Genomic DNA, 72,089 nt, shown 5'->3' on the forward strand with positions numbered 1-72,089 from the left:
CATCATTTTTGTGAAGACCTTGGGGGCAGAGTACAGGCCAAATAGGAGGGTCCAGATAACGCTGAAAGCAAAGTTCAGAAATTTGCAGTGGCAAGGTTTGATAGGAATATGGAGAGATGCATCCACCAGATTGACTGCTCTCAGATGTCAGAAAATTCCCCTGGTGGAGGCCAGGATCTCTATCTGGAACTATCTATCTGTGTCTGATGAAGTGGGTATTCACCCACGAAAGCTTATGCCCCAATACATTTGTTAGTCTATAAGGTGCCACGGGACTCTTTTGTTGCTTTTTATCTGGAACTTTGTTTTCTTCATCCACTTGTTCAATCTTTTGAGATTGAGAATGGCTCAGACTGTTACCCATGTGCTTTGGAAAAAGTGAAGAAGATCCATTCTCAGGATTCTATTATACATCTGAGGGAACACGCGCTATTGCTTCCATAGCCAAAAGATTAGATACCTCGTTCTGGACTGAATTGCAGTTTATGGAGTCATTGAAGACAGGGTTCTGGTTGAAAAATGGATGGGGTGAGTCCCATAACTTGAGGGAGTATCCCTGATTCACTATATCCCTCCACCCACTGGTCCATGGTTGATGTACCCCATTCATCCACGAAATGGGATATTCTGTCCCCACACCCAGCTTCAACTATGGGCACAGGCCTATGTGGTCTTTGCCATAAAGAGACTTGGGCGGGGGGAGGAGGGGGCGGCATTCCCTCTGGACTTTCTCCCAAATTTCAGTTCCACAGCTTTCCTTTGGAAAACTTGCTGACCCTTTGCTGGTATCTCTGAGAGGATGAAGGCCACAAGGAGCACCTCTGTCTGAAGGCCAATCTGTACTCTTTCCTGAAGGTATTATGTGGTATCAGGAGAGACTGTTTGGATTTTGCCACACTGTCTGCTGCTAACTTGCATAGCTTTTCCCCGAAAAGAAGAGAGCCTGTAGATTTGGCAGAGCATAGAACCTGCTTCGAGTGGAGATCTGCTTTCCAGGGTTGGAGCCATAGGTGGAGCCTTGTTACTGAGTTGTAGGTCATGGCTCTGGCAGCGAATCTCATTGCATCTATTGATTCATTAGCTATGAATGTTGTTGCCAGGGAAACTTTCTTTAAAATAGAGCTGATATTAGGGTGATCTCTACCTGCCAGTAGAGAGATGCCCTTGCAAAGCAGATAGCTGCTAGGGATGCCCTAAGGGTGGCTCCTCTTTGAGAGTGGCCTCCATTTTTCTAGCCTTGGGGTTCTTAGGGTAGAACTCCCCTTCTGAGGGGATAACCATATCTATTGCCAGGGACGCTGCAGCAGTGTCCACCTTTTGGTATCTCTGCAATAGGATCCTTTAGTTCCTGAATCTTATAGAACCTGAGGTCTTTTTTGTTAATGTGCTTGCCTTTATCAGGGTTCTCCCATTCACCCCTCATCACTTCCTCAAAGAAGGGGTATAGGTGAATCACAGCCTCAAGGGAGGATTTTGAGGGAAGGAATTTACTCTGGCACTTACTCTCAGGAGTATGTTCAGGTGAATCTGAATAGAGCACATAACTTGGCTTCAAGGGCCTCGTATTTCTCAGGTGGAAAAAAAAAATCTCTGCTGAATTTTCTCTAATCCTGTTCAGATTCAGAGTCCAACAATCAGCTGTCCTCAGTGGAGGAGGAAGGAAGGGTCACAGGAGTAGTACCTCCTGGACCTGTTTCACTTTTCCCTTCCCTTTTTTCCATCCTCAATTTTTTTTGGGGGGGGGGGGAGGGGGCAGCACATTGAGAGTGTATGAGCTGTTACAGCTTTGGTGAGGAGTGTTGTTTTTTGTTTTTTTTTTGTAGCTAGCCTTCCTTAGGGCCAGAAGTCCTTTCACAAGCTCTCTCTCACTGAGTCCTCCCTGATGGGTCCCATTCACCCAGGGATGAGGGAGGGATATGATGGCACAGCCCCCTGGCCAAATTGGGAAGAGCTATTTATGAGGCCTACTTCCTTTCCCAGAGCGCTCTTGAAGATCGTGGGGGAATTTGTGACCCCACAAGTCTTCTATCTCTGTTCTCCAGGGGTCCTTTGGGACATACCCCCCGAAACAGCTGGCTGGTGTACTCATCTGTAGAGCCTCTCCCTGCTCTGCTCAGCGACTTCTGGTCTATTTTCCTCAAGTTGGAGTTGCAGATGCTCTGGTGGGTAAGGGTCCCACATAGCCCTGGAACCTAATGGAGTTAGGGACAGAAGGTTGGGCACAACTCACCATCCGCCAAGCCCGGGAAGGCTGTCCCATAGATGGAGCACTTCCTAAATTGTGTTTGGTGCTTTTTAGGCTGCTCTGCCATACCAGAGAAGTGCAGAGTAGCCAGCAAGGAGGCACTGAAGCAGAGGTTCAGGGTGGTTTAAGTCACCAGGATGAAAACTGACACGGAGGAGGAAGAGGCTGGAGAGGGAAAACACTCCTCACACTGCTCCAAAAATAGCCAGGAAAAGCTCCCTTGAAAAGCAGAAGATAGGTGGGAGGTACCCCGGTCCACACACTGCCACTGAGGCAGAGAATCGAGTGGCAAGCAGGAGAAGAGGCATGGCCAGAGCACACAGCACGAAGACTTGATCTGTCTGTAGAGAGGAAGGGAGCAGCCCAGATGTCTAGAATTGTGGTAGATGTGGTCCTGAACAATTAACAACCAATTAAATTCCAATGGTATTTAAAGATGTCATTAAACCTGGGATAAAGCGGCGAATCCCTGGAGAGGGCCTCCCATATCCCAAGAATCCAGACCAGCGAGGGGACCTTATTATAGAATTTGAAGTAAAGTTTCCAGACAGAATTGCCTTCTAGAGCTCACATTCACTGGAGTGGTGTCCTTTTAACTTATTGCCATTCTGCCATATATACCTATAGATCAGGGCAAGTCTGACCTTAATATCCTCAATCCAAGACAATTTGCATACATGGACATAGGGGATTATACAGTAGTGGTGCAGTCAAAGCCAAGGGTAAAGTCAGCAGGTGAAGAATGCAAGTTGATCTTTTCTTCCTGACTCAAAAGAATTAGGCTCCACAGGTACCAACTTGTGAAAGGTCAGATAGTCTAAAGTCACCATGTGTGGAAATTGAATTAGAGTCATGTGAGATAGCTTTACTAATATTTTGGCAGTAAACTATTACTTGACAGAAAACTGAAATGTTAAAAATCCAGGTGCAGATGGAAGGGGACTCCTTTAATAGTGCAATCAGTATATTATAAATCAGAATATGGTACAGCAAAGCTGAGGGTCACTAGGAGAACTAGTTTTATTCACGAAATCAGCTATGGCTGGTTATATTTTCTAAATATATCCCTAAAAACACAGTGACATCTAGAAAAGCTAAGCATGAAAAAGAAAAGATTGTTCCCGTTATAGATGACACCATTTTCTCCAGTGATCTATGAAAAACATTCTTTTTCAAGAAGCCATTTGGAAAGATCTGCTGAAACCTCAACTAATTATTTGTTTCCCATTCAAAATTTGGGATCTGTTCTTAAGTGGGGGGGAAAAAAGAGGGATACATTTTATCAGTGGATTTAGGGGTAAAAACAGAATGTATGAGACAACAAGATTGTGCAAATAAATATTCATTGCTTTAGTATTTAAGAATTATTGTTTACTAGGACATTCTTAGGTTTTTAATCATTGTTACAACTTTAATATAGTTTTACTTGTGACCACGCCCAACTAGTGAAAGTAATGTACACTGATCCCAGATTATTGCACAAAAAACATTGGCAGTATGCCATTCTTCAAAATAAACCTTTTCTTAAATGAGCAATTATAAAGCAATTTGTGCAATTAAAATACCATTGAATGTTACAAATGGTTTCTATAACACAAAATAAATATATTGTTAAAGACAAACTAAATACAATTACTTTTATTCAACCAAAACCCAACATGAAATATTTTAGAAAATGGCAAATATCCCAATATTTGCAGGAGATATCTACAATCCAGTTGTTGTTTTTATTATCACTATAATCTCATTTTCCCCTAAAAAATTATCATCTTGACAAGAAAGACAAACTGATAAAAACACTGCATCTATTATTAGGCATTTTCTTTTTATATAGTGTTCCAGCTTCACCTCTTTTCTATTTCAGTAGCAAATGCTTATTCTATAAATATAGACTTTTGTATAATGTGCTTTGTTTCCCCATTATTGTGCTGATTTAAGACTATAATAAACTGTTTGTATGAATAATTTCAAAGCATTTTAGGATCTTTTTAGTTATACTTCATGTGAGCATAATCTTTTATTTCTCTTTCATTAAATATCAAAACTGGAATTTTTTTTCCCTATCATTGTTTCTACATGTCAATGACAATATTTAAAAAGGTATCTGGTACTTATTGCTTATCAGAATATTATGAGAAAAAGCTATTCACAAAAATTACTTGTTACAGAGCAGAATGAGAAAAGCCAAATAGTATGTGTTAAGAAAATATTAAAATAATATGAAAAACTTCAGATCATTTTGGTCCTGATGTTCGTAGTGCTATTAGAAAAAAAGTTAAGGCGAGTAAAAGCCAAATAATATTGATTCCAACTCTTAGTTGAAGAAATTCTGAAGTGAGCTTCATTGAATATAATTTTAAGATTTAATTTAACAAAGTATCATTGAGGCAACAAGTGGCAGATGTATATTTAAACTCACAATTTAACATTAGTATTATACAATTATAAACTTAAAAATCTGAAATTCTCAGACTCCTCTAAATCATCGGTATTTTTCAGCATGTTGCTACATGTCATTTAGTCTTAACAGTACAAAATGAAATCAACATTTGATTTTCATTTAAACAAAAATGAAACTCATCTGCACCTCATCTTAAAGTTCTGAAGCAGCATTTTCAGCTTTTACAAAAAAATTACTATAAATTACATATTCTAATAAACCTTCCCCAGGAATTAAGAAATCCAGCATGAAATTCCTATATTTTAATTGACAATGTATACTAACATACACCCGCATTTACATTTGCAAAAATTTGCAGTTAGTATTAATTTGGCCTAGGCAATGGTAGTAAAGTGCAAAGTATTTGGTATAATGTCTAATGATTATATTTTTCTTCTGTGGGAAATGAGTGACTGAGCCTGGATCTTCCATTGACAGATATAGTATTTGATGGAGCAGCAACCTAGGAGAAAAGAAAAACATCATCACATTGCTGAAATAGAAATATTTGTCCAATTTTAATGAATTTTCCCTGTAATATTTTATTCAGTACTAGCTTCAAAAAAAGATTGCTGCATTTGTAAGTTCAATCAAGTTATAAATTACCTTTGTGCAATTTTAAAAATCAGATATTTACTACTTCGAGAGCATGTAACTTTGGTAGGCATTAAGGGTGAAACAACTCTTCACAAACTGCACACTTAATACAATTATCGAATGTGTCTGGAGCTCTGCTGCCATCTCAAAAGAAAAACGTGAAAAGCAATGTATTCACTGAATACATCCACATCTTCTTTTAGTCAAGTACACATTAGAACTGATTCCAGATATAATTCTTGATTTAAATGTGTTCCGTGACACTGCAATGAATTTTTTACTAAGTGGTAAAGTTTTACTAGATGTTAAACCTGTTAATTTAAGACATTCAGGACCCTTTTTTCCAACAGCGCTGAATATACCAACTCCAACTGAAGTCAGTGGGAGCTGTGGGTGCTCTGTGATCCTGAAAATCAGGCCCTAAGATTAGATACCACTGAAAAGATCTTCAACAGAGTTTACTAGCACAATGAAAATATTCTGAAGAGAGAAAAATTGTTTAAAAACAACCTCATTTGACCCATTTAGATTAGTAATTACTGAAGGCTCCATTCAAAAGAAAAGATCCACGGCACAAAAGGCCACAGATCTTGGCTCTGCACTCTGGCAAGTTATTAAGGGGGAAAAAAAAGACTTGGCTAGCCATGGTAGCATTTTTGTCTGGTTTCTTGAATGCCTCCCTTACAGAGCTGCATCAGGGAAGGGGGATGGCAAGCACCTGACAGACCTTTTACCCAATTCAATAGGACCAAATAGTAGCCAGTCATCACTCACAGAACCAGTTAATGGAAGCTATGAGTTAATTTACTTAAAATGCTTTTCCCAACCGGGATCACTGACTATCTGGATACTTACACCCTGCTTACAAAAGTGTTTTATTTCTCCATTGATTACAATATGCCCTGTTCTCAATTTTAAGCTTTTAATAAAAACATTGCCTGAATTCATCAGCACAACAGGCCTAAAAATAAAGTTGATGCCACACTTTCTCTCCCCAGGCCCCCCCATCATATGTCACCTTCCCTTTATTTGTTACGAAGAAAACAGTGCAGCGGTTAGCATTTTACACATTTGGCGTTTCAAGTGTCCTTATATTTGAAGGGACTTCATGAAATTCTCACGGGCCACTATGCTGTAGAATGCTTTAGGTATGATTTAGGTTCCTTCACTCAATTCTTCAAGTTCTCCCTGAAAACACACATCTACAACATCCATAAAAATGCTGTTCCATTTCAATATTCCACTATTTTAGAAAAACTTTTAAATTCAGTTATTCTGAAAGACTCGTCTGATATTTTTCTGTCCTTTAGATTGTCAACTCCTCAGGCAGGGAGTGTCAAAACTTCTTTACTGGTACAAAGTTGGCCAAGGAAAGTACATAAAATCAAAATGTTATGGAACCCTTGCTAACCTTTTTCCAGCTTTCCATCTATGCTTGATTTGTTTCTTGAATTCCGAAGAGCACTTTATCAATCTTGTTTTTCCAAATAAGTTATCAGGTATTATGGCAAGTATTACAAACAGGTTTTACATATTTTTGATATTTTAATATTTTATCCACTGTTTTTAAACGTATTTTCAGTTTCAATATTGTTCACAATGCAACTATGTAACAATAATCAGAAAGCTACATCATAAAAATCAGGCATGTTTCTTCTACATCAGATAGATCCAACTTCATCAAATCTCCAGAAGATTTAACGTTTGATTAATCTCATCCATTGTCCTTAAATGATTTGTAACTGGCTGACAACTAGTTCACTGCAATATAGCTTCTAACTGTGCACCACCCTGACAGCACACTGGACTGACTGACCGATCATGCTGACTTTCCACTTGTGACCATTCTGGGAAAGCAGGGCTATTCAATCTGTGTGGAGAAGGTGGGAGGCTTGGGAAACTCAAATTCCGTTGCCACACTTCTGTTAAGAGAGAGGTTTTCCATGTAATGTAAGCTGTTTGGGTGCCAAAATATAGACACCCACAGAACCCGTGTTCTCCTGAATATGGTTCTAAGGAATCAAAGACTTCTATAAAATAATTGTTTAGGAATAGGGATTTTGGGAGGGGTTGGGTAGGTGGGTAACAAAGCTCTGGATCTTCAAAAGAGATAGGGTTCTGCAGTAACAGGTCATACTTCAGCACGCTGGTGGAAGACAAAAAACTGGGGTTGAGGACAGAAAGATACAAATGAGAAGGTCTATCAAACCAAGCCAGAGTATTTTTAAAGGTTTCTAATTAACAATACTGTTTTAAAAGGTAGATCTCCAAATATCATGTAACTAAGGGAAATAAGTTGAAACTATGGAATGATGTGACTTATTAAAAACACAGTATATTTATTATGCAAAATAATTTAAACAGAATGTTCTTCTGAGGTGTCAGACTGTTCATGGTAACTATAAAAAACAACCGTACTTTAAGCAACCCATTTATCTCCAGTCACTTGAGTATTAAATAATAGAGCAGGCTAATTTGTGTTTTTATCCTTTACATCAGTGATTTCTTTTATATTATTTCCATGTTTTTAATTATTAAAAAGCATTTACTAAGTATATATCACTATAATATCTCGGCTCACAAATAGAATGAATTACAACTACTCATAATATTATTTTTGATTAAGTATTGTGGTTTACATTTAAGGAATCATTTTTCTTATGTAGTGTTGCATTCTAGAAACAGGAAAATATCAGCACTTATTTCAGTAAGATGCATACTTAATTCTCTCCCGAATTACTGGCGACAAAACACTTACAAACATTGTATGAAAAATGAGATCGTTCTAGCTAATGAAACCAAAAAGCAGACAGAAGTTTTAAAATATAAAAAGAATTACGTGTGTATATAGTATCGACAATCAATAGGAAATTAATCTTTATAACTTCTGCATGTGTACTGTTGGCAGAAGGTTGTAGCTGATTTAGCTCTTGTTCTTAAAACCATCCCTGTTCAGAAAAGCATTTAAATAGATGTATACGTTTGAGTGCTTTGCTAAACAGAGATAAGCACATGCTTATGTGTTTTGCTGAAGTGGAGCCTTAATAATTAATTTTAATATAAAATTTATTTCAGAAACATAATATTTTCCCTATTTGAAAAAATGACAGCACAAGCTTCTTCCATGTACAAATCTGCTGTGGTACAACTAAAAAAAAAAACACTTTCAGGAGACTCCCTTGTCATGATTAGTTCCAGGACTGATTGCTTTTAGGCATTAATTTGGTAATTTTGAAATAAGCACTGTAAGTCCATTGTTACTGATGAGATGATGAAAACTCACCCTTTTTAATTTGGCAGCAGCTTCTCCAGAGCGGATAGCAGCCAGCAGACTCTGGTGGATCTGTTCTGGGTCAGAGCTCTGGAACGTTAAAGCAGTTTCTCTCTCAAAAACAGAAGTTGGGTGGTCAGCTGAAGATTGCACCTGGCTGTTTTGTTCACTGTTTGTACAGTTACTTTTCTATTGGGGGAGGGGGGGGGGCGGAAATCAAGGCATTTCATTTGAGTGAGGTCATAAATGGATATCTGAAGCAGTCTGGCCAAATATTACAGCACTGTACCCTCATTCTGCATTTTGCTTCATGCAAGATTTCTGGGAACAACCTTAATTATGTACTTTCACTTTGCAAGTAATTTATGATGTGATGTGATGTGATAGCACCCAGCTGAGGGTGCCATAAAATAGCATCTGGGAATTACACCTGGGTTTTGAACAAGTTATAGGCCAGAAGGGATTTAAGGAACTTTTTTACTGTTAAAAATGGGGAATATTCTCCCCAAGATGTCTATAAAATTCTCCACATAATCATCTCACGTAGTTTAATTAATATCAAACAAATTTATTTCTATGCCTGCAAGTTCCTTATTAGGACTACAAAAGCCCTTAGGAAATAGACAGTTACTGCTTTACCACAAGATGAATGGTATAAGATTTCCAGGAATATTCACACAGTTAGATCTGAATTCATACTCTCAACTTAATCATACAAAGATACAGATGCCAGCAGGGCTAGAATTAGGCCACTGCATAGTATGGATGCCTCTCCCAAGCTGCCCACTTGCTCTCCGAAATCTCAGCTTTTACTTTATGCAAATATAGCTGTTACTGTTGGGAAAAAAATAAAATAAAACACCTTCAAAATGTGAACTGAATGCAACTGATGCAGTGACATCTGCCTGAATTTGCAGAATATATGAAACAATAGCTCAAATGTATGAACTTCCCCAATCATCTGAGTAGGTGTTACAGGCCAATTATGATACTTTAAATGTCAATGTTGATAAATATTTCATTACTCATTGAAACGTTTAAAAAAATACTATGATGAGCTACACAATTTACTCTGAGTGACAGCTCATTTTGGGGCCATAAGTGGGTAGACTTGGGAGAGGACCACTGCTCCTTCCCCGCCACTCAAGAGTACCCAAGTCCAAGGTGCACAAATAGGGCATTTGATTCAGTGAGGGAGCTGAGCCCAGGAAGCATGCATGATGCTACTTTGAATATCTGCACAATCTACTAACATTAGCATCTCACTGTAGCATCTAAAGTGAATAGATATTATACAGGGTAAACTTTTGAAGAGTTCCACTAACTCTACTTTTCCAATTCAACCCCTGGATGCCAGTCAGGTTACATAATACTGTTAACTTGTGCTAGTCATACCAGAAGATAATCTGCATCCTTACACATATCCTGTTTCAATGTCCCTCAATCGATTATTCTGGGACATCACTCAAAAATTAAGTAAAAACAGTTTTACACATGGTACTTTTTTAAAAACAAAATCAACAACTCTGAATAGGAAAATAGATATGCATAGATAAACTTATAAGCAAAGAAAAGATAATTGGATCTGGTTTAAGAGACATTATTAATTATGGCAAGACAGAATTATTTCTCAGCATTTTCAATTTTGCAGAAAAATTTCATTTAATAAAAGTATCCTCTATAAACGCCGTACAAGACTACATTACTTCTTTTTCTTATATTCCATTGAAATGTTGTACATGGTGCTGTTACAGCAGAATGTACCACTAGATGTTTATATGTTATTAATCCAAAGCCTACTAATATTTGTGAACTATTCAAAGAAGGGACAGAGTGAATCTCACTCTTCTGTGAAAGATACAATGATTAATGTCCAAAAAATATTAAATTTTGTAAAACTTACCTTATCCATCATATTGTGTTGTGAACCTCCTGTTAAGGTCTGTAAAAATTGGTTCTTCACATCTCCTGTGGAAGTTACTGAGGATAGTTCAACAGGAGATTTCTCTTTTGATGGCTGGCTACTGATGGCATGTGGTTTACTGAATGACTGTGATCTTTTGATTGCCGATGAGACAGCAAGAGCAAAGGGGGATGGCCTAGAACTGGAATATGGTTTTGGAACTGCAAAAGTTCTCAGAGTTCTTAAGTTCAATGTTGTTGGCTGACAGGAGGGAAAACTCAAAGGTTTAGCAGTTTTGATAGAAGTGGAAGTGTCAATTTTTTTCTCATTATCAACCTCGTCTTCATTTAATTGAGCAGGGAAATTATGTGTTTTATGTAAAGGAAAAAAAGACTGATCTGATGATGTCAATTTTTTTTCTCTCTCTGTATTTGTAGCCTCTCTTTGAGTAGGACTAGTAGCAACACTGACACTTCTGGCAATTGCAGATGTTACATAATGACCTGAAGCCCTTCTTTGCATCTGTAAGTAAAAAGAACTAGGTTTCATTGTAGGACTGAAAACACTTGATTTTTCTTGAGTCTCAGGTGAAGAATTTGTGTTACCTGAGCTTAGCATCAATGGAGTTATGCCATTGCCTATATTGGGTTTGGAAGCCTCTGTTTCTATTTGCTTGCTTTCAGTAGTAACCCCAAGGTCAGAAGTTGAGACACGGTCAGTAATTTTGTTAGTTTTGTGCAGCTGATCATTCACTGCTAAAGCAGGTTCATATTTTAAACCAGACTCTGACTGACTTGTATTTTTTGAAACCCAAAGAATTTCAGTTTGCACTCCAAATTCTTTTGAATTCTCTGACTGTGGGGACATTTCCAAGGTGACTCCATCCTGATCCTTAATGTCTGACAGAGCATCTGACTCACAACCTTTCAATATTTCCAAGGATTTTGGAGGCACTATTTTATAAGTAGTCATTCCAATTTTGGGGATATATTCTCTTGTAATTTCATTAGAGGGTTTAGGTTTAGGTTTGATGTCTTGTCTATAAAGTGGGTAACCTTTAATAGGAGAACTAATTGCACTTTTTGGAGCTCTCTCTGATGGGGTAAGACCACTGTCATTATCATATATATTACTTTGATTTTCTATGGGAATTGCTTTGTCATCCGCAGCTTCTTGTCTCTGATGGTTGAATTCTGTTGAAACTTCTACAGACTCTTGCGCCTTGTTCATCAACTGCAAAGGTGGATTGTCTATATCCAAATTCTGCATGTGGGCTACTCCTTTGAAGGTGGATGACTCACAATCTTGAAGGACAATCATTTCACTTACTGTAGTCCTGCCAAAACTATTATCAGATGGAGTTGTCTGAATTGCAATATCCTGAGTTTTTACTATCTCCATGTTCGTTTGATTTAGCTTCCGATCTTGTATCCCTAGATTCACTTGAGGATTATCATCCTGATTTGTAGAGATGTCATTTTTATACTCTTGGCAGTTTGATAGTTTGTCAACTTCAAGCTTATTTTTTTCTCTGACATCTGCTGTATTAATTTCTCCCATTTTACGTTGATTTTCTTTTTCTCCTGTGGTTGCTGGAAGGAATCTTGTGCCACTATGATCTTTAAAAGAAAAAATATTTCTGAACTAATATCAATATCAAACAGCCTGACTTTTTTGTTTAAATCATGAAACCCAATAACCCCGTTTTCTTTAACCACTAGAAATGGTTCCTTAGAAATAATAAACTTTCCCTTATTACACCCTTTCAAGACACTAGAAAGATATTTTAGCTTGATTAGTACTGGTAATTTTTCCAATTTAATATTAAATGAAAAATACTTTAATACTACTACCCACTGAGGCTGTTGGTGTCATGGATAGACCAGATGACCAAGCCGGTTTAGGGACCACTTAAGGTTTTGGGGTGGGGAGGTTGTCTGAATTTCATTCCATTATATATAAGGTATAGTTCAGTCTACAAACTGGTAAGGACTATTGGTCCCGTGTCTCTGCTGTTTGTGTACCTACTAGATTTATTCACATAAAAAGATGTGATATGCCAGATGTTTCTAGCATTTCTACACTAATGCAGTTAAAAATATCTGAGTAACACAATTATTGCATATCTGTTTTTCCAGGAGTTTATATTAAAGTGGCCTGTCTTAAATTTTGGGAATATGAATCACATCTGAGCCTTTCCAAAATTCACTTTAAAACACATTACTATAAAATTAATTATCCCAAGTTCAAATGATTAAAAAAAAAAAAAAAAAAGAATGTCTCTCCCTGATGTATTTTGTGTGTGTATTAAAAATAGCAGTTTACTAGTTTTAAATTATTTGAATTATAAATATGAAAAAACAAAGATAGGATTAATAAAAGCACTCAGGCATGTATCTGAAGGAGTGCAACAATTTAAGATTATATATTTGCAGAATTGAATGTGTGTATTTGTTACACTACAAGGATAAAGTAATGGGTTCATGAAATCATGAAAGTAATAGATTCTAGGGGAATGAATTATCCATTTCTAGAACTATGGAAGGGCCTTTGCTTCCCTACAAAACAACATATTTCCACAAAAACAATGTCATAATGCAGTTTTGTAATTAAACCTGATTTTCCTCTTATGCAGGATATTTGTGATAAAGTCAAAAATTAACATATTAGAAACCATTATTGGGATATTCTACATTGTTCTAAACAATGTAATGCAACAATGGATTACAATGGGAACAAGAAAAGTTTAATTTAATAGATTTTGTTCATAGTTCTACAGTCAGATTCATGACATGATTTACAAATAACTTGCAACACAAACAAAACACAGTTTAACTGAGCATCATTTTGGTCGTTTCATTTTCTTGTCTTTATCATGAAATAGTTAATGAATATTTGCAGGAACACACCAATGTTGTCTTTAGCAGATTCACAAAATGAATTCATGATTGACAAGAGATCCTCTATGTTCACACAGATGTGAGAAAATCTTTAACCGTTTCAGAAAATCAATAGAACTTCAGCAATCTCGGATGCATAACTGGCAATTATTTCATCAAGTTCACAAAACCATTAATTTCATCCATCTAATGCAACATACACCAGAAGTCTGAGGGCTTGTCTACACTACCCGCCGGATCAGCGGGCAGCGATCGATCCAGCAGGGGTTGATTTACCGTGTCTAGTATAGATGCAATAAATCGACCACTGAGCACGCTCCCGTCGACTCCGGTACTCCACCAGAATGAGGAGCACAAATGGAGTTGACAGGAGAGCGTCAGCTGTCAACTTACCGCAGTGAAGACACCAAGGTAAGTCAATCTAATTACATTGACTTCAGCTACGCTATTCACGCAGAAGTGTAGACAAGCCCTGATTGTCTCTGAAGAAGCCATTATGGGCTGATAAATCAAAAGGGTGTTGCAGTCCTTCAGATCTTACATACACAATGAAGCCACTATGCCAACTTTGTTTATACTACACACATGAATGATGGATCCTCTTCTGTTTGTTAACAATAATCTAAAAGTAAAGTTTACTACATGTGTACTGGATTACTAAATCTTTGCATTAACACCTCAAAAACAAAATAAGCTCAAATTCAGGTTTACATCTGAACATCCTGGCAATAGCAACTTCCACAATTAATAATAATCCAACTGACATGACTTAAGGAATTTAGTTTACCATCGTCAGATGCTCTCATTCCTGTAAATTTCAAACAAGGTGCCTGTCATTTCATTTGACACTATTAACCTTGAAATACATTTTTTCATCATGCCAGTAAAGCCAGAAATAGCTAATTGGGGGACGGTGGATGAGAATTTTTTTCTTGAATGTTTTGCTCTTGCAATACCATTTGACATCATAATTTTTTGAAAAAAAAAAAAAAATCCTGTTGCTAGATTAGCAACATAATTCAGACCAATATAATTTCTCTCTTTTAGAGAGATCATTCTTCCGCTGCAGCTGTCTGCTTTAAATCTCTCACTCTGAAGGTTTAGCATAGAAGACACCATCTATCCAGCAGATTTATTCTAAACAGGACTTCCTTCAGAGCCTGTCAGTGCAATTTAATTGGCTGGGGAATGCTATTAAGCAATGTGCCGGGAAATCTATGTCCTGAGTCATAATGCAGTTCAATTACAATCTGTGTGCTTTTGCAATGTAAAATAAAGGGTTTCTTTTTGTTTTGTTTTTTTTAAATTACAGAAACCACAGTGTCTTACTTATTCTGAAAGTGATTTCACAATGTGAGCCATAGATGGATGTCATGAGATTCTATAACCTAGGACTGGAACAATTTCTTCTATATTTGGAACAATTTTGAAGTATCAAGACACTACTGCATTTGAATGCGTGTGCATAAGTAGCTTCTATTTGTATTAAATTTCTGTACTTCATAAAGTGGTTTGAGATGCTTTGGAGTATGAAAGTTCTATTAACTTGGAAACCAAAATTCTCCTCAAATTTCATTACAAGTATTTTTCTTATTTAGTCAGTATAACTCACCATAATTTTTGTTTGGATCCAATATTCCCAACTTCTTGTCATTTTCAAATGTAATTTGTTCATCGTCTATCTTACTGTGTGGTTCTCTGCAAAAAGACAGCACAATACATTATATATGCTAATATCACTCATTTCAGTAAACACACAGAAAAGATGTATGAGAACTGGCAATGTTCTCCAAAGACAGATGGAGAAAACTAATTAAATCTTTCTACCAAACACTGGAAAAATTCAACAGAGATTATTAAAAAAATTTAGAGGAAATGCTGCTATGATACTTTCCATACCACAGTGCATATGCAGTTTCTCTTTAGTGCAACTCTACGTGCATTTTTTAAAAAAAATTCCCTCCCCCAATTTATTAGGCCCCGAGTAACCTCTGCAAGTTGATGAGCACACAACTTCCAGTGAAACCACTCAAGAGGTGTTCAGGATCTCACAAGATCATGCTCAAAATGTTAATTCTTTTTTTGAGGTAAAAATAACCACTCAGGTAATTTTCTGGATGTTGTCCATTACATTGTATATACAGTATGTTGCCTCAAAGGGGGAAAAAAAAGAACTCCATACATGAATATCTTGCGATCATAAAACCACAGACGATTGAATTTGTGCAGTGCATACTCTTTCCTTTTAAAAGGACAGATAACATTTTCCTTACACTTTTGAGAAATATCCTAACAATATCAAGAACAAAAGAGAAATAGGAGCACAGCATATTACTAAGCATGTTGTACATTCTTCTATGCTCAAAACATAAGGCCCACAGGCTGACAGAACTAAGAGCAGACCTGGGGCTGCTCTAATACACAATAGACCAAACTGGCCCTCAATAGTCCTGGAAATTGGGGAGTTCAAGAAGTCCTAAAGCCACCTTTCCTCAGCTACACTAAGCAGAGCTTTGGTACAGCTGAGAATCAGGCACAATGTTTGTCCATGTAGAACACAAGTTTTTTTTCCTCTTACCAAAAGTAGTGGCAATGAGGAAACATGATATTTTGTTAGCTAACAAGCAAATTATATAGTGTAGCTGACAGAGTAGGGATTTCTGCAAGGCCCTCTTGACCCCAGACTGACTAAAAGGAATGTGGAGATCGAAGTCAAAACTAGAATTGGTCAGGAATTTTTCAGCAAAAGTTTTTCCATTGGAAAATGCTGCTTTGTCAGAACCAAAATTTTTCATGGAAAAATATCAATTTCAATTAAATTTCCATCGGGACAGGATTCTCAGGTGCAGGATGGAATTTCTCGTAAGAAAGAGACCCATTCCAAAATACCCAAGAGCCTGGTTGTTAGACCACTCACCTGGGATGTGAGAGACCCAGGTTTCAGACTAGGAATTTAAACCTCTCTCATATCCCAACTGAGTAACTGCCAGGCTACTGGCTCTTCTGGGTTGTCTCTCTCTGTTCCCCCCCCCCCCCAAAAAAAAAAAAAACTGAAACAGGTCTTGGGTTCAACTTGATGTAGAAAAGGAAAATTTTTGAAATCTTGAAAAGTTTAGTGGGATGGGAAAAACATGTCTCATCAAAACCCCTCACATATTTTGGAGGTGACTGCATGCTACAAGTTCTCACAGATGTTCACTCCAGTACGGTGTTAAAAAAAAAAAAAAAAGCGCCTTTTTCCAATTTAAATTGGGCAGAATGGCCAACTTACTTCCCTCTGGGAACAGAGGAATAGTAGATTAAATGAATATTATGGAACTTCTCTGGCCAATCAGCTTTCATTTCCAGCAGGCATTACTTTATGTTAGAAGCCTGCCAAGTCAGGCAGTTTATTATACAGGCTGAAGAGCAAAGTCAGACACTGCAGAGGTATCAGAAAGGGAAAAAATGCTAAAGAAAACTGAGATTTTTACATCTTTCCTAAGTAAAAGGAGAGAGAGAATTATCAGTGTTCTCTGAGGATAGATGGATAAAACCTGTGTGTAAAAGACAAGAAAACACAACAATGAATAAAAAAAACAAACAGAATTATGACCATAAAAGTGGAGAGCATTTATCCAGGGAAGGCTATTCTTCCTGATCTCCCCAAAATTGTCAGCATAATATTGTAGCAGTCCTTTGTGTTGTGACAGCTAACTGACCAGATTTCTAGTTTTCATACTTTGTTCAATGAAAGTGACTGTTGCTTAAATAATAATTAACAAATTAATCTATTTGTAATTTCTATTACTATGTGAAACCTGAACATAGTAAATAAAAGGTAGCTAAGTGAGGAAAAGTGGGCCTAAACAGATTAGCCTGGAATGTTTATGTGGTTATGTTTTTAACCACATTTAACTATTGTGTAATGAACTTGTTATATTAGAAAAGAAAGGAAATGAGAGTTTAGAAATATTAATCTCATGCCACTTTCTTATAAATCTCTATTTTGTTCTTTCTTACAAAGAGTACTTACTTGCCATCTGTGCTCATATTTTCTTGTTTTTCTTCCTTGGAACTTTGAAAGTTATCTACAGAACCACTGCCAAGAATTGAAGATGATGAAGCAGAATCATTTTTTTCAGTATCTAGTGGTACATCAGTAGAAATGAAGGAGGCAGAAATCTCTTGTGTCATAAGAGAGGTATCTGCACTTTCACTTTCCTCTTTGTACTGTATATTCTTCTCTTCCTTTTCATTGATCTCATCCAGGCTATATTCAGAGCAAATTCCAGCTGCACTCACAGAACAATCACCCAGAGTGTAAATATTAAGGGACAAAGCAAGTCTAAACATTTATAATTAAAATAGCAAACAGAAGAAAATTTTCTGAAGACATCACACAAAACATTAAAGTCTATTCAAAGTTTAAATTTCTACAGGATTTACGATATAGTTCTTTCCTATTCAATTAGCCATATTTCTTTATATCTGTGAATGCTACAGACAACTTTAATTTGTTTAAAATGAGTATTGAATTAATTTTTTTAAAAAATCTGCAGTACTTAGCAATAAACATAGTACTAGAAAAATATCAATTCTATGTTAATCAAATCTCTATTTTTTTTCTGATAAATCAATTTGTTATTCTCAAATTCAGCTTTAAAAATATACAGCTTTTTAGATCAAAAGTAGTAGGCCAGTCGATTTAAGAACAGATACAAGACCCAAACCTAGTCCCAATCACATCAGTGGGTGATTTGCCACTGATTGGCATGGTACCCACCAAAGAGTTATCAAAACTTAGCTGTAATACCTTGAATTTATCAAAAATTAGCTAAAAGAGTACTCTGATATTTAGCATATAGGGTGGTTGCATATGCTACAAACAGAATTTAACAAATATGTAATGTTACATGAAATGCATTTTAAAATGCAACAGTACTTCAATTAAAATGTAACAACAAAAATATGTAACTATCAACTTTGACCAAATACCATATAAAATATCATACAAGACATATAAAATTTCCAAGGCTGGGGTGCCTAAAGTTAGGCTCCTAAATAAGGCTATGCAAATAACTTATTTTCCATTTGCTGGCAGTTATTAAAAATGGGGGAAGGCAGAAATTGTTTCCGATCAACCCCAAAGTGATTTTTTTCTTTTTTTGGCAGCAAACTGAAAAGTCAGAATTGCTTTGTTTCGGGGCAAGCAAAAACCTTCATTTTGATTTTGGTCACTTTAGTAAAGGAAATTGAAATTTGGAAATTAAGGCCTAGGTTCGCAAAACAATGGTGGCGCACCCCTTATACCCAACAGTCCAGTGCCCTAACCACCAGGCTACAGAGTTATTCTCACTGTCCCTTGCTGACCCAATGAATATTTAGGTATTTCATACCTAGTGGAACAGTTTCAACTGGAGAGACTGAGGGACCCACTCCCAAATATCCTTGGGCTTAGGGCTCTCACCTAAAATATGGGAGACTTGAGTTCAATTCCCTGCTCCAAAGTGAGTATCCTAACCAGCTGGCAGCTGGGTGTGAGGGGAGCATCCGGCACTGCCACCATGTGAATTTAACCTGACATTTCCAAAATTTCTTTTTTGCTGAAACAATTCATGACACAATTTGGCTGACCTGAATCTGGATATTTCAGAAGGAAAAAAAAAAGTTTCACCCAGTTCTACTCCTAAATTCAAGATTAGCCACCTAAATTTCCAGAGGTGCTAAATGCCCTACGGCCCATTGACTTCCTATCACAAACCTTTCTACAATTAGATGTCAATTAGTATTTTAAAAACATTAGTAAATAGACTTTACAATTAGCCTACTGGTTGTGTTGCTGCTCGTACTGTTGTTTGTTATTCAAAAGATGTTAGGCTATACCTTGGAAATTTAGGAAAACAATTGTGGAATAATTATTCCAGAAGAGTTATTTTTGGTATAACTTCCCCACCCCTACCCCCACGTGCGCGTGCGCATGCACACACACACACACACACACACACACACACACACACACACTTATTCATTCCAAAAATAACTATTCCAGAATAGCTATTTTGGAAAATTTACAAGTATAGACAATCTCTAAATAAATGAAGGCTATAAGAATGGTGACAAAATAGCAGCTGGGAGCTAAGGGGGAAGTAACTAGTGGTGGAAAAAGTGAATCACAAGGATCCTGGTACATGCCTTTCTTAAAGATTAGGGAGAAATCACAAATTGCCCTTTCTCAACTAGCAGACTTACAACAACACAGGCTGGACAGCACGTTACCTAGTATTATTACAGAATTGTGTAAAGACTGAGAAAAGTTCAAATCCAGAACAGCAGTTTAAATCATAGCCTGTACGGATAAACTCAAAATTGGAAGCAGCAAAGTTTTAAGTAGTGTTAAAGGTTTCACTTAATCACATAAAATGGTCACTGCAGCATTAACTCAACTTGTGGTTAAAAACTAATCATGAAGGCCAGACAAGCACATTCTGCTATTCTATTCTATAGGATTTTATACTGTCTTCATCTCTGTAATACCAAAGGGCTTTCCAGTAGCTTGTTAGTCACATTGTTTAACTTCTGTCACAGGTGGATTCTCCTCTCTCCAAAGAGAGAATGATGTATGAAGTGTAGCATTTTGTTTTGGTGAGGAATCTCTTTTGTTGGTGGCTTTTAAAAAAACAAAACAAAAAAACATTGCTACGTGTTTATGTTAAACAAGGTGAAAGAAGTTCTCCTTGCACATGGAGCAAAAAAGGTGGTGAGATTTGGGCCTCATTTCTAGTGGGAATTTGTTCCACAGTTTTGGGCCAGCCTCCAAGAAAGTGTTTTCCGACTTTGTTCAAAATGCCTGGTTTCTAGATTTAATTTTGATCTAAGATTGAAGCCACCTCTCTTCTTTTTAATGAAACTGTTTATGCATTGTGTGTATGCGATATACACGCTATGTCTACACTATGAGCTAGTAGTGTGATTCCTCTGCTGTACACATACTTGCAGTAGCTTGATGAGAGCTAGTGAGAATATAAATAGCAGTACAGGCACAGTAGCATGGGCAGCAGAAGCATGCTGAGTACGTACCCACTGGTTTCAAACCAGTTTGTACTCAGCACAGCTCAGCTGTGTCTCCACTCTGCTGCCCGTGCTAGCAATGGTATGTTACAATTTATACTTGTGTTACTCTTGGGACATGTATGTGTACGTGTACATGTACAATTGTGTGTGTGTGTGTGTGTGTGTGTGTGTACACACACACACACACACACGTTCATTAGACATAAAAATATACTTTTTTTTCCATTAAAGAGCCTCAGAAAACCAACAAGATATTTAAAATGTATCTGTGCAGGTATATATGTTATTCACCAGAGCAAACATTAGGCTATGATGTTTAAACAATGTTCCTTTCAAGCTATTAACAGCCTATTGGGCTAAAAGGTACCTGAAGAGGTTTTAGTTGAAAGATCAATGATCTTACAATGTAAATCTCCTTTAGAGACATTCCAATCAAATGGGTCAATAAGAGTACCATTTAAATGGTATACAATAATAGTCTAACATCTTTTGCAAGCTATTATGCTCCAAAGTGTCAGAGATAGAGAGTTGCATACTCTCATCATTCACCCATTATAGTCTATCACTCTTTTCAGTGCGTTGGCTACTGACCTAATGGACCTCAGGTTCCTTGGAGACTTTACTGTGTGTTTTGTCAATAAGATTGCTACTCATGAAATTTAATTTAAAAAAAATTGTAGGAAATATACAATAATTGTTAATTAACATGCGTATAGATATTTTTCTCTTCTTTCCTAAACCATGAGACTCTAATGGAACTACACCTCTACCCCGATATAACACTGTCCTCGGGAGCCAAAAAAATCTTACCGCGTTATAGGTGAAACCGCGTTATATCGAACTTGCTTTGATCCGCCTTAGTGCGCAGTCCCACCCCCCAGAGCACTGCTTTACCGTGTTATATCCGAATTCATGTTATATCGGGGTAGAGGTGTATATATGTTAGGCTAGAAAAATGTTCAGAATGGAAACTAAAACCATTATGAAGAGGAAGATACATCTTTTTGTAGTTTTACAATGCAAAAATCATTCTAATTATTTTTCTTTTACATGTCTCTTCTAGTAGGTGTAATCCTTTAAAGCATTTTTCAGCCCAAAGTGGGCTTTTTATAGAAAAAAATAAACTTCTGAAAATAGTAGTTTATAATGGAAATGTTAGCATGTTTTAAACTATACAGTGTAGTACCACTTTAATTAATAGCTAACAGAAGCACAAACACATTCTATTACTTTCAGGAACAAAAATAGATTCCTTCAAGTGATCATTACATTGTGACTGGTATTATATGGTAAACCTATTATGCACTGCTGCTTTATTGAAGGAGCAAATAAATTTAAGCAGCAGCCATTTTATATGATACAATGCAGAATACAACATTAAGTCAAAACCCTAATTGAAAAAAAAGGCTAATGATCAAAATATCAGGGTTTCAGAAACATTACACCAAATGGATTGAACTACTGAGTTTCTGGAATTGTTAAAACTGTTCTCAAAATTTACACTAAAACTGTATTATTATTAATTTATGTAGTTACCAAAATGTGTTACATAATTTTCAGATAAAGCCTAAGATAGGAATACATGAAATCTATGTTCTGTTAGAGGCAAATCCTACAGCCCCCCACCCCTCCCAACACACACACACACACACACACACACACACACAAACACACACACACCAGGGCGAGTAGCTGGGCTTCCCTCATGGGGTCCTGTAGAACCACAGGCCATGGAACTGTAGCAGAGTTCCTCTAGGGCAGCATGGCTAATAAAACCCAGGATGAATGCGCAAGAGCTAGAGTGAAAGCATTCTTGTTCAACAAGGCTCAGCTGTGGAATGAGCTGTTGGAAGAGATTAGGCTAGCATGCTGCAAGCCCTTACTTTATTTATTTATTTATTTTTTTTTAAGTTTTTTCATTATAACTTGAAAGATATTTATATTTTACAAAAGTACATATACCACAAGCAGAGCTTCCTAGAACCTAAGAAGAACGAAGAACAGACTATTCCATAAAGTTGACAGATCTAATTCATCCCTGCAGCACTCAGATACTACAGTGATGGGAAATGAAGAAAATCTAACATAGATCAAACCCCCTAAGATAGGAGCATATTACAGTTAAAGAAATAAGTCAGAGAGACCTCTGACTTCATTCTTCATTTTAGAACTGAATTGTCTCATCTGTAGCTGGATACAAATTTAACAGGGAGAAAATTAAATATTTATACATGCTATCTGAAAAGAAAAGTTTATGGTATGGCATAATTACAGCTGATTTTTGTTCCCTACAGTGGCTCTAGAAGTAGTGAAAACTTCAACAACACATGCGTTATAATAGTGGTCTACTGTAAATTATCTATCCAAAATATTCTACAGAAAGATATTACAACCTACATTTAGAAGGCATTTCAGTTGCATCAGGACAGCCAGTGTTACCAGAAGGGTTAGTTTCATCGGTCACTTGCTGGAGAGTGTTTTGTTCATGATTGGCTGCATCTAAGCAATGAGAGGCACATGATGGCAGTGTGGCTCTGGTTATATCAACTTTATTGCCTAAAAAGCAGTTTAGGAATAAGAAGATTAATTAGCTTGATGTAATCTGAAGATTAAACAAAATAAAATTAGAATGACAGCAAACAAAAATGTAGCTAAACAAATTTCAAAGCAAATTAGTTATTTTTAAAGGAACTTTAGCAAATTATTTTGTGAAGTTGAGCCTCCAGTAATTTTCCAATTGTATTTCTCTTTTTATAACAACTACAGTTTATACTTGTTTAAATACACTTATCCTCAAGTTAAATTTTCAGCATGTCCTTAAGGCAGCCTCCTTTTCTGCACCCATGATTTTTCAGATGCCAAAAAACTCTTAGGTACAACTTAGCCCACCAAGACTTTTTAGTACCTAATGTACCTAGTGTACACATCATTTATTCAGAAGTCCGAGTTACCTAAAATTCACCTGCAATTATTTGCTCACACAATTTGAGTTAAAAGTTAGAGGCAGTGTCCAAACGATCTGGTCCATGATTTGCAAGACATCTTATTTGCCTGAATAAGTTTTTCGCTAAGAATTTTATTGCTCTCCTTATTACTCTTTATAATGTAGGCACAATATAATGGTATGTGACCCCATGTACATGTCTGCAACCATATTTCCTCAGGATGTGATCTTAGATCACAAACTAAACAGGGACAGAGTCTAGTGAGTACTTGTGATTCAATCAATTACAGCTTTTTCATTCATGCACAGAACTACTCACATCACAACTTTTATCCAAGTTGGTAATTGGTTAGGGACACAGCTGGCTTTAAATATTGTTTGTATCCAAATACATTATGGGTTCTTCTTGGTTGGTAACTGAGTTTCCCCCTTGCCAGAGGCCTAAGATAACACATGGGTCTCTGTATAACTGGTGTGACACGCTTATGTTTTCCAGTCTAAAGGGACTCCCCAACCAGGCCCATGTAACCACTTTAGCTCATCCTCCTGCTTCTAGTTATATGTACAGTAGGAAATCTCAAAGTGCAGAGCCTCATATACTGCTAATGCCACTCCATGTGTGTGTCCTTAAGACATTTTATCCCCTGTTGAAACATTGAGATAGCAGTTTTCCCAGAATGCACTGATACAAAAACATTGGCAACACGGTAGTTATAGTCATATAAACAAGAATGATACTTGGTTATGTTGGGTGGGGAGGGAAGCGATGTATGGACATGACTCAACTTCTGACCCAGCCGCACACAACACAGGTGGTGTTCTTTTTTAAAACTATTTCATGAATGTCTAAATATTCTAGAATACCCACTAGGTATCTCTTTTTAAAATGCAACACATAATAACCAATACAAACATCAGGTGTTTGTTACTATATCATGCAAAAGTAAAGCTTTTGTACTTTAGAAAGTCATAAATACGTACAGGATTGGCGAGGGGGGGGGGGGAAAGTATCCAGGGAAAATCTCAAATTTAAATGATAGTTTAAGACAAATACAATAATGGGCCTGAAACATCTGCAGCATGACCTTTTTACTATTTCTCTTTATTACCGTGCTTTTATTATGACTGTTCTTGACTATGTTTTAATAATATCTGGGAAGAACTACCTGTTGGAAACAGTACTTCTGTGTCTCTTTCTTCCACAATACTTTCAACAGGGGTTGATTCTGCAGACTCTGATGCTGAAACAAAGTAAAGAAAACGTTAACAGACAGCTTTCTTTTTAAATGCAATCCTTTATTTCTTTTACACCGATATATACCTGAAACAAAATTTCTAACTTTGACCTTACAGATTAGTTTGTTTCTAAGGAATGAAGTACTTTTGTCTCGGTGATTAAAGCTTGTTGCAACCACACCTACAGTACTGTCAATTCCATGGTCCACACCCCCCCACACACAGCCCTCTGTGCATTTCAACTGTTACAATATTACAGACCTTGACAGAGAACTGAAGTTTGATACATGACATTTTCCTCTAACATTGTACTGTTTTCATCTGTCTTTTTACCTAAACATATTCTTAAATAAAGGTGTTTGACATGTATGTATGGTTTTACTTAAAAGTTCAACCAATAGGGTGACATTTCTTTAACATTAATATTTAGCCTAGGTCCATTTCTGCCTAGTTAAAAAGTAAAAAGATTACCAGTTCTTTTACTGTTGTCACTTTGGTCTTGTGGTATTCTAGAGGGTGGGGAGGGTGCTTTGCGCTTAGTCCTTCTCAAAGAGGAGTTAACAGATGATGTGCCACTCAGCTGCAGAGAACCTGTTCTCACTATTCCTAGTCTCAACTGACCCTAAGGGGGGAAAAAAATCAAAAAAACAAGAGTATTCCGAGAAACAGCAAGAAAAGTCTGATTATTGTACTCCAAAATTTATACCTGAGATAACAAACAATCCTCATCCACTATTAACCAAAATTCAAACAACTTGTTAAGTTTCTAATAGTTTCTCTGAGCAATACTTTTAAACTATTCCCAAGGGGAAAAATAATCAGAAAATGGTGGAGCGGTAAGAGAGGGGAATTATATCTCGTATAGTGTTGGATATTCAAAAATGTATCACAACAGTGACGATAAACAAAATTCGTTGTCACAAATGTTATGAAGAGAATAACCTGGAATCTCTCACGCTTTTAAAAAAGCCCATTTCAGAAAACTCTGATGGGGAATGTTCCTAAATATGTTGTAATATGGTGTAAAGACGTAACTGTAACAACATTTTAACAATTACTCTAACAAAAATAGGGATTTAGTTCTCTTTGCCAGTGTGCACACAATATGAAAACATCAAAATACACAAAGGTATAGGGCATCTGAGGGGAACTTTTTAGTTTATACCAGTGGCTCTCAAACTTTTTTACTAGTGGCCCCTTTCACATAGCAAGCCTCTGAGTGACACGCACACCCCCCTTATAAATTAAAAACACTTTTTTATATATTTAACACCATTATCAATGCTGGAGCAAAGCGGGGTTTGGGGTGGAGGCTCGCGACCCCCTCTGTAATAACTTTGCGACCCCCAATTTGAGAACCCTTGGTTTATACAGTATGTTGCTATGGCAGTCCTGTATGTATTTTTTAAAAAACTGTTCAGTTTTCTTATCACTAGTTCATCATCTCAAAAGATAGTTGCCATAATTTTGCCTGCCATTGTAACAGCTATTAGCCTGATACTGAAGTAACCTTGTAGCTCTACATCTCAGAGTGATTACTTTCAGGATCCCAATGATAAAGAAATATGTTTCATCCCTGGTCACAGATGCCCATTCCTGTAGCAATTTTGATCACTGTCACTTGTCTATTTGACAGCATAATAAAATCCAGCAATCACATTCATTTTATGGTAGCAGAATCTACACTTGAGCCAGACCTGGGGGTCATCTTCAAAGGAGTTTTGTTTGTGTTTCAATTAAGCAGTCCACTTCATAAAGTAGAATATGAAGGAGCAGAACTGGAATAAACAGGCTCACAAATCTCTCTTTTACTGATGATCCCTCCATAATTCAAGAACCCATTGACAGCAGAATTCTTGACCTTGTCAATACCCATGGAGTAAGATGCCTTTCATTTATCAAGCTACCACTGAACAACAATTGCGTCTTAAAATAAGCTGACATTTGTTCAAAAAATAGGATTTAACGCCAACTTCAAATAAGTTTGTCACAGTACTATACATGTGTAATTTTTTTATTTGATAAATGTTGTTTAAAAAGAGGCTGGGTGAATATCAATAGGGAAAAATATGGTGCAAAGTTTGTTTCAGTATGCATATAACACTTTGTGTGTGACAATGTTGGCTGCTATTAAAGGGCATCCTAACAAGATGGCGATTATTGACACATTAGGAAAAGAGCCACTTAGCGATTCACATGAAACAGCACAGGGTTCTCAGGTTGCCCTGAGGACAAGATGGGTTAATCTTACATGGCATACCCCAACTAGATGTCAGTTACAAAGAGGACAGTAATCAATTGCTCTCCATGTCTATCAAGGAGAAGACAAGAAGTAACAGACTTAATCCACAGCAAGGGAGATTTAGGCTAGATATTAGCAAAAACTCTCTCACTAGCTAAGTACTGGATAATTAAGTACTGGGATAGGTTATCAAGGTAGGCTGTGGAATCTACATTGTTGGAGATTTTAAAGAACACGTTAGATGAACATCCATCAGGAATGGTCTAGGCGTACACAGTCCTACCTCAACACAAGGAGATAAATTAGATAACCTCTTAAGGTCCCTTCCAACTCTACATTACTATGATTCTATATCCAGCTTTAAGAAGTTAATATAATGGGATGTGATATTGAGGATAGATAGGGCCTTCTAGGCATGCAAATCAGCCTAGCAGGCAGCTGGATTTTGTGAAATATGATTAATATGCATGGAAATGAGGCCAATAGGAGAGCATCTATAAATCACATACCTCTTACTGTTGTTGGAAATAAAGGAACAAATTCTGCTCTCATTTCCACCCATGCAAATCTAGTATAAAGGGAAATTTCTTAAATTATGGTAACTGGAGTTCTTCAAGATGTGGTCCCTATCTATATTCCACTGTGGGTACACATGTGCTCCATGCACCTGAAACCAGAAGAATCTTGCACGCAATGTCTGTTGGTCTGTGCCAGCGCCCTTGCTCTCCTCATGCTCTGTAACTAGGGTATAAACAGCAGTGCAGAGCAACCGCCTCTCCAGTTTCTTCTCTCTCATGAATCCAATTATGATCCAGAGCAGAGGGGAAGGAGGGCTGGTAGTGGAATACACATAGGGACCACACATCTAGAAGAACTCCAGTTACTATAAGGTAAGTAACTTCACTTTCTTCTTCGAGTGCTGGTCCCTATGTGTATTTCACTGCGGGCGACTGACAAGCACTACTCAAGAGGAGAGGCTCCGAGGAGGCAGGCAGTATAGAGGTTTGAAAGATTACTGCCCCAAAGGATGCATCATCTGTGGAGGCTTGAACTAAGGTGTAGTGTCTCATGAACATATGGATAGAACTCCATGTTGCTGCTTGGCAAACGTCAAGAAAGGGTACTCTTGAACCAAAGCTACTGAAACTGCTGTCGCTCTATAAAAATAAGATCTCACTATCTGCAGGTGAGGGAAATGTGCCAACTGATAAAGTGGTATACAGCAAGAGATCCGCTTAGATATTCTCTGAGAGGATATGGCTTGTCCACTCACTCATTCCTCTGTAGCAATGAACAATCTAGGTTACTTTCTGATTGGCTTTGTTCTTTGCAGGTAAAATGCTAATGCACATCTCAGGTTGAGGGAATGAAGCCTCTTCTCCTCATTGGTGTCATAAGGCTTTGGGAAAAGACACAGATAAGCATATTGAGGGACATCTGCTTTTATGTTTAGGACAGCCTGTCTCCTGTTCTCATAAAAAGACCCCAGTGAAAGGTCTTTAGTTCTGCTCCATCCCACTCCTGGTGCTAGGAGGTCATGGTGCTAGGAGGCGCACATCTCAACATCTCTGGATGATGTACAGAGGAGTGTCCTGTCCCAGCTCTCACTGGGGTCTCATTGCACACTCCATAAGGCATTTCCTAAGCTGGAGTTCTCGCATCTGTCAGGTTTGGCTAGGAAAGGAATGGCAAATACTGCACTTAACAGAAATATGAGCCTCTCTGAGGCAATAATGGCAGCGTTAGCCATCATAGCTGGAAAAAAACAGCAGAGACAGGAGATGCAGCTTTTAAATCTCATTAACCTGGGCATAATCTAAATCCTGTACTGGGGGCCAGGGAGACTCCCTGGGGGAACTAATTAACTACTATAGTGAGTAAACTGTACAAACACTATATACAGTTAAAACTTTATAAAACTTTTGAAATATTTACAGGTTGAGGACAAAAGGCTCAGCTCTGGCACTGAGGTTCCATCTCAGGCTACGCAATGGTAAGAAGGAGCTGGAGAGGCAGTCAATCTGTACTGTCCCTTATATCCTCGGTACAGAGCATGAGGAGAGTAAAGGCACAAGTATGGACCAACGAACACTGCTTCAAAGATTCTTATGGTCTCAGGTGCATTGAACACATGGAATTCACCCACAATGGAATACACACAGGGAACAGCCCTCAAAGATGAACCATGACTTCAGTGGAGTTACCCAGGATTTCCACAGCAGTAAACTGGTAGAATTTAGCCCATTAGGATTAATCAAGTATTGATGCACTTAATGTAGCGAAGAAAATTGGGAAATACCGAACTTGTTCACTCATTGTGGGTTACTTTACTTCCATGTGCCTCTGTTTCTCCTCCCACCCTTTGTTTGTCTTTTCTGTTCACACTGCAAACTCTTTTGGGCAAGGACTATTCCTTATTATATGTTTGTAAAGGGCCCAGTTCAATGGGCTCAACTCTTAAGTTTATGTCCTGCAGGTGCTAATACAAATAATGAATTATAATAGTCACCATCAATGCCCCAGGATGTACTGATTTTAAAGGAACCACTTTTTTACATGTCACAGAATTTCTTCTCCTTGAACTCCTCCCCAGTGGCTAAGAAAATGTTTTGTTGCAAACCAGCACTGCTTGCAAATTTGATTAGACAGTGGAGTAATGCCTACTCTCCCCAGTAGATTTTTTTTTTTAAAGTCTTTCCTTCACTGTTACATTCAATGAAGATGCAAGAAAAGACCAAGACAGACTATTACTTAATTTTACACTGGTAATGAAGAAAAATATTTTTCTCCTCTTCAAATGACAAAGCTTCTCAGCCAAATATAAGACAAAAGTTTAGAACTTCTGTTAAACAGCGCTCTCTTGTGGTTTTTTTCATGTTAACTGGAAATGAAAAGTATTGTGTACAGGATAATTAGACTAATGGTTCATTTGAGAATTTTTGTTTACAGGACTAGCACCAAATTCTAGGCTATTTTTCATTCAGCATTTCATTTCATCTTTCTGGCATGCCAGTAGTCTAATTTATTAAAAAAAAGAATGCCTTTTATTCCAGATTCAAAGCACAGTGCAAAATACAAATATGCAGTGTTTCAATTTACACTGACACTTTTAGCCTTGATCTTTAATTGGACTTCACAACTGACAATCTGTGCTTTACCAAGATATTACCCAACGCATTAATTTTCTCCCAAAATTTGTTGGAATGAGTTCAGTATACACTCAGATAACCTCTCTCATAACTTCATTCAAATGCATTACTATACAAGCAGACAATTTTATTAAGATAAAACTTTAGTTTAGCATCCTTGTGTTTCCTGTAAGTTAAATGTAGTTCCCAAGAGTCCCACTTGTTTCTAATAATTTAGATTGCAAGATTGTTTAGAAGACTATTTTCTTCAACACCACATTAAACTGCATTTTACTACAAAGGATTAAGTGAAGCAATTTAGAAATGACATAAAATCCCAATCCCCTGTGTAGTTAACGGACATATTAATGTAAACCATAATGTATGCAAGTATATAAGCTATTAACTCAATAGAACAAGTTGAGGCTGAAACTCCTATTTATCACTCACACTGTTTAAAATGAAACATCCTTGTTAAAAAATAGTAGTTTTCTTTAAGTATATGTGCAGCACCAGTGACTTTAAAGTTAAGCAACATACATGTCTTTGGAGGCTCAGAGCCTTTGTCATGATTATATAAATCTTTGCTATCTGGCTTTTATCCAATTGCTACAAATACTTTCTTCTTTCTAAAATAAATTTGACTTCTAATCTTACCCATATAAAAATGTATTAATAGAACATTGGTTTATTTTATTCTATTTTTAATAATACAGCCAATATTATGGAAACATACAAGGATATTTAAAATGTATCCTTCAATTGATACATTTATCTCAGTGTGAAATATTTCTTGTTTCACTACTATATGCTCAGAAAATAGGAATTTTTACTTATATTGTGTAACTATTTTTGTTCTAAGCCTCATCAGAAATACCACTGCCTCAGATACTCTTAATCAGTGAAACTTAATTGGGTGGGGAGGTGGAGAAGAAAAAGTTTAAGAATAGCTCACCTGTTCACTGTCATCAACACTACTAGATTTCACAACACAAGATGATGTGTGTCTCACTTGGGCATGTGCAAGATCCTGTGGGACACTTTTAGATGCAGGCATTGGAGGCAAGGGTGCTCTTCGCTTCTTTGGCATTTCAGATGGTAATGTGTTAGAGTCGTACTGCTTGGAAATCGTGTTAGATCTGTTGATAAAAGTTGGCCTGGGTTTGCTCATCAGTGGAGTTGCTGGGGCACTGGCAGTCTTAAAAGGAGGGGAAGAGATAATCAAACATTCTGAAAGTATTTGAACCAGCAAACCTGATTGTTCTGAGAATGTATTTAGACATATTTTGCTTAGAAAATGCCATCTTACTTGTTCTCGTTTCTTCTTACTTCGCTGAAAAAAGCTGAAAAATCCTTTATTTTCTCTCTCCTTCAAAGTATCTTGATTTTGAGAAATTTGGCAGGAGTCTACAACAGAAAATAATAATTCTAGACATTTATTGCATAGATTATTTTTGATATGTTTGGTATATCCTTCCAGCAGGCTGGTAGTGGAGTGTGTAGTAGAGAAAAAAATATTATGAGTAGCCTTTTGAAAGTACAGTTTGAAAAAGCTTCCTGACATTACCAGGTTTTTTGCCTTAATTTTTCTCCTTAAGCAACCATAAATTAGGATGAATTTTACTCGCCAGTGATGTAAAAAGTGTTCCATATTAGCATTGCACTAAATACAATCAATCGTGTTAAAGATTTTAGTTGCGGTCAATTAAAATTTTAGAATTCCATGTACACTGCCATTAGAGTGACCAGATGTCCCGATTTTATAGGGACAGTCCCGATTTTTGGGTCTTTTTCTTATATAGACTCCTATTACCCCCCCACCCAGTCCCAATTTTTCACCCTAACTGCCATGTTCCTATGTACTTTATTTGTTCCTGAACAAAGAAGAAAAACTTTCTATGCATGTAGTGCTTGTAAATGAGTATACCATTTTCAATTAAACACAAACCCATATATATACACCCTTAAATGAAGATGTGGCACAATGGTAACACTCTGACATCTCAGTATGAAGATCACATCATAAACTAGGTATGAGCCATTGGTAAAAAGCCATCAAATGCTTGCTAAACCTGGGAGCAGTGATTTTCACTCAGAATTAGGATTCTATAAAGCAATTTGTTATAATCTAAAAAGATTTATGTCCTATAGGAAAACTAAAATGTTTTAAATGCACAAATATTGACAACCAATGCCACATACATATGGGATAACTACAGGCTAATTGATGATCAACCACTCTGAGTACATAAGGCATGTGGAGGGTGCAAGGAGCTCTTTCATTCTGTATTTCCTTTTGTTTTGGAGAAAGATCCTCCCCCACAGATCATGTACCCTTTTAACTATCCAGCTCCCATTAATTCATAGCTTCTTCATTTCTGCAGACCACCAGTAAAGGCACCACAGATGTAATATGTGAACCACAAATGTAATATGTGCAGTGCACACATCCTAGGAGAATAAAAACTCATGAACACATGGTGTGCTAAATCATGCTACCAGAAATCCACATTAAAAATGGATAGAGGACTATATAAAGTGATTACAAGACAATAAGGTCTCTGGTTAAAAACCCAATAGGTACATTATGTATGCAGTTTTTGTCAGAACTACAAGGCAAGATTGACATCTTGAGGCTAGGTTTGAAATACAAAGACATCGACCAACTAGTGCTAACCACCATGAACAGCGTGAATTCCCTTGTTTAGCGTAAAAAATTATGATTAGGTCTGTATGCATGTCACTTTCACAAAACAAGTGACAAAGTTTATTATTATTAATTATTATTATTGTATTAGAGTTTAAGCAAGATCTCAACTATTTCCAAGGAAAGACAAGAAATCAACTATTGCCATTAAAAACAGTTCAACCACACTGATCGATTTAACAATATCCTGGACAAACCTTACTCAATTAAGTATTTTAGGATACTCATTGTATTAAAATTGTGTGCGCGTGTGTGCGCGCGTGTGTGTGTGTGCGCGTGTGTTTTACTGTGGAATTTTATGTAACTTGTCTAGGAGACATGACTAATGTAAACCCCTTGTGAGCTTCGAAGGAATCTTTTAAACAATGGGCTAAGACGACAAAAATTAACCTTTAAAATTAAGGGGGTTTCCCCAGGAAATTTCTAGGGGGTGTATGCAAATGAACCTCCTCCAGTTATGCAAGAACTCAGCCTTTTGAAGCTTCACCCTGAGTGGGAGCCTTTGTCTGGCTGATTACCTATTTCAAAGGTGGCTTCAAAGATGAAGACAGGATAAAATAGTGGCTCTCAGGGTCCTGAGGGGGCTAGTTCTAAGCAAAAGTTGTTATGAACTGGTGACTGCAGGAGAAAACCCCGTGTGGAGTTTGAAGGACTAATCACCAACAAGAGGTAGGGGTGATCTCTGGTAAGCTTATTAGAATGCAGGTAGGTTCTTTCATTGTTTTTAATATGTTTGACCTGCGATGCCTTTTAATTTAAGAATAAATTAAGAATAAATTAAAAGTGCTTGCTTAGAAAGAGCTATGTAGTAACTTATAACTCTTGGCAGTTACACTGTTTATCATCTCTGAGGAGAGAAGCAAAGCACGCCTGCTTAGGCATTCAGTCTTTTGGGGAATAACAGTGTTGGTGGGGAACTGTTCAGCCTGGAAATATCCTGGTGAAAAGGGAGAGAGATGCAAGTCTCTGCCCAAGAGAGATGACGGCTGAGGAGCCTGGAGCCTAGAGTGGGTGCCCTTGCTGAACCACAGAGGGGGAATACATGTGCAATTGCCCTGAACTGTGGCACACACTATGTGTAATTTTTAGATATGGCTACAGCAAAATGTCTAAAGTTTAAAACTCAAAAGTTGTCATGGATATAGTACTCAACAAGGGCTAGTGCCTTTGCTTCGTTTGAAAATAATTACTTTGCTCCCTAATTTTTTAATTCATATGGGTCTGTTTAGCAAGACTTTGGAGTGTGAACCTCAGTTCGCTCATATTGGAGCAAATCCCCTGCACCCACTACACCACTGACATTTTGGGGATCACCCAGACCAGTAAGGGATTCTGTCACTTCTTGCCCTGTGACCTTGGGAGTGTTGATCATGTGTTGCTATGTCTCAGATCCCTGACACCAGTAGCCTGCCCCCAGCACAATGTCTCATCCTGGCTTCCACCAGCCTAGTTACTCCTTGCAGGGTAACACCTACAACCCTTCCAGTCCCAAGTCTGTCCTCCCAAAGTTCTGAACTACTGGACACTTGGACCAATCACTCCATATCTGACTTTCAGTCCCCATCCTCACAGGAAACCTGCACAACATCTTCAAAAGATGAGCCTGTGAACTTAAATTCAGAACTCTGCTGGACACTAAAAACCAAAAAAAGACTTAACAGAGACACTGGTTTTATGGCGCATTACACACCAGATGTAACACACCAGATGCCCGCTAAGCCTCCTTTGTCCTACAACTGCAAAGGTGTTAAGTGCCCACTTCATTTCAAGTGGGAATCCCTTAAACACGTGGGAATCCCTTAAACTTAATATGTATTTAGATGTGACACTCTGCCTCTTTCACCCCCAGAAGTTGGTCCAATAAAAGAAATTACCTCACCCACTTTGTCTCTCTAAACTCAGTACATATTGACTAGTTAAAATAAGTGACAAGTTCTACTGTTAGAACCCATGGCATATTTGTGTAGCTAACAGCTTTTGAGGTTCACAACACAAATAGCTCACAATTCTTTTCCTTTTTTTTTTTTTTTCCAAAAATAAAAACAATACAGGAAAATTAAATGCAAAAATTGTATGTATACGTATTATCCATCTACTCACTTCTAAAACACCACTGTAAAACATTTCAGTACTTCTTGACTTCACTCCACTAAGTAAATTTTATTTCCAGACAAAAAGATGATTTTTTTCAAATATCTCATTTAAAAAATAGATAAAAAATTACAGTATGTGTATATATAGATATATAGCATGAGTGTATATATTTTGCAGGACAGAGTATTTTGCAGGACAGAGACAGGAAATTCACTTTTTTACACAGTTTTAGTTCCGATGTGAAGAATTTGTAGTTAAGTGCTCATTGTTATTCATTGCTAAATAAAACCTGTGTTCAGATGGAAGTAGCAATGAAAATCTCAAGCAAGCCTCACAATCATATTGTGTACTCAGGGTAATGCTTAAGGCTGTTTAAGACTAAGAAAATGAACCCTCCAGAGCCAGTACTACCCTGTCACAGACTTGCCTATAAAAAAAAAAAAAAAACAACAACAAAAAAACCACTTATGGGACATAGGGTACTCTTCATCACAAAGCTGGGGCAAGTGTTCTCAGGGCAGACAGTATGGTAATAAGCACTGTGCTTAAAATATTCCAGAATAAGAGTGTCTCAGGGCAACTCTATACTTAAAACATTGCATCAGCATAGCAACACTGATGCATCTGCGCTGCTGTAGCGCTTTAATGAAGATTCTCTACGCCGACAGGAGAGTGCTCACTTGTCAGCATAGTTAATCCACCTCCCTAAGAGGCATAGCTATGTTAGTGGGAGAAGCTCTACGGGGAGAGGAGGGGGGGGGGGGGGGGAAGAGAGGTAAGGTTGGCATAACTACGCCGTTCAGGGGTGTGGATATCTCACATCCCTGAGCGATGTAGTTATACCATTATAGGTCTGTAATGTAGACCAGACCTTATTCTGAATTAAGTGTGTTCCACACATGAAGCTAAATCAGGAATAATTGAATTCACACACTACATTGTTATGGATTAACTTTCATGTGTAGACACACTCTTATTCATGGGAAGACTTTGGATAAAGAAAGGCTACCATTATGTTTATTTATCATCTGATTCAGCCAAGCAGTCCTGTTGAAATCAATAGGATACCTAACATGGTAAAGCAGTCCTCAACATCAGTAAGGGTGGCAGAATCAACCTTTTAGTAAAACTTTTTCAATCATTCAGTGTTCAAGGGGCTCCTAAAGAACATTCCTTTGTGGTGATCAAATTAAAATTTATTGAAACACCGTATGATAGGCAGTGTGTCAACTTCTGTAATGATAATTTACGCAAATCTGACACACATTATAGGACATGAAGGTACTTGTTTACCTTGCAGTCTATAAATGACAATGTCTGAATGACAACTCTATAAGCTACAGTTTATATATGTGCTCCTATTTCACTATCTAGCTCAGTAAAACTTACCTTGTAAAGATGATACATTGAAGTCAGCAGCTGAAGTGGCTAGAGAAAGAAAAATGGTAAATTAGTTATAATGATACTATTTATTAGATACAGAACTTAACTGTGGGTTGAGGGAAAGATGTAAATTACATATGAACACTCTCATCTGAGTTTCCAAAAACAGGAAACGATAAAGGGCCCTTTCATAAGAAAGGTCTTCCCTATGTAGAAGAGTAAATATCTTAGAATTATATCTAAAACTAACCACCACCTCAGAATTTGAACTAGTATGACAGTGAAATGCACACAAATTTATATCAAAGACCAGAGATGCCACCATCTGTACATGTGCAGATTGTGCTCTAGAGCACATCAGATTAAAACTAGCACATTTGTTAATATTTCCCATCAGTAGCAAATCATAACAATCCTCTAATAAAATCAATCCATCCACCCGCCCACCCTCCTGGATTGTTTCTAATAGAAAAGGGAAGGAAATTCATTTTGGAGAAAAGTTCACCATGGGTGTTGGCTTCAGACAATTGCTAAAAGGATGCTGATTTTAATTACCTTTATAGCCCCAGAACAAACTTCAGTAAAGCAACTGGTCATCCTTAACCAGGGGAATAGAAGTTAAATAGGAAGTTCTAAAAATAAATAATATTTATGGTATTTTTTCCTTGCTTTTAATTCTGACTAGAACTAAATTGTCTGTTAAACAGAAAGCTGGAGTCTGGAAAACAGTTTTCAAGTTCAAATAATGTAAATTTTTAATTTAGTCATTTGACCTGCCCCAAATTATTGCCTTTTAGCACATACATTCTCAAATAAAAAAAAAGTTAGGAATAGAGTCAGGGAAAGAACCCCAGACTAATTTTATTTTTTTGTCCAAAGTAGTAAATTGGTAGAAGATAGATTGTTTCCTTCAATCAATAACTTTCTTGATCAAAGGGAGTCTCCACTGTAAGGCATAATTCCCAAACTGAGTCTGTTACTCAGATTGTGACTCAAATGAAAAAAAGAAGATATTCCACAATGGACCTGATATCTTTTGCTTGGGAAGGTCAGAGGTATTTAAATATGCTGTCAGGAGGCATACAATATAGAATAAAAACACTTTAAATTTGGAGAGGGGTCTTTGTGATTTCTTATTTATGGGTTTTTTTGTTTTCCAAGGGGGGAAAAAGAAAAACAACAACAGTTAACCTGTAGATAAACTGGTTATTTTTACTGTATTTCTGTCCTAAAATGTAAACTTGTGCTTACAAATCTCAGTATAATAAAAGTAGAGCTGAGCAAAATATTGGATTTCTATCCCAAGGGAAATTTCGAAATATCAATATTTGTTTTTGTCCCAAAACGGGATGAAAAATTAAATTTAAAAATTTTCCACACCATGAAATTCTGTGAACAATTTAAATTAGTAAATGATGAAACATTGTTATTACATTTTTGATTGACTTTAAACATTCAAACATTTCCAAGATTAAAATGTAATATTTTTGTTTGTTAAAATAACCCAAATCACTTTGTTTCGACTTATTTCAACATTAAACTACATTTCTCCAAAGCACATGGCCCTAGCGGGAGTTGTCGTCTGGGCCCCGTTCTCTCTTATAGACCAGGCACCTTTGTTGGACCACATCTCCCATAATACACACACTCACGTGAGTCCCATAACATACAACATAACTCAGTCAGAAGGAAATCTCTTATGGGAGATGCGTCCTCCAGGCAGCCATAGGGGAGAATGGGGGCTGGAACTGCAATTCCCATATGGCAATGAGGCATAGGGAAATGCAGTTTTAATCTTTTGCTGTACTGATTCAAAACTAAATGTTGTGGGTTAGTTAAAAAAAGTAAAGATTATTAATTGGATTAAACCGTCCCAAAATAAAATATTTAATTTTAATTTTTCCACTGGAAATATCATTCTGATTGAAAATTCCCAACCAACTCGAAATAAAAGCTGTTATTTCAGATACTGCTGACTGTGGTGTATTTGGGAAGCAAACTGAGATAAATGTCTTTGAAATAAAACATACCACGTGATGATGCTATGGCAGAGAGGAAAATTTGCATTATGTCAAATGCAGGGATAATGACTATAGAAAGAAGGTACATAGCACTAGTCCAGGGAAGTCTAGCTGAATCACAAGAGCCAATGCTGACAGAACGTGTTCGCATGAAATCTCTCTCAGAAAGTCTTTGTAACAGAGGACTACAAAAAACTTAAGGAGTCCTTCATAAAAGATGGACTTGTGGATAAGGCATGGGATTGGGAGTCAGATGTGTGTGAGCAAGGCAAGTCACTTCCCTGCCTTCTGTCTCAATTTGACCATCACTAAAGTGGAGATAATACTTCTTGCTTCACAAGCCATTAACGAACTAAGCCAACCCATACCCCTGTGAAGAGCTTGTATCCTACACTGATAAGCACCATATAAATTCATACATGTTAAATTAATATGCCGTTAGGTACCTGGTCATCTGACCCTGCAGGATTATAAACAAAAATAATTACTTCCCTGCTGATTTTGCACCTTTCCCATTTAGCAAGATGTGACAATTATGGGACTCTGTCTATGTACAACTTAATTCTGTTTGATATTGGGCACCTTCTATGTTTATCCATGTGAAACTGCAAACTCCATTTTGAATGTAGGGCTGGTTTTCTTCTCTGCTATCTTTTGACATTCATGTTGGACTGAAATTCTACGGAGTGGCGAGACAGGGGAACGGGGCTTACAGATCTGGTCTTTGAAAGAGACTGGCATTAAGGATTATTAATTAGTGAACAGACCTGGCCCAGATAGAATAGGATAGTTGAAGGCTGGGGGAAGTCACTTTACTCCAACTTCTCTGCAGAGGACTGTGGTTTGGAGAGTGGAATTTCCCCAGCAGCAGTAAAAAGGTGTTGGTGAGACATATAAAGAAACACACAGCGCAACAGAGAGGAAGCTTTGGGCAGGAGACAGGAAAAGAAGGATATGCTTTCATAGCAGGGGGGTTCTGTTTAACTGTGAGACCAGCTGAGGTAGAGAAAAGCCAGCTGTTGTACAGGGTGGAAGATAGACTCTATGATTGAGAGAAGTCATGTGCAAAGGGCAGGAGGAGAGAAGGAGTCCAGGATGTATCCTAAGACTCTGGCCTATGCCCAAAGAACACTCCAGAGGAAACAGCAAGGCAGGGAAGTGACTGCAGGTGTGTTTTTTATTTTTGTCTAGATCTGTATACACCTCTACCCCGATATAACACGACCCGATATAACATGAATTCAGATATAACGCAGTAAAGCAGCGCTCCGGGGGGTGGGGTCTGCGCACTCCGGTGGATCAAAGCAAGTTCGATACAACGCGGTTTCACCAATAACGTGGTAAGATTTTTTGGCCCCCGAGGACAGAGTTATATCGGGGTAGAGGTGTATTTCCTTGTGTTAACTAAAGTAAAGAGTAATTATGATTAGAAAAAACAGCAAAACATTTCTGAGTGAACTGTAAACCCATAGCTCCCACGTGGCTGGAGTTCCAAGAGAGGGCATACTTAATCTGCTGGAGAGCCTGAGGGGTCAAGTATTGGTCCAGGAGGCTATATATAAAAATATCTTACCTTTACTGACATCCAATGCATACAATTCCCTTAGTCCAAGGTCATTAAGAGATTTTGTTACATCAAGGGGCTCCTGAGACTGGTAGTTCTTCAGCAATACAGTGTGCAATGGATCAAACTCACATTTGCTGCAGATAATCGTTATGAACTCTTGAAGAGGTTCATGTGGACTCACTCTCATTACAGTCTTCTGTGTTCTCTTGTAGTTTACTACCACTCTTATTGTTTGCTGGAAAAAAAATACAAATTCTATTAAGTAACATTCAAGGATACAGACAGAGGAAAAACCCAAATTGTTACACCAACAGAATGTTGCAGCAACCATAGAAACTCCCCCACCCCCCAATAAGGGCTGTTTCACCATTGTTACAGTATTATCAACGTTACAAAGAGAACTCTGTAAGAAAAGTGTGATCAGATTTACTCTCTAAGCAAGAAAAAAAAACGGAAATACCTGATTGATAGAATATCAGTTTTGGCTCAGACTTGGTCTACTCTTAAAAACTATGTCAACATAGCTATGTAGTTCAGGGATGTTGACCAAAATAGCTATCCTGACCTAAGATGCAGCTGTGCTGATGGAAGAATGTTTCGGTCAATGTGTTCCCACACCAATGGAAAACCCTTTTCTGTTGGCATAGCCTGCCTCTACACTATAGAGTTATGTTAGCATCACTACAGTGATGTAGCTATGCCAATGTAGTCTCCGTTGTGTAGACTTAAAGTTACAATATACTTCGCATAAGTTAGAAAGGAGGAAATGGAATGAGGAAAAAATTAATTCTGTAATTTTTGAGCGCTCCATAAAAATGATACAAATGTTTATTTTCTACGCTCTGCAAAGCTTCTATTTCCCAGAGCATGAGGAATATCCCTCATTTATACATCTGAGCTGAAGAATTCTCAAAAGATGGAGCAATAACATGCAGAGCACACATTAAATGAAAATGAAATATAAGTAATTTGTCATCAGAAGGGTGTGTAAGTTATGGCAGTCCAAATAATGACTTATGAGCAATTGATTTTCAGTTTATGAAAGGGATGCTATATGTATGTACAGTTCTGCTGCCCACAGATCATCATCTTTAGAGTTTATCAAAAGATACTGTCATGAAGGAGATTTGTAACTTTATATTATACTTCAGATTGTTGCATATAACATTTACATTCCCAAAAGAATGAACAATTAGATTTACGTCATTGTAAAATTCCAAAATGATCTAAACCCTTCGAGTTACAGACTAAAGCTCTGATCTCCATGTGATAGTATATTGTGATGCCACCAGGCCAGGCCTTGAAAATATATTCTATTGAGAAATTGCATTCAACATAAATCACAATTAGAACATTTAGATAAAAACTATCTGCCCTGGTAGACTACAATCAGAAGCTGCAGAGTACTTAATCTCTCTCCCTCTTCAGATACCACCACCATTGGTATAATTCTTACCTCTGGTATTATAGGAGTGGGCTTTTTCTTATCCATATGTTTTGGCTTTAAAATCACCTTGTCTACTTCAAGCATTCCAATAGGTGTGTTGGGTTTGAATTTAATCGGTCTCTTCTCTGACGACATCAGGTCTATGGTATAGCTTGATGGATTTAAATGATACTGTGCACAGAGAAAAATCAGCAAGTCCATCATGGGTTTGCTGTTAAATAAAAAAAAGGAGGGGGCGAGGGGAAGGTTATAATACCTTATGTTCCTATACAACCATTATATAGACCACAAAACAAAGTGCACTTCTGAACATTAGCAAAAATCATCTCTGCTCTCCTATGACTAAATAATTACGCTCAACACATCCACTTTGTAATTGTATTCTTAGATGTTGTAGAGATTACTAAGGCCTTGGCTACACTTGCGGATTCACAGCGCTGCCGCGGGAGCGTGCAGCGCTGCAGGCGCTGATTATACTGGCGCTTTACAGCGCTGCACTCGCTGCGCTCAGGGGGGGTGTTTTTTCACACCCCTGAGTGCAGCAAGTGCAGCGCTGTGAATTGCCCATGTAGCCAAGGCCTTAAAGAAAAGGCACTTTTAATATGCACATATACTTACAGAGCTACTGTGCTCCTGCAAGAGGCAATCTGCACAGAGGTGGGGCAAAATACTGCATTTCTGAGGGTGAGAGGTGTTTTTCCCTCCTGACTTGCAATACAACATGGGATTTGGCAGTGGTGGTAATTGGACAGCTGGTATATTTTATGGTCCATTTTTTCAAAATGACTCATGATTCTGATGTCCAACTTGACATACTGAAAAGGGGTTCAATTTCCAGAAATGCTAAGCTCCTGACCTCTGAAAAGTCATCTTTTAAGATGTCTCTAGTCAAGCAACCAAAATGACCAGTCCTTTTGAAAATTTCGGCACATATGTTTAATGTATGGTATAGCACCCAAAAAATACACACTTGGGAAAAGATAGCTGGAGAAGGAAAAAGGTGCCAAAGCATACCCACTCATAACAGTAAAGTTCCCAACTTGTGGGAGCAGGATAATTAGATATTTGAACCTCAGTAACAAATTACTTGCTACGGCCATATAAAAAAAAATACTGTGAATCTAATAAAGAACACTTTCAAAGTCTATTTGCAGCTATTCATACTTTGGATTTTCCCCAAAACCAGCCTGATCTTGGCACACAATGAAACTATTTCAACTAACTCTTAACTTTACTTATTCCTTCCTGAAATGGCCTGTTTCTATACAAACATGCAATGGTGTAAAGAACACAAACATTCAATTTTTCCCAAGAACTTTGAACTGGAAGCTTTAACTCATAGATTGTATTATGATTAGATATACTGTACAAATAAGACGGCTATATAAGCTAAACTGTGCTCTTCTCCCCTACCCTCCAATATATTCCCAAATAGGAGCAGAGAAGACTTCATAAAAAGAAAGCAACAAAATTGCATCAGAGGGCTTTCATGTACTGCATACATACTATATATAAAAGTTACACAATAAAAACTATGCTAAAAGAACATTAAGGTTGCAGAGTCAAACACTCAGAAGTTAGTAAATGCCAGAATTAAGGTTGCCTGAAAAAACATTGGAGGAAGAGAAACCACCACAACCACCATCCCTCATCCACAGACACAGAATACCCAATAGCCTGGCTCTGTAGCCCAGTGGTTAGGGCACTCACCTGGGATTTTCAAAAGGGATTTCCATATCCCAGGCCAGGACCATAACTACCAGGCTGTAGCGTTTCAGAGACATATTTACAGCCATCCTGGAGCTAAGAAAACTTCCCAAAGAGATTTTAATCATAATCCAGTATCAGTGGGGAAGCCGTGTTAGTCTGTATCCACAAAAACAATGAGGAGTCCAGTGGCACCTTAAAGACTAACAGATTTATTTGGGCATAAACCCACTTCTTCAGATGCATGGAGTGAAAATTACAGATGCAGGCATAAATATACTGACACATGAAGAGAAGGGAGTTACCTTACAAATGGAGAACCAGTGTTGACAGGGCCAATTCAATCAGGGTGGATGTGGTCCACTCCCAATAATTGATGAGGAGGTGTCAATACCAAGAGAGGGAAAATTGCTTTTGTAGTGAGCCAGCCACTCCCAGTCCCTATTCAAGCCCAAATTAATGGTGTTAAATTTGCAAATGAATTGTAGCGCTGCAGTTTCTCTTTGAAGTCTGTTATTGACGTTTTTTTCGTTGAAGTATGGCTACTTTTAAATCTGTTATAGAATGTCCAGGGAGATTGAAGTGTTCTCCTACTGGCTTTTCTTTGTTACCATTCCTGATGTCTAATTTGTGTCCATTTATTCTTTTACGTAGAGACTGTCTGGTTTGGTCAATGTACATGGCAGGGGGCACTGCTGGCACATGATGGCATATATCACATTAGTAGATGTTCAGGTGAATGAGCCCCTGATGGTGTGGCTCATGTGGTTGGGTCCTCTGATGGTGTCGCTAGAGTAGGTATGGGAACAGAGTAGGCAACAGGGTCTGTTACAGGGATTGGTTCCTGGGTTAGTGTTTCTGTGGTCTGTGAGAGGGAGGGATCGTTTTTCAGGATAGGTTGCAGATTGTTGATGATGATAATCCAGACACACAAGGGGGCCGAAGTAATGTTGCACAGGCAAACTTAATTCTGGCATTTCCTAACTTTTGAGTTGACTGCAACCTTAATGTTCTTTACTATGTTTTTTTTAAACATAGTAATATTATATGTTATTGCAGGAAGTGGAAAAGCTGTGGTCCATTTCCTCAGCACCTGCTTGCTATACACACAACCTTGTGGTGAAGGGATTAATTCATTAGCATTGGAACATAACTTCAATTTCTAGGAGCATATCAAAGCAATTATAGAATGTTCAAAATCCATACACATTCCCAAAGCAATCATGAAACTAAGCAGACTTTGAGTCAGTGTTGTCTAGAATTTTGTCCTAGGCACAATTCTGTGAATAAAATTATTTTGAAGGAGAATAGGTAACTTAAATTTATCTTCACAGACATAAGACACATAGAAAGAGGTGTCTTTGCTTAGCAAAGACTGAATGTAAGTAATAGGAGGAGGTTTTTTGTTTTTTTTTTTTTTTTTTTTTAATGCCATGATTTAATTTTTAACTTTTAAAATTAACCCAGGTTATGATTCCTACATTTAAACTAGTTCTTGCTGGTTCTAGCACTGCTTATTTCCTGAGCAAGCTTCATTCAGGCTTCAGGGCTGGAATCATAGCCCTGGACACACAACAAAACAAGCACACTTTCAAATGTTGGAATTATACAAAAGAACATACTCCTAAATTCAGGATCATGTTAGCTGAGGGATGCTTTACCGTCCATCTGCCACCACTAGGATATTATAGGCTAAATTCTGCTCTATTTTTATGTTTATTCTTTCCTCTTCATCTTCTAGAGGAAAAGTCTCATTACCTGCTTAAGCAGCAGGAGGCAGCACTTGCCTGAAAAAAAAAATCTGATTCAAAAGCATCAAGTAGCCTACAATCTTGTACTGGGTTTGTGTGGGAGGATAGAAAAAACAACTTCTGTGCCATCATCCCGTCGGTACATGCCCGCCTGAGGGGTGCAGTGAGAAACTCATCTGTAAGCTCTTCACAAGATCCACTGGTCTACAATTTTTGAGAAGTCGTCTGCTTCAGAGATAAAATGTGCTATTTATTATGTATTTTGATGTGCTGAATTCAAATATGACAATTAAAACAACTGATTGGCTACTGTTTCTAAGATATTTAAGTTTTTACATTTTATGTCTATGTATATTGTGTAGATAATAGAGTTTTAATCATAAATTGTAAACCTAGGTCTTTTCATGTGTTTATGGTTGCTTTACATGATAATATTTCACCTGTCCTGTTTATGTAACACTTTAAAAATCAGCAAAAGGTTATATAAATAAAATTTATTATGAAACAAAAGGCAAAAAACTATTCTGTACATAGTTTAGTCGTATTCAGTGTCTACTCGGCGCTTCTTGGCTTGTCTCTTGTATTCATTAAATGGAGCATCTCTTGTCACTGTCCAGCAATAGTCTGCAAGCATTGCTGGGCTCCATTTGCCCTGATAGCATTTCTCCATTGTTGCAATGTCCTGGTGAAATCGCTCGCCGTGCTTGTCGCTCACTGCTCCGCAGTTCGGTGGAAAAAAATCTAGATGAGAGTGCAAAAAATATATCTTTAGTGACATGTTGCAACCAAGGCTTTTGTATGCCTTGGGGAGGTTTTCCACCAACAACCTGTAGTTGTCTGCCTTGTTGTTTCCGAGAAAATTTATTGCCACTAACTGGAAGGCTTTCCATGCCGTCTTTTCCTTGCCACGCAGTGCATGGTCAAATGCATCATCTCGAAGAAGTTCACGAATCTGAGGACCAACAAAGACACCTTTATCTTAGCTTCACTTAACCTTGGAAATTTTCCATGGAGGTACTTGAAAGCTGCTTGTGTTTTGTCAATGGCCTTGACAAAGTTCTTCATCAGACCCAGCTTGATGTGTAAAGGTGGTAACAAAATCTTCCTTGATTCAACAAGTGGTGGATGCTGAACACTTTTCCTCCCAGGCTCCAATGACTGTCGGAGTGGCCAATCTTTCTTGATGTAGTGGGAATCTCTTGCATGACTATCCCATTTGCAGAGAAAACAGCAGTACTTTGTGTATCCAGTCTGCAGACCAAGCAAGAGAGCAACAACCTTCAAATCGCCACAAAGCTGCCACTGATGTTGGTCATAGTTTATGCACCTCAAAAGTTGTTTCATGTTGTCATAGGTTTCCTTCATATGGACTGCATGACCAACTGGAATTGATGGCAAAACATTGCCATTATGCAGTAAAACAGCTTTAAGACTCGTCTTCGATGAATCAATGAACAGTCTCCACTCATCTGGATCGTGAACAATGTTGAGGGCTGCCATCACACCATTGATGTTGTTGCAGGCTACAAGATCACCTTCCATGAAGAAGAATGGGACAAGATCCTTTTGATGGTCACGGAACATGGAAACCCTAACATCACCTGCCAGGAGATTCCACTGCTGTAGTCTGGAGCCCAACAGCTCTGCCTTGCTCTTGGGTAGTTCCAAATCCCTGACAAGGTCATTCAGTTCACCTTGTGTTATGAGGTGTGGTTCAGAGGAGGAGGATGGGAGAAAATGTGGGTCCTGTGACATTGATGGTTCAGGACCAGAAGTTTCATCCTCTTCCTCGTCTGACTCAAGTGAGAATGATTCTGGTGCATCAGGAACCGGCAGTCCTTCTCCGTGGGGTACTGGGCATATAGCTGATGGAATGTTTGGATAATGCACAGTCCACTTTTTCTTCTTTGACACACCTTTCCCAACTGGAGGCACCATGCAGAAGTAACAATTGCTGGTATGATCTGTTGGCTCTCTCCAAATCATTGGCACTGCAAAAGGCTTAGATTTCCTTTTCCTGTTCAACCACTGGCAAAGATTTGTTGCACAAGTGTTGCAGCATATGTGTGGGGCCCACCTCTTGTCCTGATCTCCAATTTTGCAGCCAAAATAAAGGTGATAGGCTTTCTTAACCATAGTGGTTATACTGCGCTTTTGTGATGCAAAAGTCACTTCACCACAAACCTAGCAGAAGTTATCTGCACTGTTCACACAAGTACGAGGCATCTCTGCTCACTTTGGCTAAACAGAAATGTGTCCCTTTGCAAACTCAAACACTGACAAATAAGAGAGCACGACACTGTATGATTTCTAGAGCTGATATAGGGCAATTTGTTCAGCAGAGTGATGTAAGCTTCATTATGATTGCATCATCCATGACTTCTAGGAATAACATGATGCAATTCATATCATGTATGACACAATACCAGCTTCAGATTGCATCATTCATTGTTTTGCCTAAAAAGCAAGTACTGTCCAAACCCAGTCAGATTTATTCATAGATCCAGTCAAAGATGTATTTTAGTCATTTCTGGTTTAAATTGAGATCCCTTTCCTTTATAACTCACTTATCCTCCGCCATTCCCAAGTCAAGGGTCGTATATACTGACCCAATAGCATAGCTTGAAAACTAGAGCCAATCAACAATTTTAAGCATCATTTTCGTTCTCAGTGACCCAGAATTAGTAAAGTTTGACTACATTTATTTCAGAAGCATTTTGGCTGTGGAGCAGTGTTAAATTTCAATTCAGGGAAACCAGCCCTGAGCACTGACCTCACCCTTTCCCCTTCATACATCATTTTCTTTCCCATTGGCAGGAAGTAAGGAAGAAATTGCTATCCTCTTCCTTGTGCTCCCACCCTTCGAGAAGAAGTCCCTCCCACCCAAGTGATCACTGATAAACTTTGCAGAGGACACAAAAACTGGGTGAGTGGCAAATAATGAAGAGGACAGTTCACTGATTCAGAGCAATCTGGATCGCTTGGTACACTGGGCAAACAATATGTGTTTTAATGAAGCTAAATGTAAATGTATACATCTAAAAACAAAGAATGAAGACCTTAGTTTCAGGATGGGGGACTCTATCCTGGGAAGCAGTGACTGTGAGAAAGATTTGGTGGTTGTGATGGATAAGCAGCTGAACATGAGCTCCCAGTGTCACACTGTGGTCAAAAGAGCCAATGCAATCCTGGGATGCACAAACAGGAGAATCTCAAGTAGGAGTAGAGAGGTTATTTTACCTCTCTATCTGGCATTGGTATAACTGCTGCTGTAATACTGTGACCAATTCTGGTGCCCAAAATTCAAGAAGGAAATTTATAAATTGGAGCAGATTCAGAAAAGAGCCATAAGAATGATTAAAGGATTAGAGAATATGCCTTCTAGTGACAGACTCAAAGACTTCCATCTATTTAAACTGAACAAAGAGAAGGTTAAGGGGTAACTTGATTAGAGTCTGTAAGTATATACATGGAAAACAAATATTTAACATTGGGCTTTTCAATCTAGCAGAGAAAGGTATAACACGATTCCTGTAGCTGGAAATTGAAGCTAGACAAATTCAGATTGGAAATAAGGTGTAAATGTTTAACAGTGAGAGTTATTAACCACAGGAACAATCTACCAAGAGTCCTGGGGGGTTCTGCATCACTGACAATTTTTAAATCAAAATTGGATGTTTTTCTAAAAGATACACTCCTGGTATGATTTTGAGGCAGTTCTCTGGCCTGTGTTACATAGGGGATCAGACTAGATGATCACAATGGTCCCTTCTGGCCTTGGCATCTATGAATCTAAGTGGATAGAAGGAAAGAGGATGGGCTGCTGAGACTGACCATTGCATTCTCATCTCCCTATGGCTGAACAAGAACGGAGACAGTGGCTCCATCAGCTCAATGGCTCCCAGCTTATCGAGAGAACTATCTATTAATTTTATTTAAAAGGTTGGCAACTAAGCACAGACTCTAGCACTATCAGTTGGGCATCCCTGGTCCTGGTGTTGCAGGTGGGAGACAAGAGCAGAGACAAAGATCTCCTCCTTTACATATAAAGTGAACTATATTTTAGGCTCCCAAAAAATCCATTTTTCTGACCCTCTCCAAAATCCTAAACCCCAACCCAGTCCACACTGGGATGAGCCCAGTGAACAACAGTGGGCTTCATTTGGAGTAGGGAAAAGGGGTGTGAAGAAGTATTTCACAAAGTTTCCAAAATATTAATGTTGGGAGGAGGATAATGTTCAGTGCAGGAAGGTCCTGCTTGCTCTTATCTGCACGTCTTCTTAGGCTGCTACTGTGGCTTGAAACAAATGTTGCTTCCAGCTACATCCCCCGATTTATGATACCATTATCAAAATCTTAGCCTTTAAAAGTGGATTTTGAAAGCAAACATATGAACCAAGATTGGGCAATAGCCCATTACTGCACAGTGTCTGAAACAAAAAGAAACCAGCCACATTCTGTAGTACAGGTGACGTCATCTCTCAATATTTTCTTCATTGAGAACACTAATGGGAATACTGGCTCACTGAAACTATGGAAAAAATATTACACAGAAAGCTGAAATGAATTCAGTAAGAGAGGTCTTTACTACAAGAAACTTTAGGCATCTGATTTCCCCACTGCTATATATTTATCATCCCAAATGTCCTAACACAAAAGGAAGAACTTTACTGACATAAAATTAGATATATTTGAATCATGTACAACCTTTTATTGAAGAGAGCTTCATTGTAATATTAGGAGTTTCAGTGCCATAACTTTTCAGCCACATCTGCTTTCTCCCTTTCTAACCAAAGCTTAAATAAATGTGTTACTCCATTAAACACATGTTAGAAGAACATTAAGGTTGTAAAATCAAGCACTCTCAAGTTAGTAGATGCATCCACGACTATTCCTGAATCTTCCACTCTTATCCTCACCTCTTTGCAGTCAATTTAGGCTGTTCCTACTTCTACCCTTTACATGCCTGGGAACCAGTAAGGGGAGCATGACAGCACAGGCATAGGAGAGAGTCTCCTGGCCTCATTTCTAGTGTCTGGTACCATAGCAGAGCCAGACTACCAGACACAGTAGTTGCACACACAAAATGCTTGCTCAGTCCTGTGTTGGAGCATGCTCAGTGAGCTCTATGAGGGCTGACCGTGGTTAGTATGGTTCATATGAAACTCTGTGAAGATGGAGCATGCTCAGTGTAGAAAGAATGTTTGGAAAATTTAGCTGCCAGCCTCTAACAAACCTCTACCAAGCATGTGCAAACAGTAATTTTCACAGGTATGTAATCTGGCTAAATTTGGGTAGGTTTTAATGGGGAGAGCCAAAAAGGCACCTCTCTGACCCTAGGGCAACCACACTGCCAAATATCAAGTCCCTGCTCCAAAGCCTAGAAGCACTACAGCTTCTCAGGAAATTGTTGTAAGGATTTTTCAACATTGGCTAAAAATTTATTCTTCTTTAACCTCATTCTCCAAAATTGCTGAACCTTTTTGCTGAAACTTTCCAAAGCTTCAGCCTGAGACAGAGACACAGCATGAAAAAACTCAGCTTGAATGGTTAGTCTGGCAAAATTATAAGCAGCTGAACACAGGGTTTTATAATGGAGAGTAAACACACACACTCTCCCTTCCTCCTCCCCTATCTCAGAGTATTATGACTGCATTTGTTTCTTCACATAATTTTATTTAAATGTTTCTATACAACCAAATTACTCTTTTGTCTTCTTGTCTTAATTCATTCCCTGGAAGCAAGATTTCACATCACATTTCTATGATTCGATGATCACCAGTTCATAAAGTTTCAACTGCATTTTTTTTTCTCTCGGCAGTTGTTGCCATCCCAGAAAGTAAAGATAAAAATGCTTCAATGAGGCCCCTTGTTGTTATAACAACACATCCTTGGTAGTTAAATAATTCCCAGCATCGTGACTGACAAAGTAAATTGTGTCTACATGCCAAGTTACGGATGCAGCTGACACAGGAGGTCAAAAGTCAGAGTCCATAAGTAAATAATTGTTTAAAAGTAACCCAAATGACACTTTGGAGTAATTTTTAAAGTAGCATTTTCTGCTAAATTTTGTTTGGTCTAAATATTTTTATAATCAACCTTCCATAAGACATCATAAAACTGATACAGCCACAAGAAAATGGTAGTTGATATGTTAATCTGACTAGCGGTATTAGTTAGTTAAAAAAAGTAAACACATTTACAGTTAATTATTCAGTGAATTATTCTGAATCTGAAACCTTCTTGTGCCATCAAATACCACATAGGACAAAAAAAGGGCTTTGCCATCCCTGTCTATTCTGGGTTGCCCTTTGCACGTCCTCTATGTTAAGTCACGTAAGTTTTCCCAAATTACCATTTGTGATTACAAAAACATATTTGCACTCTTAAAGTATCTTTCCATCAGCCTCCAGTTTATCTGTTTCTCTGAATAGGTTTTTATTTTGCAATGAACTGTAATTATTTCTGCCTCCAGATGTCTTTTAAAGCAATGAAAAAAGATGTAATGTATGTTTACAACATGCTGAATCCTCTGAGGAGTGAGCAATAAATATTTGGAACCTCTCATCACAACATAATTTAAATACACACACACACACACACACACACACACAACTACTCACTGTTCATGCTCTAATCTCATCTTTAGCCCTGACTGGAAAGATTAACAAGAATTCTCTAGCCAACATAAGATCATACAGTGTTACTGGAAGGTTGGAAGGGCACAAACTATTTTTTCCATTTCTTTTAACAGTACTGGAACTACAATGGTTAATGTTAAGTAACTTTTGCTGTGTGCAACTATGACTGCTCTTATACAGAGAACTGCAGAAATAGTTTGTAGCCAGGTTTCTTGTAAAAAGGTTTACAGAATTCAAATGAAGTACCCACACAGCCTACTTTTAACAACCAATGAGCCACAAGTCCTTAAGTTACCTAATGAACTTTTCTTCTGAAGGAACCAATCTTAGTAGTTAAAAGGTTTGCAGTAATGCCAGCCCAAACATTCAAAAATCATAAGTCAGGCCCTGAAAAAAACAACAAAAATCACTAGACTGGTTTAAAGTCATGTGATTTTTCAAAAGAATATATTTGGGGATCCTTTATCTATCTTCTGGATTTTGAAACTTTAGGGTACATTTGGGTAACATTTCCAAGCTTTTCTCCCAAACCATGAAAGCTAGAAATGTATTTAAAAAACAGCTAAGCTTCTCAGACAATCACCTAACTCCAGGAGTTTGGGCTTTCAGAACAACAAAATATCACGAGGCTCACGATAACATCATGAAAGTTGGCAGCACTGTGTTAGTAGTCATCAAAATTCTTCCAGGTTGGGAAAAATCTATTTCATTTCCCTATGACTAATTACTTAAGCCTATATCCTCTTGCACTTTACTCCTCCCTTCCCCCTCCCAAAACACACAAAACATATTTTTAAGGTAAAAACAGAATTTGTTAATGATTATAAATACAACAGTTTTTGAAAACTAGGGCAGCAAAACAGGCAAAGCTTGTTATTCACTAACTATACAGAGTAAAGCAACAAATTACTAGGAAGAATATCCTAAATGACTGGAAGTACACAGAAACTGATTAAAAAAAAATCCACCAAGGATGTAAAGACCACAGATTCAGCACAGCTCTTCTGGAACAATTTGTAACTCACTAAGCTCAGCCTAACTGCACATTCAGCAAAGTGGGCTTTGCAGCAGAACACAGACAACTGCACAGAGGCTTCATTCTATAGCATTCTGACACTTGGGCAAAGTGAAGAAATGCAGTTTGTTGTAAGAAAATATAACTTCCCTACTTTCTTTCCTGTGCCCAGTTTAAATTTCTATACTACACTTGATTTCAGCTCAGGAATTTTAAATCTGTTCTTGGGTCTAAACAAAGGAATGAATAAGACAAAAACCGATAAGTTATTTGTCCATAACATATTTAGAACCAGGTAGATCTTGCTATTTGTCCACAAACTAACAATGCCAGCATACAACTGGACACATGATTAGCAATCTCTGCTCAAGACAGGAAAAACACAGTTGTTGGAAGAGTATTTGCAGAGCAGAATGGTGAAACCTGCACAGTATCTCCCTGCACTATGAATGGGTCTAGCCAACACTAACAGCTGCTCACTTTCAGGAACAGTTAAAAAAATAAATAAATTAAAAAAAAAACCATACACACACACACACCCCACCACACATACTAAGCAGCAAAATCACCACTAAAAACCACTAATTCATGGGATAACAAAACTGCTAAAAGAATCAGTATACTTTATGTTCTTAAATGGCACATGTATGCCCACATTTTATCTGATAAACTAGCGGGGCACCTTCCTGAACACTGACAAATTATACAAGCCATGGATGGTTCAGTTAGGTGCAAGAATTAGCAAAATTCCTTTACCAAAGAACCTTGGCATTCTCATAACCTCAGTAAACGATTTCAGAAGATGTATCTTTTTTCAGAAACACTAACCTCAAATCAAAGTTCTCTTTAAGATCATCTGGGGCCTAGAAAAGAACTACAAGACTTTGTCAATTACAGATCCTAGTGAATAAAGGACAAATATCACTCTGCTAAGTGAAAGGCTTGCCCATTCTATTGAAGGGGAAAGTCTGCAAACATGAGCGAGCAAGCCATACAAGGATAAATTGCTTATTAAGTAATGAGAGGGATACAGCTGCTTACTAGTTTAGGATACATAATTTAAAAAAAAATTGCAAAAAACACAGGGACAACACAGAGGAAAGCAAAGAAGAGCAAAATATACATATGGGTTCTTTATTTCATCTGCCAGACTGTGAAAACAAGCAGCTGGCATTTAACCTGCAAGCAACAGATTCATCTTTTCTTGTAAGGTCTGCCACGTTGAACTAAGATGGTATATACATTTTCCACTTTGCTTTAAGATACTAGGATTTCTGACTCCACCACAACAGCTAGTTTTCAGAACTTTCTGAATTGTAGTGGGCTCAGTACACACAAAGAAAAGCCTCACTTAAATTTACTGGCTTGCATTCACAGTATGTTCTATTCTCTGATTGGCTTGACTTCAAGACATTCAATTAAAACATTAATATAACAGAGGCTTGGATAGAAAGCATCTATTTCTTTTAAAATTTAGAGAGTTTGAAAGGATCAAAATCTTTTTGGCACCCACCATCATTTAGGACACATTGGATTTCTAGGATTCATTGCACTCTAGAAGTAGTAATGAGATTGGTGAGAAAATCTTGAAGGCATCACTTCCTATGTGAATAATGTAATAGGTTACTCACCCTTGAATAACTGATTTAACTAGGAGTAAGAATGAATCCATTTGTGGAGATGGGCAGCTACAGTCCCTCTACCTTGGATGCCTCCTTACTCAACACACACAATGACTTATAAAATTATTTTATACCTTCCATTCTTGCTAATTTGGTTCCTAACACTCCTTGCCATAAGTAAGTTTTTAATCTTAAAGTCGGGGGGGGGGGGGGGGGCGCGAACCTCTTTGGGGAGAAAAAAAAAGAGTACTGAAATATAGAACTATATACTTGAATTTTTCCCCATTAACAAGTGATTAGAATCAGAGCACTAATTAAACAACCTATCTTCTTCAGAGGTGCAAGTTTGAGTATGGATTTAAGGGCTCTATAAATTTGTCCAGAAAGTATAACTACAGACAGTAGGAACTGAGTGTCATTCTCAAAAAAAAATTTCTATGCCATACCTGCCATTAACAGTAGTAGATTTGATCACATCCCCTGGAAGGACCACCGATAATTCTATGTCTTTATCAGTTATATTCTCTTTCTGTTCCATGGTGTAATTAATTGGTTCTGTATCATCAAATGAAGAAACTTCAAAGTTTTTTGTTTCAGATGGAGGAAGAGGAGCTTTAGTTTTAGCTTTTCTTCTGAAATAATAAAAAAAGAATTAGGAAACCTTAACAAAAAATACAAGCAGCAGTACATTTTTATAGTACAACATAGTGTCAAAATATTCAGTTAGTGAATATTTGTGCTGAACACAATGCTTTCCCTATGGCCCAACAGGAATATCAGAGTGAAAATGACCAATATTATATTACTTTCACCCTCATGTTGTGAAAGCCAGGTGCCTGAATATCTCACAGAAGGATTGTTAAAATGTTGTTAGTGGTGGTGAAGCACGAGAGAAATGTATGACTAACCCACACTAAGAATCCAATAAAACCAAACTGTATTCAGTTTTACATGGTGATTTTTCACACTGTAAATATAAAAAACCCAAAAAACAAAACCACCTTCTATAGTGCAACATGTATGTTTTTGGATGTTTTTTTGTTTTGTTTTTTTAAATAAAGAAAATGGTGTTTTTCTCATATTGCAATAGTAAAATCCCCCAGAAGATTTATTACACTCTGATAGTGAAACAGAGAAGTCATCATGTAATACAACAGTGCCACAGGAACTATGTTCTGTTGATGATACGCACATCTTAAATCTACAGTGCACGTGGGCTTGGGAAAGTTTTACTTTTCCCAAAACATCTCTGTCTTTCTATATTAAGGATTTGAAAGAATTCAGTGATTACCTTTATGAGACTCTCAAAAATGGTAATGAAATTGCAAAAACCAAAAGGAAAAAGTGTTTACTACATATTATTAATTTGTTATATTCAAAGGTTATTTTTGATAGTCTGTGTTGTCTACTTGTTCGGCTTTGAAACTTGGAGGGGCAGAAGTGAATTACATGGGACATCTAGCCTAGTTATATTGGTGCATCAGTAAAAACAACAACAATTTCATGCATGACCTATCAGCAACAATATTGTGTCATCACACCACCACCATCTCTCACTTCTCCTCCCCTTACAGTTAACACAGCTGTGATATATCCTCCACAGAAATAGAAACAAAATATGGAAATAAACATGTAATGTAAGAATAAAATGTTTTCTCATCTGCTGTGTCTGACCAGGATCATGCTACTCTTTTTCCTTTAAAAAGAATATACTATTAACTGATGTAGCCTGAAGTTTCTGTGCCAAACTCAGTTGTGACATAAATTGTGGTATAAATTACTCACTGGATGTAAGCTGCACATAACATGAGTTTAAGTTGCAATATGGTGCAACTTGCACTTCTTTGACAACAGGCAGGAGTGAACAATGTACAAGTTACATAAAGAAAACAACACCACCACACATCTGTATACAGAGTACTTACTTGTGCTAACTTAGGTTTAAAAAAAAAAAAAATCAGTAACAGTATAATTTCCCCTTAGACAGAAACCCCTTTTATTTAATCAATCACCTTTGGAAATAATGTGTTTAAATTTCAGGGGAAAAGGTTTGTGAACCAATCTTCAAAAAGGTAGTGATTAAATTGCAAGAAGGCATTACTCAAAATTATGCTTTAAATTCCTGAAGTAATATCTCAGTTTGAAAGAACAACCAGAAACCAGTCTTCAGTGACAAAATATGTTAAGGCATTCAAAAAAATTTCCAGACCCATGCAGTAGACTTTTCTTCCTTTGATGCAACAGTCATACTTTATTTACAGAAACTCTTCAGGAAGCTTGACAACTTATTAAAAAAATTCCTATAATTTTAAAACATTGAGCTGAACATGAGGGAAATATTTGGATAAGTATGAATTTTATATTCAGTGGAAAAGGATATATTCCTGAAACATGTCGCCAAAAAATGTACAGCTTAAGAAAAGTTCATGTACAAAACTTCAAGGCATGTATTAACTTGTATAATCTCTTCGCTTTTATATCCTTCAACATTCCCTTAACAGTTAGATGAAGTTACACTCACTACAAAAAACAAATAAATGTCAATATAGAAACATGTTGTTTTAAGTATCTGCATGCCCCAAATGAAAGCAATTTACTTTTAATGCAAGCTCAAAGAAATGTCAATTACTCCGATTACTTGCAATGACCTGCAATGCACGAAATTAAAACAAAGCTTTAGCATACAGAGAATAGAAACACATACCTTCTCTGCAAAAACAGAAGTTCAAAGCTACTTACACTTAAGAACAAACAGCAAGGTCCACAGTAGCATTGCAAAACAAAACTATGTAACTACTAAATTGTGACAAGATTTCACATGACTAATCTGTCTGTTTCTGAAAGTACTTAAAGAGCTTTGAACTTCAAAAGTCCAAGTGGAATAATTTAACTATTCACATCCTCTACCGCGGTTCACAACCGGGAGTCTGCAAGCCCTTTCAAGGGGGCCGCGGGACCCCGCGGCTCAAGTCCCGATTTCCGGTGCCCCCCGCGGCTGAAGCCGGGAGGCGTGGGGTTGAAGCCCGGAACCCCAAGCCCTGGTACTTCCTGTGGGGCAGAAGCCCTGGCCCCTGGGCAAAGTTGGGGACATGGAGGGCATTGCCCCCCCCCCCAATTGCAGTGCAAGAGCACGGCAGTCCCGGGGGCAGCCTTCCCCCCGCCAGGTCGAAGGCGGGTGCCATGGAGCAGGCAGTGGCAGTGTTCCCTCCTCTCCTGCTGGTGCCCCAGGTTGAAGCTGCTCCTCAGCTCCCAGCCCCCTTTGCTCCCAGAGAGGCAGCCGGTAAGAGCCACCTGGGTTAGGAGACCCGGCTCCATGGCTGGCAGAACCCTCTGGGAACAGAGACCGCAGGGGAGTCCTCACAGCACACAGCCCCTAATACCCTTCTCCCTATACCCTGAGGCTACACCCTCTCTGCACCCTGAGCTATCCCCTGCCCGTACACAGCCCCTAGACACCCCCTCCCACAGCCACCCCGTGTGCACACAACCCCAACTACCCCCTGCCTGCACACAGCCCCTAGCTACTCCCTCCCTGCACCCTGAGCTACTCCCTTGCCTGCACACAGCCCCTAGCTACCCCCTCCCTGCACCCTGAGCTACCCCCCTGCCTGCACACTGCCCCAGACACCCCTTCTCCCTGCACCCACAGCCCCTTGCTACCCCCTCCCTGCACCCTAGGCTGTTTTAAAAAAATTTTGAGCTAAGCCCCCCACCTTTGAGTTATAATTTTTGGTTGTGCCCTCCCTCCCCCAACCCAGACAGGCTCGGTCGCCTGCTAAGGTGAGTCGGGGGTGGAGGTGGCGCTCCCTCTCTGGACCCCTCCATGCGGAGGTGGTTCGAGCCCCGCTGGCCCCTGCCCCCCAAAAATAAACATCAAACTATACCTAAGCCCAAGGCTCCTGCCCCGAGGCCTCCTAGCCCCAGCTGGGCCCTGGAGTTTTTATAGCATGTCGAGGGGGGCCTCAGAGAGAAAAAGGTTGAGATTCCCTGCCCTATAAAACAAATCAGTAGTACTTACAGTTTTCCAAATCAAGCAACCATGATGAAGATTCAGAACCTTCCTCCATTCATATATTTATTTATTTATTTATTTTTTAAATTTGCTTATATACAGGGTTACAGAGCTTAAATCAGTTTTGCTAGTTTGGGTTTACAACTCTTCTGTGACAAATTCAAATGCATCGAGCTAACGGGTACTCAATTAACTTTGGTCAGCATGGGCAGCATGCCAGGGTTATTTTTGGGTTACATGAAAACTTCAAAAAACCATTTGTGAATCACAAATTTTTTTTTTTTTTTTATAAACACAGTGGAGATTCTGGTTTTTATATAGGTTAAAAGAAGAAACTAGTGACAAAAATAAAAGCGGTACCACTAAAAATTGTAAATATGTACATTATAAAAATCAAACAGGTTCTAACAATGCAGAATAAATCAGTTCTCCCTCTTTTGGCCTGTTTTTACTTCTTTAAGATGCCTAGGATGATCTTTGCACTGAATGGGTCAGAACTGCCCTTGTTGTCTTTTAACCCTTAAAAACTAAAGAGGAGGGCAAGATTTGTTCAACAAGCGTTGATGGGTTAATATTACTTCTCTAACCAAGTAGGCTAATGCAATTGCCCTTCACTGCTGGAGGTCTGGTCTCAAAGCTATCAGATGTCACTAACAATATGAGTTAACTGAAAGTTTACATTTGTCCACATCATAAAACGGCAGTTTATGCTGAAGAAAGATATAGAACTGAGGCCAGGGCTACACTAGCACTTATGTCGGCAAAACTTTTGTCACTCGGGGGTGTGAAAAAAACACACCCCTGAGCGACGCAAGTTTTGCCTGCATAAGCGCTCATCTGCACAGGGCTATGTCGGCGGGAGACGGTCTCCCGCCGACATAGCTACCGCCACTCATTGAGCTGGTTTTATTATGTCGACGGGACTGCTCTCTCCGGTCAGTATAACATGGTTGACTGTGCATTGTGTGAAGAAACACTTCCTTTTCTTTGTTTTAAACCTGCTGCCTATTCATTTCATTTGGTGGCACACACACCCTTTTGTCTTCACTCTTTTGTCCTTTTCTCTGTTTTTAACCCTTTTTGGCTCATTCATTTCCTCTCTCCTATTCCATCCCGCCCCCTTTTTGTTGTTTCCCACTTCTTTGGTGGCTCCCTTTCCCCAGGAGAAATCTCTCATGTGGAGTCTGGGTATATACGAAGTTTTAACTTATTTTATTTACAAATATACATCAGTTCTTGGAGAGAGGTGATTAAACAGCATGCAGGCAATCTTATTGCAGGAATCGCACCCTAATACCAATACCCTGTTCCCAGGGAGCAACTCTGCCTCAAGAATTGACACTAATCAGAGACCAAATTTTCTGGCTGCTTGCCCATCTCCCACTGCTTTTACACAGAACCACAGAGAACCCAAAATTGACACCGACGCAGCATAACTCCCCAACAGTGAACATTTGCTTACATGCGTTAAAAAGGGGGGGGGGGGGAGATTATGCATAACAGTGGCAACTGGTAATGCCTGCCATAAAAATATAAAAGTGATTCTAAAATTAGTCCAAGCAAGTCATTCAAAAAATATACTTTTATAAGTCATAAGAGAATATTCAAATATTCAGCTATATGATGCTTCAATTGTTATATTTAGAAAGGCCAATTTAAAAAGCATGGAAAAGTGCTTTACACAATGCAGAAGTAACTACACAATCCCTATTTGCAGTTAATTCAGAAGTTAGTTCTTCCACCTTGAACCTACTCCAAGCTTTTAATAAACTAAATTCAAAGAGATTGCACATTTTTTTAAAAGGATATAGAAAGGAAAGGAAAAAAAAAAAAAAAAAAAAGAGTATGCCACAAGGGTATCTATAATCTTCTGTCTGGCCTGGAACACTAATTTTCTACTGTATTATGCTGGTGGGTGATATTTTGTAATTCTAAACTGAAATGTTACTAGGGTGTAGAAAGGCTGCATAAAGTTATTTTTTATATTTTCTTTAAATCAAAATAAGAAATAAAAAAAAATACAAAATTAGAACTACATAGATCTCAAGTTAGTGACACACAAAAAACTGTTACTCACCTTCTCATAACTGTTGTTCTTCGGGATGTGTTGCTCGTATCCATTCCAATTAGGTGTGTGTGCACCATGTGCACAGTCATCGGAAAGTTTTTCCCTTAGCAGCACCTATGGAGTCCCCTGGAATGGCGCCTTCATGGCGCTCAATATATGACCCTGCTGACCCGGCGCCTCCTCAGTTCTTTCTTGCCGGTTACTCCGACAGAGGGGAAGGCGCGTAGGTTTGAAATGGATATGAGCAGCACATCTTGAAGAACAACAGTTACGAGAAAGCGAGTAACCGTTTTTTCTTTTTCAAGTGATTGCTCATATCAATTACAATTAGGTGACTCCCAAGGCTTACCTAGGCGATGGGGTTGGAGTTATGGAATCGATGTAGGCACTGCTAGTGAGGATGCATTCCATCGAGACAATGAGCATGATGTGGCCACCCACAATCAACTTAATTAATTCAGAAGTTCGAGGTCAAATTAGATACAGTCGACTTAATTTTGTAGCGTAGACAAGCCCTGAGAGACAAAGAATGTTAAATACACTATTCAGAGAAGACTTGAGAAAGGGATGAGGCAAGAAAGACTAAATGGGAAGAGTGACAAGTAAACAGGTGGAGGCAGTGAAAGAAAACCAAAAAGTAGGTCAAAGGTGAAGAATGAGATAAAAACTATACAAACAAAAAGAAAACAAGGCTAAAAACATAAAACAAAATAACTCCAAGAAGAGTGAAGGGACAGAAACTGATATTGGGAATTGATTTCTCCATTGTGTGCTGTAAATAAGCTTTTACTGAAAAGCCTAGGCACTCACCATCCCTACTAAGCGTGCTGCTGTTTCACAATGGCAGAAACTCAAAAACTTCTTATAATAATGCATCAGTCTCAAAGTAAAAATGTCAAGATTCATGCTGAGCCTAACTGTTGCTTTTAGCCACAATCTATGGCTATGTCTACACTTGCAGAGTTTTTGCGCTATCAGTTTCACCGGTGATAGGGAACCGGCAAAAGAAAAGCGCTGGTTTGTGTATGCACTTACTTCCACAAGCGTCAGATCGTGTTCACATCTACAACACTTCCATTGCGGATGAGAGCAGCGCACTGAGGGCAGCTATCCCACAGTGCAGCTCTCTCCATTTTGAGGATAGGTCTTGTGGGAAGGGGGGGCGTGATCGCGGGGCATCCTGGGTCCCTGCACAGCCTCCTCTCCCCAAACACTGATCAGGTCCAGTAGCTCAGCATTCCTCCAAGCAGGGGATCGGTGGAGCAGCCATTGTCACCTGGCCAGATAAGTGAACACTTGCCAAGAAAACAGGAAGGGGAGTTTCAAAGTTCCAGGAGTTTTACTGTGGGAGGGGCAGACATCTGTTTACCTAGCAGCAGAGCTGCTGGCCAGAGTGGTCACCTATCCTCCATAGGCTAAAAGCCGTGTAAACAGGAAGAACAGGTCTTCACTTGCACATCACAGCAAAAGGATCAGCGGTAAGAACTGCATGCCTCTCGTGGAGGTGGTTTTCTGTTTGCGGTGAAAGTTCTGAGTTTCACCGCAAAAAGTCATTGGCAAGTATAGACGTCCTGTGGTTTTTGCGCAAAAAAGGGACTTTTTGCGCTTTAAATGGCAAGTGTAGACATGCTCTTATTGTCTCTGATCACATCTTGAGATCACATTTTTTTCTCCTTCCTACCCCGCCAGATTAAAAAAAAAAAAAATCACAATATAAAGTTCAAGATGTTTTATGGGTTTTTTCTCCCCCTGCATCGAAAGCAGTTCTAAAGAAATGTTTTTATGTTAAAAATAAAGATAGTCTCCCCAGTGGCATGTTAAACATTTCCCTTTCAGTTCTCGCATAGCTTGCAAAATAACTCGAAAAGTAAATAAAAGTGTCTCAAGAACAAGAACTCTTAAATGTTTAAGATTTAACTTTAGAAATGCAGATTTCTTCAATCAACTTTTTTATATGTTAACCTCTTGTTACTAGGGAATGGAATTACCAGATACCAAATATTACTGCAGTTAACACTCACTAACCTGTTAATATCAGAATATTGATAGGTTTCAGAGTAGCAGCCGTGTTAGTCTGTATCCGCAAAAATAACAGGAGTACTTGTGGCACCTTAGAGACTAACAAATTTATTAGAGCATAAGCTTTCGTGGGCTACAACCCACTTCTTCGGATGAATATTGATAGTTATAAGGGACTCTTTAAATAAATGGTTTAATTTCCCAATAACTTGAAGCAAGGAGACAGTGTGAAGAAAAAAAGAAAAAGCAAACATACTATATAGGTTTCATCTACTGCAATGTGCAAGGAATATATTGTACAGTTGAACAGAGCACTTGAATACACAACTATCTGATGAAAAAACTTTCAAGTAACACATATTGAACATTATTATTCTTGATTCAAAAAAATGCCAATACCCTTTTTTTAAATCTTAGTTTTGACATATTTAATAAATATATTTTTTCAACAGAAAATAAAAACTGTGTAACTTTAAAACAATATCGGAGCATAACATCTATGCTAGTTGATCATGAGCTATCCCAAAGCATTGAAACTGGAAGACTTCTAAGGTAAACAAAATATTTTCCAATTCTAGAGGGTCCATTAGGGAGGATTTTAAAAATCCTGCAGGCAATGGAAGCGCTATGATTCTTCCCCACCCCTACTTCAGAAATCTCTCCTTCCCATTTCTCCCATCTTCCTCTGTGGTAGATTATCTAAAAGATAAGAGAACCTCCTAAGACTATCAACAAAATATGGCATTCCACTGACTGTAGTCATTGTTGAAGTTTTATTTCCTATATATTCCTATGTTAAAGCTTGCCTAAAAACAAGAAGTTTTAAAAAGTCTATTCTCTCCTTCAAGATTTCTATTAGGCCCTAATCTAGAAAAAACTTAAATCTGTTCTCAATAGTACACATATGAACAGTCACACTCACTTCAGTTATTAGGTACTAATCGACTGAGAATCTGCTTTTGCTGTAACTAAATGAGAGTTTACTGATGCGATGTCTCTTTGTAGTCAGTGGGTAGAAAAATTGTAGTGTCTTTTGTTGATTAGTTAAAATCACTAATTAAAAAGGGACACTGTCATGTTTAAAATCACATTTTAAATAACAGTTCATTATCTATTTAGTAACATATTTTGGATACTGGAAGTAAACTGAATGAATGTATTTACTGTTTGTTTACTTTTTGCATATCACTAAATATAGACAATTCAATTGAATTATCAAGTGCATTTCCAACATTTAAGGTTACTGTAATGGAACCTTAAAGTGCTTTAACAGCTTAAGTTGGCTATTAACTTTATGCATTGCACTCAGCTTGAATTACAATAATTAGTCTCTTCACTTTCTAAATGATGTAAAGTTTAGGTTGCCACCATTGCAGAATAAATGATGGAATTTATTTCTATAAATTAGTCTTAATATTTTATTAAAATGTAACATTAACCTAAATATGGGGGCTAAAGTTCTGTGTCAAATATGAACAGTATCTTTTTAAACTGTATCATCCTTTGGGGACTGCCTGAAGAGACTAATGAAAAGGTTCATAACCTGTTATCTCTAGGTTAGTATTCTGTGGCTGATGTAAACTGAGTTAAAGTTCTCAACCTAATTCCTTTTAGATAGTCACATTACAAAAACCTCCACCAGAACTGGTACTCAGACACTCAAGCCAAAGGCTGGATCATGGAATCAATCAGTGTATGGAGAGTGAAGTACCTTTCTATCCCTGGAGATTAGCCTTCTAAGGCCAGGTTTGAGGCATCCTCATGGGACAATATGGAGGAAGCATGCATTTCTGTAGATAAGCACACTTCAATTTCTAGGGCTGTTAATTGAGTACCTTTTCAAAGGATCTAAATGAACTTTTGGAACTCTGGATTGTGAGTTGAGTTAAACTCACTGTCCATCTGTGAAGTCCAACAGATGGCTCAATCTTTACAAAAGAGGTATAGAAAGATCACTACAGATCACTACAGAGTAACATTTCTCTCTACAGCTTATCTAGTGGGAAAAAGCAACACTGTAAAATTTCACAAATCCAGAACTAGCTTAATATAATGATAAATGTGCCATTGGAAAGAATGGAGGGGCCTGTGGTGGTGGTCCTTACATAACAGAAATCGACTGTGTAATTGATATGTTCACTGATATGCAAGTAATGTGATCTGATAATAATTAATATGATTACTAAACTGATTCTAACAGATTATCTCTATGGGTTTATTGAACTAGGTTGCAATAAAGGTACAGGAAAAATTCCCTGCAAATCTGGATCTCTCCCTGTTCCTGTGAAGAGTGTTAAAAACAAAAACTTTTAAATGAGCGATTCCTTCTTCATCCTTCTCCCAAAATGAGCATCCCTGGATGCTAAACATGTGCTCAGGGTGCCTCCCAGACACAAGACGGTTCTCTCTCCCAATCTCTAAGGGATGTGTTGTCTCTCTCCCTAAATAGCCTCCTGCCTTTGAATGGAAGAGTCAGTCTCCTCCTGGAGGGAAACAAACCACGTAACTGGGAATGTAACCATGAAATTAAAACTGAAAGTTTAATGGAATCTGGGGGAAAGTTTTGGATCCCACTAAAAGCAGGAAGGCAGCAAATGAGTTTCTCTGTTTCCTTCAGGTCATTTGGCACAGACCATTTTGCCTGTCTGATTATCTGCTATCTAAACAATTTAAAGTGCAAAAAAAAGGGCAATTCAGAGGAGGAGGAAAACCAAATCTGTGATATATATTGTCATGGTTTTAACTACGGAATCAGGAACATTTCTATTAGGAGCATATCAGGTCCAGAGACTTGGAATTAACATGTAAGGCCTCATTGACTTACCCATGTGAAACAAAAAGAAAAGGATCAGTGCCAATGTTCAGCAAGGATGGTTGAGAACGCTTTTATTAAGTCAGGATAGCACCTGTAGATGCAAAGGGTCAGCCATACCATATCCTGCAGAGCCAGAGAATCCATAGCAATTATTTTTCTTTGCATCTATCTGTTCTTTTCCGTTTCCCTGCAGAAAGTAACTTAAGTCCCAACAGTCTTAGGCCTGGTCTACACTAGGCTTTTATGTCGAATTTAGCGCCGTTACATCGAATTAACCCTGCACCCGTCCACACCACGAAGCTATTTAGTTCGACATAGAGCTCTCTTAAATTCGACTTCTGTACTCCTCCAAAACGAGAGGAGTAGCGCTAAATTCGAAATGGCCATATCGAATTAGGCTAGGTGTGGATGGAAATCGACGGTAATAGCTCCGGGAGCTATCCCACAGTGCACCACTCTGTTGACGCTCTGGACAGCAGTCCGAGCTCGGATGCTCTGATCAGCCACACAGGAAAAGCCCCGGGAAAATTTGAATTCCTTTTCCTGTCTGAGCAGTTTGAATCTCATTCCCTGTTTGGACAGCGTGGCGAGCTCAGCAGCACTGGCAACGATGCAGAGCTCTCCAGCAGAGATGGCCGTGCAATCTAATAGAAGGAGGGCCCCAGCATGGACTGATCGGGAAGTCTTGGATCTCATCGCTGTGTGGGGCGATGAGTCCGTGCTTTCAGAGCTGCGCTCCAAAAGACGGAATGCAAAGATCTACGAGAAGATCTCTAAAGCCATGGCAGAGAGAGGATACAGCCGGGATGCAACGCAGTGCCGCGTGAAAATCAAGGAGCTGAGACAAGGCTACCAAAAAACCAAAGAGGCAAACGGACGCTCCGGATCCCATCCCCACACATCCCGTTTCTACGAGGCACTGCATTCCATCCTAGGTGCGGCCGCCACCACTACCCCACCACTGACCGTGGACTCTGAGGATGGGATATTGTCCGCGGCAGGTTCCTCGTCGGACATGTTAGCGGACGGGGAAGATGAAGAAGGAGATGAGGAGGACGAGGCAGTCGACAGCGCTGGCACCGCTGATTTCCCCGACAGCCAGGAGCTCTTCATCACCCTTACCGAGATCCCCTACCAACCGTCCCCATCCCTTACCCCGGAGACAGAATCAGGGGAAGGATCAAGCAGTGAGTGCTTTAAATATCTAAACATTTATTTTTACAAGAACTGGAATATTTATAATATTAACAATGGCTGTTTATTAAAGTGCTTAAACATGTAAACAATTATCTGCAAAAAAACTGGAATATTTACAATAGTAACAAAGGGTTTTTCATGATTTGTCTGCCTTAGGCTCTTCACAATTTAGTCCCAAGTATTTAAAATTTTTTTTACAATGTCCGGTAAGTCATGATTATGCTGCCCAAGACGCTCCACTCTTTAGTCCCAGTGCACCTACGCGAAAATCCGGTCAATATGGCTGGGGATGGAGGCGAAATCCTCATAGGAGAACTCCTCGTAGGTCTCATGAAGGTAAATTTCCAGCCTGTTCATCAGGTTCCTGGGTAGGGCGATCTTAGTGGGCCCTCCGTGGTAGGACACGTTACCGCGCCACGACACCATCAGATACTCTGGTATCATCGCCCTGCAGAGCATAGCGGCAAACGGCCCTGGTTTCTGAAGGCTTTCTCGAAACATCCTTTCCCTCTGGGACTCCGAGATCCTCAGCAGGGTGATGTCGCTCATTACGCCCTGCTTTGAATTAGGGAGGGGAATGTTAGTATTGGGACTGCTTTACAGCCACGCGGTGGAGGGAGAGGGGCAGCATACAGGGATCTTTCCCTGGAACAGCCGCGAGGGGGTGGGACAGGGGCATAGTTCATGCTGTCCTGATTGCTGGCAGCAGAGACTGGCATTGCTTTCAATGTGAAAGGAGGCCAGTGCTACTAGTACAGTTTTAAGCAGCCAGAAGTCTACGGCTTACCATGATTGCACGCTACAGAAGTTCAGGTGTCCTGCCACGCTTCTCAGATAACTGCAAGACCACTGCAGGACCCCAGGCACTGAAGGCGATGGCCGAAAATTCGATCTTGTCCTGAGTGCGCATGTGAGAGGTGCAGTGCATGGTCTTGTTCACAGAGAAAGACTAGGTTCTTTGTACACAACTTCATTTATCTGTCTCAGGAATTCACTCCATTTTTCCCATTCACACAGACACATCTGCGACTGTCTCCCAACCCAGCCTGTCAGCACAGTCCCAGAGGCTAGCGCAGATTAGGAGGAGGAAGAAGAAGACGCGGGAGGACATGTTCTCAGAACTAATGAGCTGTTCCCGAGCCCAGGCAGCCCAGCAGACACAGTGGAGGGAGAACTTGTCCCAAATGCACCGAGCAGTCATGGAACGGGAGGAGAGGTGGCGTCAGGAGGACCAGCAGGCTACTGAAAAGCTGCTTGGACTTCTGAGGGAGCAAACGGACACGCTCCGGCGCCTTGTGGATGTTCTGCAAGACCGGAGGCAGGAGGACAGAGCCCCGCTGCAGTCTATCTCTAACCGCCCTCCCCCGCCACCAAGTCCCACACCCCCCTCACCCAAAGTACAAAGAAGGAGGGGCGGCAAGGGCCGTTAAAACTTTCAGTCAACCCCTGCAGACTGCTCTAGCACTAGAAGGCTCTCATTCCCCAAAATTTTAAAAGTCCTTTCCTACACACCTCACAGAAGCCCCCGTGCAAGTTTCAACCCCCACGTTTCATGTCTGGTTCATAATAAAATATTCGTTTCTGTTAATTACTGTTTCCATGATTTTATTTTGGAGGAGAGTCTGTCTGAACGAGGGGAAGGGGCATGGTAATTGGACAGGACAGTCACCTTTACCAGGGTACAGAGGCGGGGTCAGGTCCAGGATCAGGACACATACCCAGTGCAGTGACTAGTGACCCTGTTCAATCTGGGAGGTGGTTTTCATGTTCTGTGGGGGGGGGGGGGGTGTTGCTCTGTGACTTTGTGGCGGGGGAGGGCAGTTACAGATCTAATGCATCACAGAGCCCCGCAGCAGGGGAGCTGTAACCCTCCTCCCCCTGCCAGACAGTCACATAGCCGACACATACACGCTGTCCCGCCCAGGAGGGCTGGCAGGCTCTGTTGAAACAACCAGTCCACCACTGCGGAACCCGTCATTCCTGGAGTTTAGAAGCATCATTTGCATCACAACAGTAAACCCGCACCCCGCCACAGTCTGCGTCCCAGGTTTAAAACATTCCCGCGAAAACAGTAATAAAGACAACGGTGTTCATTAACAAAACAGAACAGATTTTATTTTTTGGGAAGGGGGTGAAGGGGGTATGTAACTGGAGAGGATAGTCAACGGTAACTGGGTAAAGAAACGGTGGCAAGTTCAGGTTCTGAGTCCACAAACTTAAAATTCACTGGTGACCCTGCTCAGTCTGGAAACTGTCTTTCAAAGCCTCCCGGATGCACAGTGCGTCCCGCTGGGCTCTTCTAATCTCCCGGCTGTCTGGCTGGGAGTAATCAGCAGCCAGGCGATTTGCCTCAACCTCCCACCCCGCCATAAAGGTCTCCCCCTTGCTCTCACACAGATTGTGGAGCACACAGCAAGCTGCAATAACAATGGGGATATTGGTTTCGCTGAGATCACAGCGAGTCAGTAAGCTTCTCCATCTCCCCTTGAGACGGCCAAAAGCACACTCCACCACCATTCTGCACTTGCTGAGCCGGTAGTTGAACAGTTCTTTTTCTGTGTCCAGGGCGCCAGTATAGGGCTTCATGAGCCAGGGCATTAGCGGGTATGCTGGGTCCCCGAGGATCACTGTAGGCATCTCCACATCCCCAAGAGTTATTTTGTGGTCCGGGAAGTAAATACCTTCCTGCAGCCTTCTAAACAGACCAGAGTTCCTGAACACGCGAGCGTCATGAACCTTGCCCGGCCATCCGACGTTGATGTTAGTAAAACGTCCCTTATGGTCCACCAGTGCTTGCAGCACCATTGAAAAGTAGCCCTTTCGGTTGATGTACTGGCTGGCCTGGTGGTCCGGTCCCAGGATAGGGATGTGAGTCCCATCTATAGCCCCACCGCAGTTTGGGAATCCCATCGCGGCGAAGCCATCTATGATGGCCTGCGCGTTTCCCAGGGTCACTACCTTTGACAGCAGTACCTTCACGATTGCCTTGGCTACTTGCATGACAACAACCCCCACGGTAGACTTGCCCACGCCAAACTGGTTCGCGACTGACCGGTAGCTGTCCGGCGTTGCGAGCTTCCAGAGGGCTATGGCCACTCGCTTCTGGACAGTCAGGGCTGCTCGCATCCGGGTGTCCTTGCGCTTCAGGGCAGGGGACAGCAACTCACAAAGTTCGAGGAAAGTCCCCTTCCGCATGCGAAAGTTTCGCAGCCACTGGGATTCATCCCAGTCCTGAAGCACTATGCGGTCCCACCAGTCCGTGCTTGTTTCACGGGCCCAGAATCGCCGTTCCACAGTATCCACAAGACCCATTGCCACCGTGATGTCCTCGGCACTGGGTGTCGTGGTTTCAGACAGGCGTGTGCTACTCTCGGAGTTCAGGTCCTGACCCCGGTGCCGTAGCCTCCTCGCCTGATTTCTCTCTATCTGCCTCAGTGAAAGGTCGATGATGAGCTGCGATGCGTTGACAACGGCCACAACTGCAGCGATGGTCACAGCGGGATCCATGCTCGCAGTGCTGTGGCGTCCGCGCTGTCACTGACCAGAAAAGTGCGCGAACTGATTTCCCGCCGGCGCTTTCAGGGAGGGAGGGCGGGAGTGACGGTTGGATGACGACAGTTACCCAAAAGCACCCTCGACACATTTTTTTACCCAGAAGGCAATGGCGGCTCGACCCAGAATTCCAATGGGCAGCGGGGACTGCGGGAACTGTGGGATAGCTGCCCACAGTGCACCGCTTCCAATGTCGACGCTTGCCCCGTTAGTGTGGACTGACAAAGTCGAATTACTGTCCTTAGTGTGGACACACACGTTCGACTTTGTAATATCGATTCCACATATTCGATTTAACTAAAATCGAACTACTCTCGTAGTGTAGACATACCCTTAGACTCAGGAGGTTGGGAACACTGAGATCTAGTGGAGAAAGGCTAAAACACAAATGCTGAGACCTGCCTACGTCAAGCACTATTCACCTATACTGCACTCAGTACATAATTATAAATGTACCAATAATCTTTCAGCAAAGTGTCAAACACTGACTGAAATCTAGAGCAGTACAAAACAGTTTAAAGCACAGTTATACAGAAATAATCCAGATGGCAAATTACTAATACTTTTAATACTCTTCAAAATAACCCATTTAGCATTTGCCATCTGAACAACTAATTATGAGAATGGCTAGGAGTGGGGCAAAGGAAAAGGAAAGGAAACAAACCTACTACATTGACTGAGAAATATACAACTGGCTGAATAAACAGGAAAAACAGAGAGGCAGCAAAAGAGGAATCTAAACTGAAATGGAGGGCTTAACCTTTGATACACTAATAAATCTGTTATGTGCTCATAACTTAAGCAAACCTATGCCAAATCTATTAGGGAAGACTTAAGACACACACTGATCCCATTTCCCCATGGTCAGTAAGAAAATTTCTCTGATCAATGCCCTTAACTTGCATAGACTCTAAAGTTCCCCCCACCCCTCCTTTGACAATTAAGCTTCTAACTCCCATGGTTTTCTGGCTAACCTTGCAATCATGAACTGAGTCTGCAAACAGAAAGTTCAGTTCTGCTTCTGGTGCTCATGGTTTTCACAGCTGGGATTCAGAACACTGAGAGCACCAGTCAGACTAAAAAGGAATTAGGTCAATTTCTCTCTACTGCTGCTCTTTAAGACACATATTGTATAATAAACAGTGGGGGCAAGAACTGGAACTATTCACCAGAAGGACTCAAATGAAAACTGAGGGATGGGGAGAGAGAGAGAAAGAGAGTAACACTCCCCAACATAACAGCCCAGAGCCTGGAGGAGAGGAAGACTAGCCCACCCCACCCACCATCAGCACCACCACACAGACACACTCTCTTACTTCACAGTAGCCAGGAAGCACTGCAGTAGGAGTGGGGAAGACAGGAAGCTTTTTCTCCCTTTCAGCAGCTATAAAGAATTTGAAGGGTAGAGACTGGGCTTAAATTTCAGACACTACTAGCTGAACTACAATACTAGGTTCATATGAAAGAGTCATTGAGCAGAGTCCAGCAACAGCATCTTGGAAATAATCCCAAGCAATTCCACTTTCCTAGTAGCTGGGATTAGTGAAGGCTTCTCACCTGGGGACTGCCCCTAGACAATAAGACTCCCCATATTTTGTATCAGTCTTTGGCTTGTACATTTCAGTCCTTTAGCCATAGGTGCTAGAACTAGGGGTGTGCAGAGGGTGCTGCTGCATCTCCTGACTTGAAGTAGTTTCCATTATATATAGGGTTTACAGTTTGATTAAAAGGCTCTCAGCACCCCCACTATACAAATTGTTCCAGCATCCCTTTAGCTACAGAGTATTTAGTAAAATTTACAAGCCCTTTGTGTGCATGGATGGCCAGGAGGGGGAGAGACAGACTGATGGGTTAAAGTTAGAGGAAAAAAGGCAAGAGAGAAAGTTGGAGAGAAAAAGCTTTCTCTTATAAAAGAGGCAATAAAAACTCAATAGCAAGCTGAGAACACAAAATAGGGAAAGAGATACTTGAAGTGATAGAAAAAGAGAGCATGAAAAGGGCTAACAGACACAGGAGAAAACTCAGGGAATGCTAGCTGCACTGTGGTCTATTATAGGAAAGGAAATAAAGAAAAAGTGGAATTAAGGACAGGAAGGACAAGAAAGGGCAAAACAACTTTTATTCTTTTAAATTGCAGAGGGGGGTGGCCTTGAGGGAAGTGTCTGTGCAGATATTTTCACCTTGATTAATATTCTCTCAGGCTAAAGGTGTTGGGTACATTTCTCAAGTCCTGACAAACTTTGCTTTGGGCTTGATGTTATTTCTAATTTACTAAAGTACGGTAAATCATGGGCCAAAATTCCTTGTCATATTGAGAAACCAGTGAATCTTCCATCCCTCAGCCAGCTTCTCTTGCTCACACTTAGCATCCAAAATGTGGGGAACCCTCTTCTTATCTTAGAAGTTATGAGACAGTGGGATATTCACCAACATCAGGTCTGGAAAGGGTAAGAGGGTACTGATGGTGTGGGAGCCCATGATTGCTCTTGGTTATCTGCTAGCACTGGGTAGG

General features: G+C 39.2%; 1 protein-coding gene across 1 annotated transcript; it reads right to left on the reverse strand.

Moving 5' to 3' along the window:
* Positions 1-5,061: 5,061 nt before the first annotated feature.
* COBLL1 (cordon-bleu WH2 repeat protein like 1) lies at positions 5,062-57,981 on the reverse strand. The gene is given in 16 exon segments (XM_065413632.1): positions 5,062-5,148; positions 8,566-8,742; positions 10,457-12,075; positions 14,969-15,054; positions 17,372-17,630; positions 22,807-22,965; positions 24,520-24,594; positions 25,061-25,211; positions 30,915-31,157; positions 31,269-31,366; positions 36,150-36,188; positions 39,738-39,966; positions 41,188-41,389; positions 54,361-54,499; positions 54,502-54,546; positions 57,933-57,981. Coding segments are annotated over 16 exon segments (3,657 nt in total).
* Between the last annotated feature and the right edge of the window lie 14,108 nt (positions 57,982-72,089).

Source organism: Emys orbicularis, chromosome 11 (genome assembly GCF_028017835.1).
Source record: "Emys orbicularis isolate rEmyOrb1 chromosome 11, rEmyOrb1.hap1, whole genome shotgun sequence".
NCBI classification, from domain to species: domain Eukaryota; kingdom Metazoa; phylum Chordata; order Testudines; family Emydidae; genus Emys; species Emys orbicularis.